A 72,089-nucleotide genomic window follows, 5' to 3' on the forward strand; every position below is an offset into this window, starting at 1 on the left:
AGGATGGGATACATTTCAAAAGAAAAAGAAGATGGCTGACTGTGGGTCTGGAAAAGAATTCTATGTAAAGTTTTCTTTTTCCTTTTTATACTATATATGTTAACCCAAAAAAAATATTTCTTATTTTTTATAGTTTTTATTCAATTGAAAGGTGGAACTAGTGAGAGTAAATTGGTATGTAGTCAATTTTTGTTCATTGACTAAAGTAAATGATTGTTTTTCATGTTTGTGTAGTCTTTTCTTGCATTTTGTCAGTTTTCATACTTTTAAAAAAATCTATCAAAGAACATAAAATTCACTAAAAGTTTTGATATTTTTTCCAAATTGGTAGAAAAATTGGGCATGCATATGTTTTTGTTGCATTCAAAGAAACCTAAAAGACCCACACAAAAACTCAATTTGCATTCAAAGAAACCTAAAAAATTGGGTGTCTTTATGTTTGCATTGAAAGAAACCTAAAAACCCCACACAAAAACTCATTTTTAGCTAAAAAAATCTCAAGAAACCATAAGTATGTAATTGTTCCAATGCCGGCCCTATAGATGTATATGCGTACAAGTTTAGTTGTACACAGATAACTATAGTCCATAGGTAAATCATATGGACTAACCACTAATGGCACATGGCACCCTTACCCATACATTATCCATACCTTATTTTTACATCTCAATTGTACATATACATTTAAAAAATACATCATATGTGTTCATGTCTGCTATCGGATTACTTAGGTGGTACATGCATGTTTCATTTATTTGCTCAAAGTTTCATTTTATACATCAAATAAGTTAGTTGAGCATCTTGGATCTTTCAATCGATATGATGGTGGACAACTTAAACTAATACATTATACATTAAGAAACTGAATTAAAATGATCATGTATATTTTAGTGTGTATGTTGGACTTTGTTTCAACGGTACCAATATAATTGATTCATACATTGGGGACAATGATGCACGTACGTCATATAATTGATTCATACATTGGGGACAATGACGCACGTACGTCAATAACACAGTTATACACGTATAATTGTAGGAAAAAAGTAAAAACTTATACAGAGGGAAACTTTAAATTTTTTTAAGATCTAGAGTGTTCTCCTAATGCTCTTGAAGTTTTAAGTTTTCTATAAGGGAGTGGTTTAATCTTGAAACAATCCATTTAATACCATTTTGATCAAGTATTCGGACGATAGTACTTCATCTAACAATTCAAGATCCTCATATAACCAAGCTTAGATTCACTTACATCGAGGATACATAAGGAAGTGTTGCTAGGTCTTAGAAGCCACAAATCCTAAATTAGAGGACTGAGAGTGTTATTTTCATTTATGGGTATGCAATAATGGAGATAAAGCTAATCTAATAATACCTTCCTCGCCAACTAGAACTTCAAACAACATGTTAGGGAGAGGCCGAAGTTACTTGGGATGAACCCTATATTACGGAAGACCTTGTCTGAACATCTTGTTTGGGAAGGACAACAACAAGAGGATAAAGAGTTAAGGGAAGATGAAATTTCAACCAAATTGGCTTATAGACAAGTTCAAGGATCTTTCTTGTGAAGAAAAATAGTCTTTAGTTTAGAGATTGCATAAAATGAAAATGAGTTGTAAACTAATGAGGTAGTAGCTGATGAGCTAGAAGAAGAAGAAGAAGCTATATTAATGCTAAAAGGTTTCATGGAACAAGGGATTCTGGAGCACCAAACAATTAATGATATATATACAATGGAAGCAACAAGAGTTGGAAAATAAAGAGAAAGACTGTGTGTAGTCAAACTGCTATGGTAACGGAATGCATGAAAGTGCCTATTTTAGAACAAATGACTAGAGACAAAGTCAATGGGTTCTTACCAGCTCATATAGACACATTATGGCTATAGGAATCATAAAAGAAATTCCCACAAATGGGATATTTGTTAAAATTACAGCAATGTGATGAGCTATGGTGGATCAAATGCTAGAATCAACATCATTAACAAAGAGATTAGATGATAATTAAGAGGTGATTAATGAGCAATTAACTAATATCTTAATGTAGGCATGTGTTGCGTGACGAGTGGTGATCAATGCAAGGATGCAACACAAAGATGGAAGCAGGAAAACAAGAGAATTGACATTCTTATTTAGGGCTCTTGTAGAGAGTTCCAAGTTGTGGGTGAGTGTGGGAGTGGGCCTGAGAATAATCCCACATGGGAAGTTTTAGGAGTTTTAGGAGTTTTAGTATAAATAGTGGCTCATTTGAGAGCTTATGCACACATTGGGCTAAACTCATGCTTGAGCTCTCTTGAGACTAGCTTTCCCTCTTTTTCATAGAGGTGCAAGCTCTTCTCTCTCCCCATCTACACTATTGTATGAGCAATGCTCTTCTAATTCAATGCAATGAGATGATGTTTTTCTCTCTTCTCATCTCTATTCTCTAGTGTGCATGCTTCTTTGTTGATGCTAGTGGATTCTCTATTAGGCTTTGTGTGGTAGAGGATTCAAGCTTAAGCTTCTCCATAGCTTGTAGCTTATCCATGGGCAAGGCATTGCTTGAGTAGTGAATGAGAATGCATGTTTATTTCAAGTTCCATTAAGCTTCAAGGTTTGTGTGCATGCTAGGGAAGTAAGTGCTTGAGAATGAAGTATGCTTTGAGCTTGTGTATGCATTAGCTTAGCTTTCTTCTTGTATTGGATGTATGAATGAGTGGGATGATGAGTGAATGAGCTATGGCAAGATTGAGCTTGTGTTGTGTGTAAAGTCTATGTCAAGGTAGTGGTGTTCATAGCATTCTCTCCCGAAAGGGATAAGCTTCCGTGCACCGGTACGGGTTGAATCCCTAGCTCCAAAAGGGATGCAAATCCCATTGGATTGAACTACACACGGATCATGCTACTCTTGTTACAAGTGTAAAGAGTCTTCTGTCTCTCCATTGGCGCCGCTGCCGGGGAGAAGACTCAAAACTGGTTGAGAAGCTTGCATTACTACCACTTATTCTTTTTGTTTACTGCAATGCTTTCATTCATGTTTATGCTTTCCATGGTTGCTTTCATTGTTGTGTTCATGTTTTGTTCATAGACTAGAGTTAGAAAAATTAGTTTTAAAGTGCTTTTTAATTACTGTTTTGTATTAAGAGAAGCATAGGATTAGTGTAAAGTTAGTGGAGCATAGATTAGTGAAAGAATAGACATTAGTTAGTACTTAGAAGAGGAGGAGGAAGAAAAGGCCGCAAGAAGGCGGAGGTGGCCGGAGGCGAAGGAGAGGAGCCAAGTAAGCAAGGTCGGTGGTTGCAGACAGCGAAGGTGTGGTGAAAGCAAACAAGGAGGAAGAGAAGGCTACAACCGCCAAGGTGCCCAGGACCAGCCTCCACGCCAGGGCTCACCCCATCGCCACCAAGGCAGCAGCCGAGGGCCCATGTCCTGAGGCAACAATCACATTAGCGAACTGTTTCAAGATCTTAGCCTCGAAGGTGAAGGTGAAGGAGAGGGGCCGGCAGCTGTGGAGGCGCGTGTGGCATCAGAAGGAGAGGTGCTGGCCGAGCTTCAGCTCTGCAGGCGAAGCGAAGGGCCAGGAGGAGAAGCGAAGGCGGCTACTACTGGCTGCAGAAGAGAAGAAGAGGCGGAGGTGCGACGTAGGCGGAGGCCGAGCTTCAAAGGCGAAGGGCCAGGAGGTGAGGTGGCCGACAGCTGTGGAGGCACCTGGCCGCTGAAGGAAGCAGAGGAGGCGAAGAGAGGCTTCAGCAGAGAAAGAGGAAGCGGAGGTGAGGCCGGTGGCGTCAGCTCACCCGCGGAAGAGAAGGCGAAGGAGTAGGCGCAGCAAAGAGAGAAGAAGAAGGTGAGGAGGCGAACGCAGCAGAGAGAGCTCACCTGCAAGCAGAGGAGGAAGAGAAGGCGACCGGATAAGGAGACGTGGCCGCAGAGAGGAGAGCGGACGTGAACGGCGCAAAAAACGGAAACGATAAGGGCCAACGCAGAAAGGTTAGTATTTTATTTTTTATTTTTATTTATTTTTTGTTAATCTTTAATTGTTCATGTTTTTATATTTTTTGCATTATTTTTTTTAAAAAATAATAAAATAATAAAAAATAAATAAAAAATATAAATAAATAAAAAAAATTAAAAAAAATCTGTAAATTATGTGTTTTATTTTGAGTCCACATTTTTTGCATATTTTGCATTTTTTAAAATTTTTTTGTAAATTTTTTTACATAATTAGTATTTTTGTGTAATTAGTAAAAAAATAAAAAATAAAAAAATAAAATAAAATAAAATATGTATTTACACACATATTCATTTTAGTTGCATTTAGTGGTTAGGTAGGGTTATATATACATACATATATATATATATATATATATATATATATATAATAAAAAAATAAAAAAAAATAAAAAACTGGACACTGCAACGTGCTAAAAATAGCGTATGCATCTACGCTCGGGAACAATACTAGGGGGACGTAACACTAGTGCACCATCTAGGGTAACAACTCAAGGGAGCGGCACTCAATCGGTTGTTGGCAACTTGGAGAGCATTCTCGAGACATCTTCGGAGTCTCAAACAGAGAGCCTCTCAAGAACCGAGAGTGATATTTCAATGGACGTAAACGAGTCATTTAGCATGAATAGACCATCCACATCCATTGGTATGGCAGATTCTGCTAATCCATTTGAAATCCCAGATGGGGAGTTGATTGACAACATGAGACTCCATTTCTTGTATACAAACGCGCATGGTGGTGAGATCTACAAAGATCCAATGAGCAAGTTTGTTGTTAAAATTGCAGACATTCATTCTACGTTTGAACCAACACCATGGGTAAACTACCAAGACGATATGTACATGGGTAGAAATGGAGTACGCTACGAGGTCACCAAAAATCTTGAACAAGTGGATGCTTTGGGTGTACTTCAACCTAGCGCACAAGTAAAGCAGAAAAAGGAGCTTCCATCGGACCCAAATGTGCCAGGAACATCGCGCAGACTTGGTATGCCCATTTCTTTACTTGAAGAATTGTTTTCTGATAGGAATTGGGAGGATAGAGAAAGAACGGGAAAAGAAAAAGAGACCAAGAAAAACCCATGGGACATAGTAAAAGAAATTCCAGTAGTTAAAATCTATCAAGACGACCCAATTAAAGAGGTGTATAAGGATGTGGTAGAAACCTACTATGCAACCACTAAGCATCCGAGCTTAGAGCTTCCAGTCACGCATACAATAACTGTAGAGCATCTAGAAGGTTTCACTAAGCGTGTTCATGATAGATGGGGGAACGACTTTAGAACCCTTGAATGGCCAGAGGTTAGGGAAATGACATGGAAAGGAAGGCCCCTTTTTACTGAGGTGTCTACCTTAGACACGGCACGTCCAGACGAATCTGCCTTTCGAAGAGAAACACTAGCACCACCATGGGCTAGAACCCCAAGTGTGGCTCGACCAGCACCTTCCATGCGAACAACTGTTAAAGGACCAGTCTTTCCAATGATTGATCCTACGAGGAGACCCGGGGCTATTAGAGAATTTAGGGGAGAAGAAAGACCACGAGCAAGTGGATATGTACCTCCAAGAGAACCCCATAGACCAAGTGAACTGACATTTGAAGAGCCTAGAGTTAGAGGTCGAGACTCATATAGGAGACATGACGATGAATATTCTAGAAAAGTGAGGCCATCTGCACTGCAAAAGCTTGTCAAGAAGTATGACGGATCCGGTGACCCATATGATCATATAGCAGCTTTTAAGCAAGCTATACATGCGGAGCAAGTCACGGATATGCATACGCAAATCAAAGGATTTGGCTTGATGCTAGAGAGTAAGTCTTTATCATGGTTTCAGACTTTAGAGCCTGAGGCAAAGAGATCTTTCGATGGGTTGGAAAAGAGCTTTATAGCTGCGTTTTCAAAAATGGGAATTAAGCACAATGCGGTAGCTCAAATTTACGCTTTTAAGCAAAAAGATCAAGAATCTGTGCGAGATTGTGTAAATAGCCTAAAGCAATACATCAATCGATGCCCTGACGCAATGAGAAGCCAAGCCAAGGGAGATTAATTTCTATCTTCCTGGAAGGCTTACGAAACAAGACACTTCACACTCATTTATATGCAAAGAAGCATGTCATCTTCAATGAGTGTTGCATGGATGCCATGGATTACGATGACAACTTTGACATGACTGGCATGGGAAAGCAAGATAGCCATCCGGACGATAAACATAGCTCTGGGAAGGGCTCTGACTCTAGTGTGCCATTAGTTAATCCAGATCAGATTGCCGAGATAGTATTGAAAAAGATGGGACAATACTACAGACCTTCCTACCGACCCCAACCATCATACATGCATATTGTACCTACAGGCCCCTACGTCTATGGGAGGATGTGGAGGTAGCCATAAAACTGAGCAGTGCCTAACCTTCTCACCATTGGTTGGCAATCAACCAACAAAGAAGTGGTGCCAGCTTTGTAAATGGAACTACACACATGTGACTTCGGACTGCAATCACATTGCAAGGATACAAAAGGGAACAAGCAGCCAACTCTGCACCTAGACAGCAAGTTGTGAACCATGAGAGAACCTTAGTTGCTCAAGAGCAAGCACGGCTGGTGCTAGGAGCTCAACCTCCTCCACTTGGCACAGCTTCCTTTAGATATGTGGAATATGAGAATCCTGAATTAGGAATGGAGATGGTTAGCTCTCAACCATACTACATCGAAATGGAGCATCCTCTTGTCGAACCCTACTTTGAGAACCCAACCGAACCAAGCCTAGTTCATGACTTTAATGGAGACCCAAGCTCTTTGATGCTTATAGGATCTCAGCCAACCAGGACTCAAGGTTATCCAGGACCATATCCTACAAAGAGACTATACCCCACGCAACAAATAGGACCATGCTACGAATGTGGTGGACCACATTGGGCAGGAGAATGTCCAAACAAGAAACGACCCCTCTTAGCTAACATAGGCACAACATCTACGTTTCCACCTATAGAGAGGTTTTGCCAAGGGTGTAGCATTGACCATCTACCAAAGGATTGCTTGTTGAAGCCTGCAGATCCAGCAGCGCAAAAAGCTAAAGCGTCCCTCAACTTTGTTGAAGTGATTCCATCACCCACGACATGTGAGGAGGAGAACGAACTAGTGTTGCTAAGAGTAGTGACTAGAGCCCAAGCGCAAAAGAATGTCAAAGAGGTTGTTGAGAAACCCTCTGAGATTAAGGTTCTATCCAAGATGGAAAAGAGAGAAAGAAATCAACTCGACGTAAACCACGCAGCAAGGGGAGTAAGAAGTCGAAGGAGCAGAAGAGCTCTGATGGAGGAAATTCTATCCCAAAAGAGCTAGAAGGAATGTTGAAAACAAAACAAATAGGAGAAAACACTCAAAATGAGCAAAAGGAAAAAGCATCCGAGTCTGAGGAAAGCGCAGGAGGATCAGTCCTTGTGGACAAGGTGTACGAGCCTTTAGATGCAGCGCTTCAAGCGTATAATAGTAGGATCACAGCTCTGACTGAGTTGCCTAAGAAGCTGCAAGAATATCCCAACCCTCGTGAAGAGACAATCAACTTGGCTATCCATAAGCAGTTGATTAGGGATACTCAGACTCTAATAGATGGCCCACCACCTATGTACGCAAGAGGACCTGCTTCTCTGAAGCCTAACTTAGAGACGATACCAAAAGCCACGCCAAGCATGGAAAAGGGAAGTGAAGTTGTATCTCTACATTTTCCAAAAAGGCCTGAAGGAGACGATTTACCTCATACCAATGCAGACGAGTCAAAACCATTGACTACTGCGGATTTTGGAGATGAAATTCTTGAAATAGAGGAAGCAGTCGCAAGGGAGATGTGGGAAGCGGTGCAAAAACAAGTTGAGGATCTAGTATCTTCTGACAAGTCACCACCGTTTTCTATAGTAGAATTCTCGAATCAAAGGGTTCAAGAATTTGATGCTTTATCTCTACCAGATGATACTCAGACTGTTGTCTCAGCTCAGAGCAACAAGCTCACATGCAAGACACTGCCCCCATATTTAGGACTGTACGAAGCACATAGCCAAATCATGTGAGTACCATCAATGACACGACAACCTCATCAGGAATGAGACATAGGGAGTTTGTAAGCTTTAATGTCGGCACCAGTTACGTGTACCATTCCACTCGCAGAGTTCTTAAAGCTTAGGCCAAGATTGTGGGGAGAAGTGGCTAGACAATTAACTGAGCAAGGATTGTGGAACCAGAACATCCAGGTTAAGGAGTTGTTGAAGGCAAAGGCTTCTGAGCTAATGCTTAAGCAAACAATTCCGGTTCCCTGTGAACAAAGTTGGCAAGCATTGTGAAGACGATGAGAGAAATACTACGCTTCCTGTGGAGATCAACAAGATTGAATCTGTAGCTATTCTAGATAGCAGAGCAGGGGTGAGTATAGCAACAAAAACTATATGGGAAATGTGGGAAAAACCTGCAATTAGAAGTACAAGGATGAGTTTGCAATTGGCAGACGGAAATCTAGAGAGTCCCATAGGATTGCTTGAGAACGTTATAGTCAAGTCATGTGGCATTGAGTACGATAGACCTGGCGGAACCAAGCAAAGAGCCACGTAACGTGTGGATTGCCACAGACTTAACCCAAGGAGAGGAAGAATTGCTAATCTCTACTCTGAGAGAGTATCGAGATATATTTGCTTGGAGTTACAAAGACCTTAAGGGGGTAGATCCAAAGATCTGCCACTAGCATACAATTCCCATGCGAGAAGATGCCAAGCCATCCAAGCAGCGTCCTTACACATATAACGATAATTTTGCCAAAAAGATCAAAGAAGAGATTGACAAGCTGTTAGCGGCTGAATTTATTTATGAGATTGAACATACAGAATGGGTTTCACCGATTGTGGTAGTACCTAAGAAGAATGGAAAACTAAAAGTATGTGCCAATCTAAAGAAAGTAAATGCTGCTACTGTCCGAGACCACTATCCACTTCCACTCACTGATCATGTATTGGAGAGGGTAGCTGGTAAGAAGGCATATAGTTTTCTTGATGGATTTTCGGGCTACAACCAGGTATCTATTGATCCCAAGGATAAACACAAAACCGCATTTGCTACAGAATGGGGAGTGTTTGCATATAGAGTCATGCCTTTTGGTTTGACTAACGCTCCAGCCACCTTTCAAAGGTTGATGAGCCATGTGTTCAAAGAATACCTGCGATTATTTCTTGAAATATTCATGGATGACTTGTGTGTGCATTCCATAAACAGAGAAGAACACATAGAGCATCTCAAAAAAATCTTTGAGAAATGCAGAGTGTATCGCATATGCCTTAACCCTAATAAATGCAAGTTTATGGTTAGGCAAGGGAAGATTCTAGGCCACATTGTGTCTAGGAATGGTATATCCACGGATGCGGAAAAGATAGCTGTTATTGTTGAGCTACCTAGACCTTACAATGCAAAAGGGATACAAGTTTTCATGGGTCATTGCGGCTACTATCGTAGATTTATCTACATGTACGCTGAAATAGCACGGCCATTGTATGCACTCCTTGTTGTATTTGAATGGACAGAGGATTGTGAAGAAGCCTTTGAAAAGCTGAAGAAAGCATTAGTGACGGCACCTATTCTCAGGTCGCCAGATTGGGATAATTTATTCCACGTACATATAGATGCTTCGGCTTTTGCAATTGGCTGTATTTTAGCTCAACCAGGCGAGAACAAAATGGACTTTCCAGTCTCATATGCTAGCCGCTAGTTGAATAGTGCTGAAAAGAATTACACCACCACGGAAAGAGAAGGCTTAGCGATCTATGCTATGAAGAAGTTTCGGCATTACCTTTTGGCCAACAAATTTACATTCTTCGTAGATCATCAAGCTTTGCTTTACCTTGTGAACAAGCCATGTGCAACCGGAAGGATTGTATGCTGGTTTGTTATTCTACTTCAATTTGAATTTGAAGTAGCGGTAAAGAAGGGAAAAATGCATCAGCAGGCTGATCATCTTTCCAGGAAAACTTCAGGAGAAGCACCCATTGGTATAGATGATGATATTCCTGACGCTACTCTATTCTTGGTTGAGACAGCACCAAGATGGGCAGTACCCATTATTCAAGTTTTAACGACAGGATTTGTTAACTCCATTAGTCCCACCAATGAAAAGATAATGACCTTAGAGCATTCTGCTCCTTATAAGCTTCTTTTTGGACGATTGTATAAATTAGGAAAAGATGGAATACTTCGTCTATGCCCTGGGGGCCCTGATCAATATGATGAGATTATCTCATATGTCCACGTGAGCTTAGGAGGCAGACATGTCTCTGGAAAGGATACGGTTAAAAGAGTTTTGTGGGAAGGATATTGGTGGCCAACACTTCATGCTGATACAGAAGAGTACGTACAAAATTGTAAAATTTGTCAACAAAGGCAACCCATTCCTCATGTGACTCTATTTTATATTTCAACAACACCCAATTGGAGTTCGTACATTGTGAAGTATTTGACGCAGGGTCATACGGACGATAAGATGCCTAGGCATAGAAAGAGAGCCATAGAGGTAGAAGCAGCGAGTTTACAGATAATTGAAGGCCAGCTGTACAAAAGGGGCAAAGATGGAAACCTACGGACTTGTGTTTGTGAGAGTGACTACCTTAGCGTATTGACTCATGCACATTTAGGAGTTGGGGGTGGACATTTCTGTGGAGAAACAACTGCCAAACTTATACTATGGTCAGGACTATGGTGGCCTACGCTTTTTCATGATGCAACAGAGTATGTCAAACGATGTGATCAATGTCAAAGAGCCAAACCTCCTACCAAGTATGAGGACATGCCATTGAGACCAATTATGGGGGTTAGAGCTTTTGCCAAATGGGGAATTGATTTTGTGGGACGACCGATTAAACCACCAGCATGCCATAAACATGCTGAGTATATCATTGTAGCCATAGATTATCTTACGAAGTGGGTAGAAGCAAAAGCCACAGTAAAAAACGATGCTAGGACCACTGCAAAGTTTTTATACGAACATGTGTTTACACGCTACGGTTTACCTATTGAGATAGTGAGTGACCAAGGTGTGCATTTTATCAATGAAGTCATTACCTTTCTTTTGGAAGACTTTATGGTCATCCATAAGAGGTCAGCACCTTATCACCCGCAAGCAAATGGTCAAGCTGAGAGCACAAACAAAACTCTTTGCACTACGCTTACAAAGATTGTTGAGGGACATAGAACAGATTGGGAACAGAAACTTCACTCAGTTCTATGGGCTTACCAAATTGCTTAATTACAAAACGTCCATAGGCATGACACCTTTCAATCTAGTTTTGGATTGGACGCTATTCTTTTGATAGAATTTATTGTACCTACACTTCGAGTTGCGAAACAACTTGAGTGGACGGATCATGAATTCTCTTCACGGATCGATGAATTGGAGAGGCTAGATGAAGACAGGCTATTGGCAGTCATTCGCATGTATGCTGAAAAACGACACCAAAAGCGTTGGCATGATACGCATGTGAAGAAAGGTCGCTTTAGGAGAGGTGATCTAGTGTTGCTTTACACATTGAAGAAACAAAAACGCAAGCTGAAAATGCGAGGACCTGGTCCATTTGTGATCAACGAGCTTAGTGCGAGTGGTACAGTAAGGTTGGAAACCTTAGATGGAGAGCCAATGACTAACTTCATCAATGGTAGCCGCTTGAAGCGCTATGAAGAACCTCTAAAACAGATGATATGCTGATAAGCATACATGCTAGTCAGACACGTAAAAAAGCTCAAGCTTTGTTACAAAGTCAAGCAAAAGAAGAAGCTAAGGCTAGAGTAGCACTAGCACGAGAGCGCCGCAAGGCAGCTATCATGGCCATCCACTTGAATGATGATGAAGACTTTGTAGATCCCTTTCATATTGATGTAAGGATCCCTTCTCAAAGAGCAATCTTTGCAGCATCTGCACTTATAGATTCGGGAGCCAACTGCAATGTTTTGTCTTATGAAGCGTGGACATCATTAGGCCAACCTTTGCTCACCAATGCATCATTAAACTTCCAGAGTTTCTCTGGTGATGAAACCCCAGCCCTAGGCAAGTGCTGTATTAATATGTCCATTCAGGATCAATCTATGCACGTGACTTTTTATGTTGCTAACAAGAGCCAAGCAGTGGTGGATGTTGTTCTAGGCAGATCATGGATTAGAACCACCAGATGCGGTATGGACTGGAACTCACGACAATACACCTTGTTGGTAAATTCTACTCACCTTACAGGATCAAGTGCTTCGGCACTCCCATCTTTTCAAAAGGTGGAGACCATCACCACTGTGATAGAGACAACCTCAAAAGAACTAATGATTTGGGTGAATAATGACAATGACAATACACAAGGATGGCATGTGCCAACATCTCTCTTATATGCACAAGGCTACGGAAGGGGGGAAGCACTTAGAATTCAAATCTGGTTACCTAAAGCAGCTCGCAAGCCAAGACCCAATGCTGCCAAGGAACATCCAAGGAATACAAAGCTAAAGAGGAGGTTCACCAAAACCAACAGTTCCACCTCCAACAAGACCACTCAACAACGGTGGATCCCAAAGAAGGTTCTGCAAGCACAAGGCTACTACGAGGGTGCTACTACCTTGTGGCTACCAAAAAAGAATGTAGGGACTACTGCATCAAAACATAATTATGTTCCTGAATCTACTCAAAAGCAGTCAATACCACCTCACTTACAGAAACCAGATCAATACTGGAAACCACGCCTTACCAAGCCTGAAAGAGTCCAGGTGGAAACACAAGCTGATGCGTCAATCGGACATCATTAGAAGGTCTCGAATAGGAAGGGATACTCCAAACTGACATGGGAAGAAAAAGGCAAGTGGGTACCTTTACTCACTTCTATCTTAGAGGCAAAACATCAGAAGGAGGATATTGCAACCAAATCAAGTTCAGAGTCTATGCCTCTCAAAACACAAGCAATGTCAAAGTTTGTCTTACAAAGCCGACAACTTCCAATCAGGCTCCTACATAAGTAGACTCCCTGACTATCAAGGAAAGAGCGTTCTTCCTACAACTCCAACTATTTGGAATGTTGTCGGTATTCTACTCTTTTCCTAATCAAATTACATTACCAGCCATAAGTCTACAGGCATAGGTGTTAGAGTTGGGCACTCTGAAGACCCAAGAAAATTTTGAAAAACCAATGGGATGGCAAGAACACAGCTGCCATATGGTTGCCAAGCTCAGAAGTGTTCAAACATATCCATTCACACCTCCTCCTAATTGTCCCAATGCATTTCCTGTGCCTATCGCTAAAATCTCACCTCCGACTAAACTACAATCTCTTGCACGTACTCTGAAATGGGTACCAAAAAGAGTCCAACAAAAAGGAACCTGTGCCATACGTCAACACCCCAAAAACAATTTGCATAATGTTACATCCAAAAGCAAACTCATTTTTGAAAGAGCTATCATGCTAGAAAAGCTACTTTTTGGCAATTCATCTATCAAATCTATTAGCTCTATTTCCGTCATGTCTGTACATACTAGCATTCTTCGTTCAACTTGCATTAAATAAAAAAAAATCTGAACACTTCCTTATGTGTTGTGTAGAATAACCAAATGGAGACTTGGCTGGACACATGCAATCCATCTTTGGACCTAGATAGCACTCACCCTGACCATCAAGGGGGCTACAGCATTGCACCTTTTCAGACGCACTCCCGATATTTTTATGCCCCAGTGGGTGAGGATTGTTGTGGAAGACAATTTGTGGAGTTATACTACCAGCAACATCATCCGTTTCCACACTGCCGCGACTGTGCTCGTATGGTATTGGGGAATGCTTCCCATATATGTTGGCAGTGTCACACATATTTCCGTCGCTATGGCACTGGTATGATGCAACAGATCATGGGGGTCACACCTCAACGACATAATCTCTGGACAATTATGATGCCACAACGTGGACCCAACCAACAAAGACTCCCGGAAGAGGAAAGAGCTCAAACATGGCGCGAGGACACCCTTTGTTTGCTAACCCCTCCCATTTTGCAGGTTCTTCTTCCCCATGAATCTACATGTCAATTTTGGCTCAATGTGAGTGAGTCTTTAGAACGGTTTCAAAACCATAGGTGCCTCTATAGCCTTCCTACTGTGCCCATACCATATGTTAGTGAAGATGCACTTCTTCCCTTGCCATCTTCTCCATGGGTAGGATTACGTTCTAGGTTATCTTTACATCCTGAAGCTATTGATGTCCACCCACCTGAGAATGCAGACATACATCCACCCCCAGTGCAAGACTAGCACTTGTACTCTCTTAATAAGAACTAGAAGCCAGGGCACTTTTTCCCATTGGGTTTTTCCCCTCGGCCAAATCCGGTGTTTAGCACCAATGTTTCTTATTTTTTGTCTTTTTAATTTTCTTTCTCTTTAGTTTGTTTTGTCGGAATAAAACAGATACAAAAACCAAACTACATCTTCCGCTTCGGTACCGCAACTGACAGTCATACAATCAAGTGCAAACAATTCTCCACCAACCAGCGCTTTAACCGAAACAGGTATACACTGGAGATTCTACTCTTCCTTGGCATCTACGTGCTCGAGGACGTGCGCAAAATAGGAAGGGGGGAATGTCGCATGACGAGTGGTCAATGCAAGGATGCAACACAAAGATGGAAGCAGGAAAACAAGAGACTTGACATTCTTATTTAGGGCTCTTGTAGAGAGTTCCAAGTTGTGGGTGAGTGTGGGAGTGGGCTTGAGAATAATCCCACATGGAAAGTTTTAGGAGTTTTAGTATAAATAGTGGCTCATTTGAGAGCTTATGCACACATTGGGCTAAACTCATGCTTGAGCTCTCTTGAGACTAGCTTTCCCTCTTTTTCATAGAGGTGCAAGCTCTTCTCTCTCCCTATCTACACTATTGTATGAGCAATGCTCTTCTAATTCAATGCAATGAGATGATGTTTTTCTCTCTTCTCATCTCTATTCTCTAGTGTGCATGCTTCTTTGTTGATGCTAGTGGATTCTCTATTAGGCTTTGTGTGGTAGAGGATTCAAGCTTAAGCTTCTCTATAGCTTGTAGCTTATCCATGGGCAAGGCATTGCTTGAGTAGTGAATGAGAATGCATGTTTATTTCAAGTTCCATTAAGCTTCAAGGTTTGTGTGCATGCTAGGGAAGTAAGTGCTTGAGAATGAAGTATGCTTTGAGCTTGTGTATGCATTAGCTTAGCTTTCTTCTTGTATTGGATGTATGAATGAGTGGGATGATGAGTGAATGAGCTATGGCAAGATTGAGCTTGTGTCGTGTGTAAAGTCTATGTCAAGGTAGTGGTGTTCATAGCATTCTCTCCCGAAAGGGATAAGCTTCCGTGCACCGGTACGGGTTGAATCCCTAGCTCCGAAAAGGATGCAAATCCCATTGGATTGAGCTACACACGGATCATGCTACTCTTGTTACAAGTGTAGAGAGTCTCCTGTCTCTCCATTTCTTAATGTAGACATGGATAATCAAAAACCAGCAAATTCTCATTAGGCCAATGCCTCAATTTATAGAGTTTACATCCAAGCATCTAATCCCACTGATCTCTCCTTGATTCACTCCAACTCTTTTGCTTGATTCTCTCCACCTCTTTTGCTTGATTCTCTCCACCTCTCCCAGAATATCTCCACACCTCCTAAATATCCTCATGCTACCCTTTATTCTCTCCCAGTAGATTCTTCTCACCTTTTCATAGGTTCTCTCACATTTACACATTCTCTTTTACAGCCTCTAGCCAAGGGCTTGTTCCTGCACACACCCTATTCACTTGTATATTTCAACACCTCCCCTCAAGTGAATACTCCTAGCACACCTAGACCCTATACTAATGGAAGACAAGTAAAGCCTTTTATTGAAAAAAAAACCAGCAATGACAATCTCACACGTGAGCATGCAAGTGAAAGGCCGATTAGAGTTTTAAAGAGTGCTAAAAGAAGTGAGTAAAGACTAGTCAAAGTGAGACTAAGTGGTAGATAGTGCTATGCAAATACAAGTGTGCTTGTACTATGCCATGCTTCCATGATTGGGGGAGTACTCCTGTATGCCAAGCCTCATTAATCAAGTTTCCCTCTTACTTGATAGTCCGTGACTAGTGTCTCAAGTCCCTAAACTCATAGTCCTTGACACACTCTCTCTCTATGTGTCAAAGGCTACTACAAGTGCCCGTGACCTTGACTAAAGTGCTCACACATATATCTACCCACATGGCCTACATCATCAGTGGCTCAGAGGTGGTTTTACTTTGTTGGGGTAGGTTACATTGGGTTGTGGGGTTTCTCTCTCTCTCTCTCTCTCTCTCTCCCTCTCTCTCTCTCTCTCTCTCTCTCTCTCTCTCAGAAAAGATGATCCGACTCCACTTCCTTAGGAGCCTCCATGAAGTTTGCCGATGTCGTTCCTTCTCCACTGGGTTTATTGTAGCAGTCTCTTGCCATGTGTCCTGGCTTTCCACAGTTGTGGCAAGTGAAGGTCCTTCCTCCTTCTCTGCCTCTTCCTTGTCCTTGTCCTTGAGAGAATCCTCCTCGGGTGAAGAATGCTTTTTCTTCTCCTGCTGTTGAGTCTAGCCATTTCTTCTCTTTGCCTCTGCTCTCTTGCTCTAGTGAAGGTCCTTCCTCTTTCTTTGCCTCTTCCTTGTCCTTGTCCTCGAGAGAATCCTCCTTGGGTGAAGAATGCTTTTTCTTCTCCTGCTGTTGAGTCTAGCCATTTCTTCTCTTTGCCTCTGCTCTCTTGCTCTAGTAGAGCTCCTTCTATCTCGTGTAGCTTCAATTCAGGTACATTCTTTAGTGTTGCTATAATATTTTCATATTCACCTTTGTCCACACTCTTCAGAAGCACTGCTAGTGCCTCATTAAAAGATCCCTGTCCCCTCTGCGCAACGGATTCGGGGGGTACTAGCAGCGGAAGTAGCACTCCTTGTGCGATGCAGGGTCCTCTCACTCGGGGCCTCGCCCACCACACGGATATCTAGACATAGGAGACTAATCCCTCGGTTTTTCCGAACCCGAAAAAACTTCCCTTGCCCGGAAAGCACAGGCGATTCCTCCAGGATATTTTACTCTAAAGTAGTCAAGGTCATTACTGACCAAACTGATCCGACCCAACCTAAAGTCACTTGGTCAGATCAAGGAAGAAACTTGCACTTGGATCATAGAGATCAACGCTTTTTTCCCCATCGAGAGGCACAGCCGTTGATTCCTTTTTCCATAGAATAATTACTATCTGGGATTTACTTCATCTAGCGTACTACAACAGAAATTGAGTCTCATTTTACGGATCCATCAGTCCAGCCTAACCCCATCCAGTCCCATGGGTTAGCCAACCATTGTAGTGATGGAATCCAATTAAGAATTTGGTTAGGTTTTGTCCTGGGTACCAAGGAAAAGAGGCCCCCTAGTTGGATGTTCATGCAAACTTAAAGCTAGTCACACCACTTACACACTTGATATGAAATTGCTTTCTTCACAGATTCAGCTATCTTTAAAACAATCATTTAATGAAGCCATAGTATCACTGATCACAATCCTCCAAAATATCCAGTTGAATCTTAATTTCCAATCATTCCTTCATTGGAGTATCTATGGCATCATTGGCAACTAGAATGCTCACCACCTGTCCACTCATCAGGGGCCTTTTCGATAGTTCCTAGCTCATAGTACCCGGCAATATAATCACTTATAAAAAAAAATTCAAGATGGAATCTCCGTTGAAGATCAGCAAGATCAACCAACAGATCCATATAAAAGAGCCATGGACTCATCCGTTGAGGACCAGTAAGGTCAATCAACCAGATCCATGCCCGGTTTCAGAAAACAACTTACTTCTTGTTCTAATATCTTCCACGACGCACGTGTGGGTATCTTCGGTGACCCAGAGCCCGAGCACCGTATGGTCAGCACCCTCTAGGATCCTTCGCAGGTCACCTAGCGCTTCACTCATAGGCCGCTTTCTTGGTCCCTCATCCACCGTATTGGAAGCTTACTATTTAAATCGAACCGAGGCTGGTCAAGACCTCGGCCGACCTTGCTACACGAGACGTCCTCTGTTGACTCTCCCGTCAACTGTTGCAACTTTATCACTTAGGTCTCCACGACCTTATTCACAAGACGGTCAAAATGCTTCCCCAGCATTCTTGACATAAAACAGTCATTTACAAACAGGTCACAAATACAGTTTCTATAATGAACTCTCGTCTTTCCACATTGTTCCACATCAATCCATATTACTTAATCCACATCCAATTCATATATGTACCCATTCTCATCTAATCACATCATTTTCCATCTCATCACATTAGATTCATTCACATCACATATCATCCATTCACATCCCATATCATTCATTCACATTTTGATTCACATGACATCACATCTCATTCATTCTCATCTCGATTCACATCACATTACATCTCATCCATTCACTCGCATCGACATCTTATCCTTTCATATACATATCTTCATTCATTCTTCGACATTCACATCCACATTTATACTTCCACATACACATCCATATCCACTCTTCCATGTACACATTCACATCCACATCCATTCTTCACATACACATCCGCATTCATACATCCACATACACATCCACATCTATACATCCATATCCATTCTTCCACATACACATCCACATTCATTCTTCCACATACTCATCCACATTCATACATCCACATCCATACCACATCCATACATCCACATCCACATCCACATCCACATCCATACATCTACATCCATATCCACATACACATACACATCCACATCCATACATCCACATCCATATCCACATCCATACATCTACATCCATACATCCACATCCATATCCACATCCATATATCCACATCCACATCCTCATCCATACATCCACATCCATATCCACATCCATACATCCACATCCATACATCCACATCCATTCTTCCACGTACACATCCACATCCACATCCATACATCCACATCCATATCCGCATACACATCCACATCCATACATCCACATCCATATCCACATCCATACATCCATAGCCATATCCACATACACATCCACATCCATATCCATACATATCCACATCCATATCCATATCCATATCCATACATATACATCCATATCCACATAAACATCCACATCCATACATCCACATCCATATCCATACATATACATCCATATCCACATACACATCCACATCCATACATCCACATCCATACATCTACATCCATATCCACATACACATCCACATCCATACATCCACATCCATATTCACATGCATACATCTACATCTACATCCATATCCACATACACATCCACATCCATATCCACATCCATACATCTATATCCATATCCACATCCATACATCTACATCCATATCCACATACACATCTTATCGCATCCCATTTACATATTATCACATCCCATACACATGCTATTCCCATTTAATAGCTTTTTCTAGATTGATACTGATAATAAGACTTTTTTTAAAATTTTGCCAATTGCTTGGCCTAATTAAAGATTCTTTTTCTGATAACTATTTCCATATTCCTTCTCAATTGCTCAATTGAATTATATTCAATATTCTTCTTTTGAATAAAAGAACTCATGGGATTTGTAGAAATCAATTCTACCCATATTTTCACTTTTGGTAAATAATCATAAATCGAATTATACTAAAAATTCATCTTCTTCCCATTTAATTTCTTGGATCCCAATTACCATGGAAATTCCTCTTTTTGAATTTAATTATTTACATTCCAATGTCATGGGAATTCCTCTTTTTCCATCAATTATTTCTCATAAAATAAATTTATCTAAATTAAAATATCCATTATTTCGATATGCTAGAAATTTCTCTTGGCCCTTCTAGTGGGGCTCATTGATGTGGTGCTTGGATGTGATTGGTTGCACAGTTTGGGTAGGTTTTCAATGGATTTGAAGCACATGAAAATGTGGTTTATGCATGAAGTCAAATAGCTATGTTTGGATGGAATTTGCAGCCATGCATTAACCTTGGTGTCTATGAAGCAAATGAAGAGAGAGTTGAAGAGTTTATGCCTTGTTTACATGCTACAACTCACTCGTCAAGAAGAGGACAATGGGCTGCAAATACATGATGAAGGGATGGATGCCTTATTGCAAGAGTACAAAAGATGTGTTTGAGGCACCAAAATGCTTGCCACCTACTAGAGAAGTTGACCATGCCATAGAGCTTGAGAAGGATGCAAAACCAGTCAATAAGCCTCCTTATATTTATCTTTTGCTATGCTTAATTTAGCTCTCTTCTCTAGTTGTGAGAGTATAATGGTTCTTATTTATAAGTAGAGAGAGCTTTCATAGTGAGCTTAGGTAATTGCAAGGTGTTAAGAGTTCTAGTATAAGTTCTAATCCCATCTCAAGAGGGATTTTGGATCCACTCCCTTAACTGGTGAACCTAACAAATAACTTAAACCTTCAAGGCCAATTCCTACATGGTAGCATTCTCTTGATTTTGTTTTTTCTATTCTTTTTGCTTACTTTATCAATTTTTATTGAGATTTATTATTTTGATAAAGAAATTCTATCTATTGAAGCCCTATTATGTTCATGCTAATTTTCCTTCAACTCTCTTTTCTCACATCAAAAGAAAAAACAATTCCCCCATTTCCCCCATCATCTTCTTTGTCCATTTCCATCCGACACGTAACCCAATAATGTCAAGAAAAAGCCTATTATTGCCAGTAATACAAAAAAACACATTATTCTATAGTAATGCCACAAAACATGTTGTCTGGTCATTAAGACACACATAAGTGATCACCAACATAAAAAAAACATGGGACTATGTAATAAAAGAGCCAACACACATAATTCTTTTTTTTCATCTTCATTTTCTTCATCCTTGACCTGCTTTCCCAAGGGTTTCTACTGCCTTCATGTCCATTTATGAGATTTAATATACAGAATGAGCATCCCCATTGTGATAGTGCTCAAGATGAATGGGAAAATCAAAGTTTATGTTAACTGTAAAAAGGTTAATGCAGCCACTATAAAGATCACACTATCCTTTGACGTCCATAAAATAAGTGCTTTAGGAGTAGGTTGCAAAGAAGCCTAATGCTCCCTAAAAAGATCACACTATCCTTTGATGTTCATAGAACACGTGCTTTAGCGAGCAATGGGCAAAGAAGCCTAAAGCTTCCTAGATGAATTTTTGGGCTATAACCAAGTGGAGAGAGACTCGAAGGATTGACCCTAGATGGAATACAAGGTTATGTCTTTTGGTCTATCTAATTCCCTTGGGACTTTTTAGAGACTCGTGTCTTCATGGACTATCTTCAAAAATTCATTGAAGTCTTCATGGACTCATTCATGTCTTCATGGATGACCTTTATGTTAATTCGAAATCAAAATCACAAGAAAAATTTTAGAGAGATCAAATCTCTCTAAACTCTCTAAAGTACTAATTTTGGGTTCGACATGGAGTGATTCTGGGACACAGAGTCTCAAAGCATGGTATATCCACTAATTATAGCAATGTTAGACTTATCCTTGAGTTGCCACCACCAACAAACTTCAAAGGTTTCCATAGCTTCATGGGACATGTTCGCTATTATAGATGATTCATCATCTTATAGTACGTCGACATAGCAAGACCCCTTTACCATCTACTCGTTGTTTTTAAGTGGACCAAGGAGTGCAAAAGAGCTTATGAGACTCTCAAGAAAACTTTGGCAAGTACGTCGACTCTACAAGCCCCCAATTGGGACATAACCTAAGTTCATATACACATTGATACCTCTGCCTTTGCAATTGGTTGTGTGCTAGCCTCACCAAGGAAAGCATAACATGGATTTTCATGTTAGCTTTGCTAGCCCTAATTGAATGATGTAGAGAAAAAATACACCATGTGAGAAGGGAAGAACTTTCCACATGGTTTATACACAGTAAAGAAGTATGACCATTTTTTTATTGACCATCAAGCCCTTATATATCTTTTCAACAAGCCTTGTCCTACGAGAAGGATCACTAAAGTTTGACTTCGATGGGGAAGGGCTTACGCATAATGGAAACTACTAGAAGGAGTAGATAATAATTTACTTGACACTATGATGTTCAAACTCTTTGTTTTTCCAAATGCACACATTAGAGGAAATATTTCATGATCTAACCAATGGGTTCTAACCAACAGGCTGTCCCAAGAAAGACCTTAATGGAGAACTAATAGAAGGAGTAGATGATGATGTACTTGACACTCTAATGTTCAAACTCTTTGTTTTTCCAAATGCACACATTAGAGGAAATATTTCATGATCTAACCAATGGGTTCTAACCAATAGGTTGCCCGAAGAAAGACATCTTAATAGAGAGACCAAGCAAGATGCTGTATCAAAAAAAGATACCCCTTAATTGATCATAGCCGAGTAATTGTACAAATTAAGCCAGGATGGGATCATGAGACAATGCCACATGAGTTTAAATATATCGAGATCCTAGAACAAGCCCACTCTTGTGTAGCTAGAGGATATTTTACTAGACACCACGACAAAGAAAGTTATGGCATGTAGTATTTGGTGATGTGGCCGAGTTTGTAACAAATGTCAATGGTTCCATCACACATGACAAGGATAGGATGCCTCTATACAACATTATTTCTCTATAACCTTTGGAGAAATGGGGCATCAATTTTGTTGGACCAATTAGTCCGGTGGCAAGAAGTACAAAAGCTCGCTATCATGGACTTAACAAATGAGTCGAGGCTCATATGACCAAGAAGATTAATGCAAGATCTACATCCAAATTCCTATACAAAAAACGTAATCCCTAGATTTGGGTGCGCACTCAAACTAGCTAGCAACAAAGGAATGGTCTTCATCAATGAATTTGTGAGTTTCCTCCTAAAAGAGTTTATGGTTATACAAATCACACTACTCTCCTCAAGAAAATGGCCAAGTGTTATGGCTCATCCTAACCCTCCTTGTTGAAACAAGAGATTACATGGTGAACCGCAACTGTCATGAGGATCTTTCCAATGGCTGAGCTCGTAACCCTTGAGGTCTCCATGCTCTATAACTCCTTAAGAAAGCAATTCCACCACGTCTCCCTGTGAGCGTTGTCACACCGCCGCGTGCACTATGGGTCCTCGTCCCTCCTCTCACCTCACTTCACTCACACAAACTCACTAGCATACATTAGGGAGAGAGATTAGCATATAAATGCCTATATTGTATGTAAGTGACACTACTCTTTTCAAGTAATCTCTACAACTTGCTATTTTAAGTTCATATAATCTAGATTGTGGAAAGGGTACCTTTGACATAGGTGACAAGGCTAAAGGGGAGCATGGCTTGAATCCATTCATCTGCGAGTGCCTTGGAAAAGGTAATAGATGGAGAATTAGGTACATGGAGGTGAAGACTTGGCCCCAATCCTTGCCATTGAATCATAAACTTTGGTAAGGAGGCAAGAAGGCTTGGCCACGAGATTGGCAAGTACCGCGTCATTGACATCCATCATTAGTATTGGCATAGTTTCAATTTGGCAATGAATTGGCATGGCAATGCAATGGTATTTAAATAGTTTTTCATGTTGAGATTTTGATGCAAAAACAAAAGAAACTATGGCAAAATTTCCTCAAAACTCCATGGCTACACTTGATGGGCAAGGTGTAATGAATTGTTGAGTAGTGGATTAATGCCTTCTTGATTAATGAAAGCTTATGCACAAGTGCCATGGACAATGGACGCCTTGAGTTCATTGAATTGGGGTTTTTAACAATTTTGACTAGGTTTTGCAAGACCATAAAACCCTAACTCAATCAAAATGGGTTTGGGCTATTTTATGAGTGTTTGCATAGCCTTTTAGTTCTCTCTAAGGGACTACGTCTAGAGCTATCAAGCTCCCTATTCTAGTACCGTTTGCTATCCCAACCGGTAAGGTCAACCGTAATAAAGCAGAAACCCTAATTCAGTCATAGGCTATTTGGTATCTTGTGCAAGTGTTTACATATTCCGAGAGTAATCCCTTAGAGCTTCGAGAAGAGCCATTGGGAATGCTACAAAGTTGCACACCCTATAAGTTGTCCTTTTATCAGTGACTCCTCGATGTCACCACTAAATATGATTCTCTTCTCAATAACCCATACCTCACCAAGGATGGGAGCCTCTTGATAACCCAACCCCTTCAAACAAATCCACCGTGGTGGAGACTACCTTCACCAATCCTACTTTTGGAAGCCTCGACAACCCATACCTTGCCAACAATAATGGAAGTCCCTCGCCAACAACGATGGGAGCCCCTCGACCACTCAACCCTTCAAATGAAGTCACAATGGACTATCACCAATACTCCTTTTGGAAGCCTCGCCTATTCTACCATAGGCCTCACATTGGCACTAACCAAGATCCACCACAAAGGATACTACGGGTGAGTACAATGGTTGCAAAAGGCTAGAGTCTCATCCCCTTCAGCAACATGCTTAAGACATCCTTTTGGAATTCCTTCACATGTTTCCACCAAACCACATACTTTTTAAAGTTACAGTACCACTTTTGTCCCACGTCTCTAACTACTCTCCTTATTGTACCTCAATGATCCAGAGGGACAGAATTAGGGAGGGGGGTATGTTAACCACATTTGGAAACATTACTATTGATTTGCAATCGTCATTCTGAGTCTCCTACAATATGTGTATTACGTCGGCTAAGATGGAATTTGTATATACATAGCCTAGGTATAAGCTTAACTAGCTTTTGGGCCCCCATGACTAGCGGTGCACTTGTAAATATGAAGCTTATATATAAGACATTTTCAATAATGAGAAAAGGGGCTATCTCCCACCATTGAGAAAAGGGGCTATCTCCCACCATTGATCATAATTGAGCTTGAGTGTTTTGGCTTGGAGCTCTTGTATTTGATAGCTTGCATGGTTTGTTGATGCATGCTTGTGGATGGTTTACATTAGGATTTTCTTGTGTATCTGCTCTCTCTGCTCCTCCCTCTTAGTTAGATCTCTCTCTCACCCTCTTGGGAACATCAATGGCATTGAGTAGAGGTTGAGTTTTTTCCATAGCTCTCTCCACCTTACTCACTACCCGTTCGCAAGGACTTCGTTGTGGTGGCGATGTTAAGGACCCTAGCCTCTCCACAAGAGAGGGTTGTCTTCTCCAAGGTGGTTAAGACCCTTGCACTTCCCCATCCCTCTTAGTGCCCTCTCCTTTGCTGCTCATGAGAGAGAGAGAGTTGTTTTACGTCGACTTAGAGGGTTATATGGCCTATCGACGGAGAGACTTGAACCCAGGTGGGTTCATGTCATCTCAAGTGCAATTCCACTAGCCATTCTACCACACTTGGATGATAGAGAGAAGCATGGACTTTGGCACTAGAAACGAGTTTCTTCTTAAAGAGGTGTAGGCCGAGGGGCAAGGGTCCTATAAAAAGGACTTTTTACCATGCACCGTTGATCAGTTACCCATTCTCTCCTGTCTGCCGAAATCCTGTTATCGTCTGCGTGTGTGGTACCTGTGACCGAAAACCCTATTTTTTCTTGAAGATGTCGGCCCCGGGAGGAGGAGCAGTTGGCCCGCGCGGCAGTGTGGGGCCACGAAGGCGGCGAGTGGGAGGAAGCGGAGGAGGGGGAGGGGCGGCCTTTGGCGGAGGGGGCAGCGGCAGCAACATGCTGCGGTTCTATACAGACGATGCCCCGGGCCTCAAGATCACCCCGACCGTCGTCCTGGTCATGAGCGTCTGCTTCATTGGCTTCGTCACTGCCCTCCATGTTATCGGCAAGCTCTACAGCTTCCGATCTGCGTAACCCCACATCGTGCAGGTTAGCCTAGTTCTTCATTTTTTGATTCTTGCTACGCACATCGTGCAGGTTAGCCTGGTTCTTCATTTTTTGTTTCTTTTTTTTGAAATTTTCATCGCAAGACCCTGATCGGCATGTACCACATCGCGCAGATCTTATTTTTTAGTGAAGCCCAGGTCACCGTGTATCAGATCGAAGAGATCGCACTAGTCTGTACAGCAGCTTTGCGAATTTTTCTCTTTATGGAAAGCCTTACATCAGAATTTTGCCTATTTAGAAATCTGTTTTGCCGTTTAGTAGTGGCTTGAAATTTCTACATCTTGTTGCGTTTATGCTCATCTCAGATTCCTTGCAAACGATTTATATTTATTATTGATTATATCATGCAAAATGAGATTTACACAGGATATCCATGTAATTCTAGAACTAGTTCGGGTGTTATCCTTGAGTTTTGAAAGCTCTCGCATGCATCAGAAGCTCAAAGTATGATGGGCATGCATCACATGCATGTCAAATCATCCGTCGGAGTCACATGCTTGTCATGTCATGGTCATACATTACGTGTCATGTATGATGGGTATGCATGCATTGTATTTTGTTCTAGCAAGTAGGGTCATACTTCTGAAAATTTTCAACTTGTCAAGGGCACAACAGTTTTCAGGGAATAGTCATGTTTTTGTTTTGCTTGAACAATCTTTGAATATCATGTCAATTTTTTGTAGATCTTGCAAATAAGATTGTGAAGTGCTGGTTCATGTGCTCTGAACATAGATTAGAATTATTAGCTTTTTGCAGACTACTAGGGTCAAATTTGTATGGCTGAGATGGCTGGCAAAGAGATTCTAAGTGAATGGTCACATGTATATCATATATTTTAGTGAATGGCTGAGATGGCTGGCAAAGAGATTCTAAGTGAATGATCACATGTATATCATATATTTTAGTCTTCCAGAGATTTCTTGGTAGTTGCTGCACACACGAAAGAAGCCAGGCCGTAAGTTAGACAATGTGGTATTCCTGAACTAGATGTTTATCTAGCTGAGCCCTACCGAACCATTCGCCTTCCCTTTCAGGCATTCAGGATTCTCATGAAGTCAAGCCCGCTAGCTATATCTGTTTTATTCAATTTTAGTTTTATCTTGAAGTGGAACTTGAGATGGAAGCTGGTGTCTTTGGGGATAGGGGTCTTCCTTCTTCCTCTTCTTTCCCCCTATTTCCATGCAACAAATGGTCTTCAGACCATGTATGCTTATCTTGCACAGAGTAGACACTCTCTGCTGCCCTGCTGCTACCAAACCTAACGCTACACTTGCTGTGTGCTACAACTAAACTAAGAGGAAGATGGGGTCCGGAACTACTTCTGCATGGTTGGAAACGGAATGGAATCAAAAGTGGAAGGGCGTAACAGCCACGCTGTAGTTAAGATGTGTTATATTGCTACATGGTGTTGGTGGGAAAGAGCCGCTGCTGACTGCTAGTGTGGCAGTTGTCAGCTTCCACACCATACTTTGTAATCAGCCTGGTGTGCAGCAATATGGTGTATCTTGGAGTTTGTGCATGTCCTGTGAGACTCTGGCAAGACTCTCTGGGCAGTGGTGGCTTGGATGTTGAGACAAGTTGAGTGTGGTGTTCATATTCAGTAGCAGCAGAGCACAGTAAGGCATGAATTTGCCAGGCAAGCAGTCTGTTGGCTGGTTAACATGCATCTCAACATGAGGAGGTTGCTCTGCAAAGATCAATGGTTGCAGCAGCAGTAATGAGGCATGTGGGCCTCTACTGTACACGATGTGTACTTACTACCCAAGCATCCATACTTGTGCGTGTGAAGCAAATAGTGTTGTAAGACAGTCAACAAGCATGCCCAGAACACTACAGTTTAAAGCCCTCCTCTCTCTCTTCTTTGCACCTCTCTCTCAACAAATACCACAGTATATGCATTAGGATTACCCTTCCCACAGTTGGTTGTTTTCTGGTTTTCAAATGAAGGTATTGTTGTTTGCAGCCATATACAAATAAAGCACACAGGAGAGTCCCAAAAAGCATAAATTCCCACACATCATAAAGTGCATGGCAAAACTCAACCAGCTCTCTATGTGATGTAACAGTTCAATTCAAAAGCCTCCTATGCATGAAAAGCCAAGGTGTTACCCTCAAACACACGCATACCAGATTTGTTTTAGAACAAGCACATACATAGACATGACAAAAAGATCTCGCTTTACCATAGATATGCAATGATTACAAGAATCGTCTAATCATACCTAACCATAGCTTCTTTTCTGTTCACTAAAATGTCCCATACCATTGTGCCTTAGCAACCCCACAAATAAGAACCCACAAGTTCCATGCAATGGATTTTCTCCTCCCCTTTTCGAGAGTTCCCAACTAAATTCCATCAAGTTTGGCTCTGATACCAATATAAAGCTTGTAGGCTGAGAGACCCTACGATTAAGTATAAACATGGAAGAAACACACCGACACTGACATCTAGCTCACCACCCAACCACAAAGCCATTTAAACTCACCCTTGAACACGAGGCTGCAGTAGCATCCGAGACATGGCTGAACGTATTCCTATGAGGATGTTTTTGCTTGGAACTATTTTGACGTGAAGGGGATTGATCCCAGTTTCTACCAACATAAAATTAACATGAAAGAAGATGCAACCCCAATCGAGTAGAGCAAATACAGGATGAACCCAAACATTGCCAAACAGGTGAAGGAAGAGATTGACAAATTATTGAAGGTATCATCTATCTTGTGGATCGGGTAAAATGTTTATCTTGATAGTCATTGTTTCAAAAAAAGAATGGGAAGCTTAAGGTGTGTACAAACTACCGCAAGCTAAATGTGTATTGACTATCGCAAGCTGAATGCTTCCACTATATCTGACCCGTTCCCATTGCCTTTCATTGATTCCTTGCTAGATGCAATAGCGGGGCATGAAACATATTCTTTTCTGGATGGATTTAGTGGGTACAATCAAGTGCAAATGGCTTAGGAAGATAAGGAAAAGACTGCTTTGTGACAGAATGGGGGGCATTTCCTCCAATGTGATGACATTTGGGTTAAAAAATGCTCCTGCTACATTTTAGAGGATGGTTCAGAAATATTCTATGAATATTTGACCACCTTCATGAGGGTGTTTGTGGATGACTTTAGTATGTTTGGGAAGAAAGAACACATTACACACCTCACAATGTGCCTGGAAAAGTGCAGGAGGGCCAGATTGAGCCTAAATCCAACCAAGTGTGCCTTTGCTGTAACTAGTGGATCTCTCTTGGGACATGTAGTGTCTGCAGAATGGCTTGCGGTGGATCCGGCCAAGGTCGCAGTCATTGTGAAGCTACAGCTCCCCAAGAATGCCAAGGAGCTTGCAAGATTTCTGGGGCTAATCAAGTGGCACAGTAGATTCATGAGGTTCTTAGCTAATGTGGTAGTGCCCTTGTACAGCATGATGGTGAAGGATGCAGAATATGTGTTGGTCCGAATCCTGTCAACAGAGATTCCGAAATCTCAAGAAGATATTGTCAGCAACTCCCATCCTCCATCAGCCCAACTATGACATGGTGTTCCATGTGTTCGTCGATGCCTCTGACGTAGCCATTGGCAATACTCTATTGCAAGAAGCACAAGAGGGGTGGTACAGACCAGTGTACTATGCAAGCACGACGCTGTCCAGACCAGAAAAGAACTACACCATAGAAAAGGACTCACTGGGAATGATCTACTCCATCAAGAAGTTCATGTACTACTTGCTGGGTAAGATGTTTGAGTTTTACGTAGATCACAAAGCTCTCTTGTACTTAATAAACGAATTAGACCTGGTAGGGAAGTTGGCCAAATGGGTGTTCTTGTTTGTAGGAATTTGAGTTCAACATAAGGCACACCCCCAAGAACAAGCATGCAGTATGGCAGACTTCCTGTCAAGGCTGGAACAAGAGAAGAACCAAAAGGAGTGGAAGACAATTTCCCAGATGCGCAACTTTTCCTCACAGAAGGAGAAAGACCCAGTTGGTACAACGAAATGTTGCAATTCCTGTCTGACTTGTCCTTTCCAAAGTATATGTCTAGAGATTAGAGAAGAAGTTGACTCTCCGGAGCACATCATTCATGATAGTGGCTGGGCAGCTCTACAAGATGGGCATCAACCAAATTCTCAGGAGATGTGTCCCTGAGCACGAGCAACATGATGTGTTAGCAGAAACACATCAAGGTGTAAGCGATGGGCATTTTTTCGGAGAAGTCACCGGTAGGAAAGTGTTCCAGGCAGGACTACGGTGGCCAATTGCATTAAAAGATTCACACAAGTTTGCAAGGGAGTGTGACATGTGTCAGAGGCTGGGGCAACCAAACAATGCAAACAGGATGCCTCATAATCCAATCCTGCCACTCGAGCCATTCTAGAAGTGGGGTCGGAACTTCATCGGCCCATTCAAAATCAGCTGCTCAAAGGACAAGAAACAAACACAAAATGGGTAGAGGCCAAGGCCCTTAGAGAATTCAAAGCGTCATCTGTAGCAAAGTTTTTCTATGAAACTATAATGACAAGATTCAGATGTCCTATAGAGATAGTCAATGATCAAGGGACTCACTTCATCAATGAAGTGATAAGGAAACTGACGGAGCAACACATGATAATACACAAGAAGTCGACAGTCTACTACCCACAAGCTAATGGGCAAGCATAGTCCACCAATAAGATCCTCAAGGGAATCCTGATCAAGATAGTAAATGAGAACAGGAACGACTGGGACACAAAGTTGCACTTGGCATTATGGAAATTCCAGACAGCTTATAAGAATTTAATAAGACTTACACCCTTCAGTATGGTTAATGGACTAGAGTGCCCATGGAGTTCCTGACACAGAGTCTCAGGATAGCAGGGGTTGAAAGGCTCTCTTTGGAAAAATCAAAGGTGCACAGGGTCAAACAACTCGTGAAGCTTGATGAAAGGAGACTGGACAACGCCTAGACGACAAAAATTGTGCAAAAGAGAAGAAAGCTGCAAGTGGACAGAAACACAAGGTTCAAGATCTTTGAGGAAGGAGATGTTGTCCTACTGTTCACATCAAGAATAGGACACCACTCGAGAAAATTGAAAATTAGATGGACAGACCCATACATGACTGTCAAAAAACTGGGGAGAGGAACTTTTGAGCTAGCAAGTCTGGATGGTGTAAAACTCAGGAAGTTGGTAAATGGATACAGGTTGAAGCCCTATTATGGAAAGATGTCAGATGAAGGGAGAAGGTGTCCAAAGAAGGGAATCAGATTCCTGGTCCAAAAATGCTTCAAGAATTAGAGTCTGAGTCCAGCTAGGAACATGAAGAAGGACAGGATTTTGGAGTAAGTAAAAATGATAAAGAAAATAGCCCAAAATTAGACTCCCAGGTGTGAATATGATAATGATATGTATAGATACCAAGGAGCTAGGTGGCAGCAGCATGACACAGGTAGGAAAGTCAAGGTTCTCGCCACAAAAAGGGGTGCATGGATGTGAAAAGGAACTCGCCATGTCACCAACACCTAATCTTGGCCCGCCGACCATTAATAACCTTGTGAATAGTGCGCATAGCATTAATGATTAGGTAGCGAGGAGGATCTGGGGCAATCATGAGAACATGAAGCAATTATGTCACCCTCGGGGAAGGCGAAGACAATGGCCGAGTGCTTCTCCATTGAAAACCTAGTTCCCAAATCACATTTCAAAAATTCTCTGTGCGTGCTAGCTTCCCTCTTTGCTAAATTATGTTTTCCTCGCCTTCTCACACTCAGCCCCTGCATTCCCGAAGCAAGAACCATGGTGCTAGAGTTTGAGCCTCTATCCTCTATCGTATATAAGGAGGTGGACATACATGCCGAATGGTTGGAGAGGATGGGGCTAAAGGAGTTCGCTGAGCTTCCCTTGGAGGAGCTATAACAAAATTACAAGGCCGCGGAGCAGCTGGAGTAGCTACAGAAGACCAACACCATCACGCTTCCATCAGGGGGGAAAAGGTCTTCAATGCCCTATACGAGGCAGAGGTCTTCAAACTATCAGCTGAAGGAGAAGGAGAGATCAAGCTAGCCACCAATGAAGAAGACCTAATTAAGGAGTTTGGCCCATTGGAAGGTAAGGCCAAAGAGTTCAAAATCATAGGAACTCCAGATGAGGATAGGCAGAAGCATATGTGCTTCGTGGTGGAGATGATTAACCTCACCCACAAGCCATACTACATGTCCAAAAAGGCCTTTGGTTTGGTAAAGGCAACAAAGGCAGGGGAAAAGGTGGCTTGGGCAAAGAAGGTGTTGTATAATAACCTAAAAGACTAGATTGGGAAGGTCACCTACCCAAACACCAAGACAAAGATTGGCCCCTACTTAACAGCTCTCTTCAAAGTACAACCAATAGCGACAAAGGAGGAGGAGAGCCAGAAGGAGGAAACAAGCATCAAGAAAGACATAGGACAAACGGAGGAGTCAAAGGCAAGGTCCCATCAAGCGGGGAGCTCTAGAGGAAAGGCAATATTCATAAAGAAGAGAACATTTGAGTTCAGGGAAAAGAAGAAGGGCAAGAAGGGGAAGACAATGGAGGAGAAAAGCAGCAAGAAGCTAAAGGAGGACTTCATCGATATCGGCAAGTCAATACTTACACATAGGCTAGAAGAGCAACAGGAAAAAACAACTGCAGAATGCCCTCATCCTGAACAGGCACAACATGAGGCTGTAGACATAAAACGACTGCAAACTGGGGAAGGCACAATGCCTGCAAGTGGAAGTACAAAGCTGAGCTCCCTGCACTCCATCTTGCAAAGTTTTCGGAGTTCTTCAACACAGACTGGGTGCAGGGATGCCTCAATTACTTATAGAAGTGCATGGCAGATGGACTTAAGGAGATCACCAAGCTGCAGGCTATGGTCAAGGAACATAACATAATCATCTAGACCATGAGGAACCAACAGGAGCCTCTACAAGAGGAGTTAAACAAATGAAGGAGAGAGGTAAGCAAGATGGAAGAAATGTAAAATAAGGGAGACGAATTGGTGTAAGGAATGAAGATGAGGGGATGCATGACTTCCCAATTCACCCAAATCACACAAAATTAAGATGCCTATGACATTGGAGAAAATGTGAAATAGGAAACGGGGGATTCATTTTACCACAACCTGCTAGGTTTAGATTTTTGGACCAATTCTGTCCCCAATATCACTATAATAAAGAGATAGAGAGGGAGAAGGGGAGATCCACAGGAGATGACAAGGGGTACTACAAGTCCAAGAAAATAAAAAAGGGGGTTCTACTACAATCGATGGTGGAGAGTTGGGAGTTTTTCTTATGCTATAGAATCTTGAGTTTTGTTTTTGGCAGACTTTCATCTAGTGGCTCAAGATGTGCTTTTGCAAAAGTTGTTGCATGTAAACATGCTTCAAGAAATACATGTTACTTGTGATAAGGCATGTTGGTCTATCTATGTGCAAATGTAGGAGTTTTTTTATCTTAGTTGGGTCAAGCTTACATGCCCAAAAAAGTGGTGGAAAAGAAATCTTAAACCTTTGAAAAAACATTAAGTATTGTATATTATTATTACTACCATATTCTTTTATGTTTAATTTATAGTAGGTATAGTTAGCAACAAGTTGCATGGCTGTAGCAGCAGCGAGCAAGATTTGAACCCACATACCCTACCTTTCACAATGGCAAGACAAAAAGAGAAACCTATTTTTACAACATCCAATATGTAAGAGAGTATTGAGTTTCACTACTAGAAACAGTGCATCTTTGGCAAAACTTGTGTATATCTCTTTTAGACTTTGCACTTAAAGTCAAAGAGGGAATTATTTATCATTGTTCCTACACAAATAATTGGGTTGCTTCCACACCTCTAAATAGCTACAACATAGGCATTGAGGTGACAAGGTCCTTAAGAAAATTGATCTAATTTATCACTCCAAACCATTGAAAAACTGAATTGTCCTTCTTGCTTCTCACCCCCTTTAAAAGCTCGAGTTAAGGAGTAGCAATCTTACCATAAGTCTCAATAAAGAACTTGAAAAAACTAGTGAAACTAAGAAATGATTTCACTTGCCTAATCAACCATGGAACTCACCATTCCAAGACTATACAAACCTTATCTGGATCAATCCTCACACCATCAACAACAGATTTAATATGACCCAGATACAAGAGTTCATGCTTTTAAAGAAGTCACATTTTGACAACTTCGTATACAGTTTCTCTCGTCTTAGAAGCTCCAAGGATACTTTGAGATGATCTATGTGCTCTTCCAATGACATACTATAAATCTATATATCATCTAAGAAAATACCAATTCCCAAATGTATGGATGAAATAGATCATTCATCATTTATTGTTGAAAAGTAGCAGGAGCATTGGTCACGGGACCAAAAACTTAGTACCCATAGTGTGTCCGAAACGTAATCTTAGGCATGTCCTCAAGTTTAATCCTTATATGATGATAGCCTCTTGAGAGTCTCATAAGCTCTTTTGCACTCCTTGGTCCACTAAAAAACAAGAAGCAGACAGTAAAGAGGTCTCGATATTTCGGCATACTAAAAGATGATGAATCATCTATAATAGCATGTGCCATGAAGCATTCAACAACTTTAAAGTTTGTTGGTGGTGGCAACTCAAGGATGAATCTCAAATTGCTGTAATTATACCATGCTCTGAGGAGACAATGTGTCCCACAATCACTTCATGTCGAACCCAAAATTGGCACTTTAGAGGGTTGAGAGAGATTCGGTCTCTCTAATATATATTTCTTGTGCTTTTGATTTCAAATTAACATAAACGTCATCCATGAAGACACGAGTCCATGAAGACTTCAAGGAATTTTCAAAGATACTCCATGAAGACATAAGTCTCTAAAAGGTCCCAAGGGCATTGGATAGACTAAAAGAAATAACCCTGTATTGCATCTGGTGTTGGTCCTTCCGATCTATCTCCACTTGGTTATAGCCCAAAATTCATCTAAGAAGCTATAGGCTTCTTTGTCTGCTACTTGCTAAAGCATGTGTTCTATGAACATCAAAAAATAGAGTGATCTTTTTAGCGCATCAAGCTTCTTTGCATGTTGCTCACTAAAGCACGTGTTCTATGACATCAAAGGATAGTGTGATCTTTATAGTGGCTACATTAACCTTTTTACGGCGGTTAACACAAACTTTTATTTTCCCCTTTTTGTTGGGCACTATCGCAATGGGGGATACCCATTTTGTATTTTCAATTTCATGAATAAACCTGAAGGCAGTAGAAACTTTAAATAAACCCTTGGGAAAGCAGGTCAAGGATGAAGAAAATCAAGGATAAAAAAATAATTATGTGTGTTGGCTTGTTATTTTGTAGCCCCATGGATGTTTTTATGTTGGTGTTCACTTACGTATGTTTTTAATGACTGTACAACATGTTTTGTGGCGTTACTCTAGAATAATGTGTTTTTTTACATTTGGTAATAACGAGCTTTGTCTCAACATTATTGGGTTGAGTGCTAGATGGAAATGGACAAAGAACATGATGGGGACTATGCTGAGAATTTGTTGGTGGTCTTGCATGTTGGTAGGGGGCTTGACGGGGAGTGAGGGGGATAAGTTAAGCACGATTAGAGAGGAGTAATAGATAGTGGTGGTGGTGAAGGTGATTGTTACTGGTGACTAAGCCCATAAACAAGGTGCTAAAGAGCTAAATATCACACATAATAAGGAGAGGGCACAAAGAGGGATAGGGAAATGCAAGGGTCTTAACTCATTTACACTCTTAGCCATCTTGAAGAAGACAATTGTCGTAGGTGTAAAAATTCCATGTATATATATGGTTTTAAGAAGCATGTACATGGAGCATGTGATGAACCTCTAACTAAGAGGTTGCTTATGTTGGTACATATTATTAGATTAAGAAAAATAACATCTTTGACTATTAAAGTGGGATTTGAAAAGAATCTCATTTTATTTTTTTTAAGTGTCTTCTTGTAATAAAGAGGTGGGAAGTGGCTATTAACTTGGGTGTTGTCCCATTCACAGTCTATCCCACTTCTATCTGCCACTTGTATTGATTAGCTTCTTCCACTTCACCTTATCTCCCATGTGTGCATAGGATGCCATGGCATGTACCCACAGGCTCATGATGCCTCCGTTTACTATATAAGGAGGGCCATTCCTTTGTATTTCCTATCTCCTCTCTTAATGAAGCTTTTATGCTAGTAATGTTTATACTTTGCTATGCTTAATTTAGCTCTCTTCTCTAGTTGTGAAAGTATAATGGTTCTTATTTATAAGTAGAGAGAGCTTTCATAGTGATCTTGGGTAATTGAAAGGTGTTAAGATTTCTAGTATAAGTTCCAATCCCATCTCAAGAAAGATTTTGGATCCACTCCCTCAATTGGTAAACCTGATGTGAAGCAAACAAAGTCTTTAGGGCCAATTCCTAACATGGTAGCATTCTCTTGATTTTATTTTTTCTATTATTTTTACTTATTTGATCAATTTTTATTCATATTACTTATTTTGATCAAGAGATTCTATCTACTGAAGACCTATTATGTTCATGCTAATTTTCCTTCAACTCTCTTTTCTCACATCAAAAGGACAAAAAATCCTCTTTGATGATGTGTATGCCTTCACTATACATGGGTTTACAAATTTATTTTTAGTGTGTATTATCCATTCTTTGATGAGGTAAATAGGATTCAAATGGTTCCAAATGATCAACATATGAGAGAGAATTAATCTTGGGTTGTAGGGAGAAAAACCTAAAAAAAAGTTTTGAGTAGTTTTATCCCCTATTAGTAAAATGGCCATAACTTTTTACTTCAATAACATTTTTGAGCACGGTTTAGTGGGTTGCAAAGCTGACTTCAAGGCACATCTTTTGGTATCTTAGTTTTTTATTTGGGTTAATAAGCATAAAATTGCAGCACTCTGTGTTTTCTTGTTTTTTGGACATTTTTTTCTCTTGAGTTGAGAGTTATCTTAATCATATTTCTTCAATTTTCTTCACATTTAATCTTTTTTTTTCATCCCATAATCACTTGATCTTATTATCTTTATTAAAAAAAACCACGAGTGACTCTTCAAAAAGTGACGCAATTGACAATTTCTCTCTTTCATTGTACAAAAGTCAATTTCCTTAGTACCACAATGGTTTCTTTTTCTGTATGGAAAGTGATATGCAAAGAGTCTTGGAATATCATGATAAGGATTAGATTGTTACTCTCATAAAGTGGGACCAAGTGTTTTGTTTGCACATGGGAGCATGGTTTGACTAATGGAGGCTGGCTTGAAATTTATTAGCAAATTGGAATGTGCTTGCTTCTTGGGTAAGGTTGCATATTTTAAGTTTTTCTTGGGAAATCATCAAAGGCATAAGCAAATCTTCTTACCAAGGGAGCTTGCCAACAGACTTCAATATCACAAGATACCAAAAAAAACTCCCCTTGAAGTAATTACTCAGAGGTTAGAGGAGATTGAAGAAACAAAAGGAAAAACTCTAGCTCTACATCTGGTTGCACTTGTTCTAGCCTTCATGTTTTTTCTCATCAACAATCTTACAAGGAGATGACAACCATCACCACAATAAGGCATCTTCATTTCAATTTGGTTCTTGGATTCTTGCAAAAAGGGTTTCATTGAAGGAAGGAAAAAAATCTTTATGCATTCACTGGGAGGGACACACAAGCTCCCCAAGAATACATTAGAGCCTTAAGAAGTTATTATAGAACCCAAGGCAATAGAATAAAGGTTCAATTGGTTAAATCTATTTCCTAATTTTCTTGAGGGATCAGCTTTAACATGGTTTAAAAATCTTGATGATGAGGAAATAGGAACTTGCAAAGCTTTAAGTGGCGGCTTTATTAAACACTTTTAGATGATATAGAATTATGAAGAAGTCGTGTCTACGGTGGTGAACTTAAAGTAGCTTGCAAGTGAACAAGTGGTATCATATGTGGATAAGACCACTTCTTTGTTGCTGAAGAGGTTGGTAAAAGCCTCAGTGGTGAAAGCCAGTGTAGTAGAGCCACTTGTGATGAAGAGCTTCATTAATGATCTTGAAAAACCATTAAGGAGGAGATTAAAGTTTGAAGATCCAAAAGATTTGGAAGCAGCTATGGATCAAGCCCTTTGATGAAAAAGAGTATTGGAAGATGATCTAGATCCCACACCTACATAATCTTCTCCACCTTTGGCTCTACAAAAGCCAGTTTCCCATTCCTATAACTTTTCCTATCCTAGAAAAACCAACACCACCTAGATCTATAAAACAACAAGTAGCTATGTTAGCTTCAAAGTTTGATCGACTCTCTATTTGCAACAAAGAAGTGGGGGGGAAAGAAGAGGTCCACCAAAAGAAAGGGCTAGTATAACTTGCTATCAGTGTGGTGAGAAGGGTTATTATAGAACTGAGTGTAATTAAAATGACCCATGTGCAAACATCTTGGGTTTAGATGATTCCTTGTTAGACTTAGAATTATTTGGGACTAAAAGGACAAGGGGTAGTGAAAGCTCACCACCTAGAAGGAGAGAGTGAGGCCAAGGAAGATAGAAAGGAAGGAGCCAAGCAAAGAAAGTCTTTTAGAGCCAATGGTATTATCTCTTGAAATTGAAATGAAAGATACGAGAAAAGAAGTTGAGAAGGGAGAAAGTAGTAAACGACCTAGAAAACCTAGGAAGCATATTCATCCTAATGATTTAAGGATAGGAGAGGGAGAAATAAATAACTCCATTGTGCAAAATCTAAAGAAATGTATGGTATCCATAATCCTACCTAGCTATTAGCCTTGAGCCCACACAAATAAGGAAGGAATTTTCTTCGTGTGAGTCGAACACACAAGAAAAAGAAAGTTGTGCGTGGCTTGGTTAAAGATGTTGAGATTCTTTCATTAGATCTTATCATCATATGTTGATCGTTTTTCTCCTATAGTAGATATTAGAGTTGAAGGGATAAGGATTAAGGGTGCTTGTGTGTATCGTGGGATCCTCATGCAATGTGTTTCCTAACTATGTGTATGAGAAATTGGATTTGAAATGCACTAAAAAAGATTCCTCCAAGGGGAGTGGTAGAAGAAGTTCTAGTTACAGTGTTTGGTGTAACCACACTTGTGGATTTTCATGTTGTGGATCTATGGGAGGATATAGGGGACTATTCATTGATCTTGAGAAGACCATGGCTATAGAAGATCAATGCGGTAAGTTACTTGGGATCAAGGCACATGGCCCTAGGTGAAACTTCAAGTGAAACCGGGAGCCAGAAAAACAATGAAGGAAGCCATGACTTCAAATGAGGAGGAAGATTTTGAGGAACTGTCAGAGGAGAGTGACTTTAGTGACGTTGATGCAAAGGTGTCCACGAGCGATTGGTATGGAAGATCAAAGTCATCAAGAAGAGGTAAATTATTCTTCACCTTCACAAAAGCAATTTCACACTTGATAAATCTTTAACCAAGGAAGAAGCTTGTGAGTATGAAGATAAGCTAGGAGGTTTTCCACAACTATTTGCCACTTCTTATGAGGAGGTGAGGCAAATTCATAGTTTGTAGCACAAGATAAAGCTAGAAGAGGATTGAAAGTAAAAACCAAGACGCTTGGGGCCTCTTTGAACTCAAGTGTTACAAGAGGAGGTTACAAAACTTCTGAGAAGAGCAAGATTCATCATTCCCATAGAAAGTCATTAGGAAAAATTTGGACAAACTGACCCTTCTAAGGGATTTCTCTCTCTTCCATTAATCAAGGAAAAGTGTAAAAAATAATATTATAATATTGCTCCTCTCTCTTCTCTTTTTGAATCTTGTACATCTAAAAATATTAGTTTTATAATAGATTCACTTATTATTTTATTGATTGTCCAAGAACTGTAACAAACTTGCTCAAAACTCGAATATCTCAAAAGATATAACATTCTTAAATGCCCAGATTCATTTATTATTGAAGAAACAATCATTTCATGATTCTAGAAGGATTTTATCTTAAAAATGGAATATCTTGATTTGTACTTTGTATTTCATAATTTCTTTTTACAAGTATGTAGATCCGTGCTTTATCTACATTCTGGTACGTTTTTATGTTTTTTTATAGAGATTTGAAGAGAATAGACATTTTTTAAGATTTTAAGAATGTGTTTAAATTTATTATTTTAGAAAATAGTGCATTACGAATTGTGCATTACGAATTTTCCTTTTTTTTGTCTTTCCATAGCTCATTTCTTCTACTTTCAAATTTGCATCTCCAAACAGTTTGTATTTCCCTCCTGTTCTATTGCACTTGTTCACTACAAAGCTAGAGAATGAAGAGTGATTTGATGTTTTGGTGCCATTTTCTTGGAGCCAACAAACCATTTCCCTCTTCAATTAATCTTGCTATCAAGGAATAAAGCAGCAAAGAGACAACACAGAGAAGCAAAAGAAAACAAAAATGGAGGTTAGCAATGTTTTGATGTTGGTTATGTTCAATTGAGTTCTATAAGTTATGTTTTCTTGTTGGTTATGTGCATTACTATTCGTCTCGTAAATAATAAAGCTAATAGTAAGATATGTTTTATTGTTGGTTAGTAATAATAATATGTGCATTACTGTTGGTTAATAATAATAATATGTGTTAAAGTTGGTGTTATAAGTTACACATATGTGTTAATAATCATGAAATTTTGTGTAAGTTTTCTTGTAGAGGCATTGATTGTACTCAATGGAGATAGTGATGTATCTAAGTGTTTCTAGTTTTTTGATGTCTTAGGAAGCAAGAAGCTCTAAGAAGAGAAGTATACACTTCCAGCTAGATAAAGAGTATGCCCCATTGTACAAGAGAATTGAGGTTTCAATGATGAATCCATCGGTGATGCAATTATAGAGAATAGTAGGGAAAAAACATATAGGTCTTTGGGTTGATGGGTCTATATATCCACCTAATCCTATTACACAACAATCTCCCCAATTCTCAGGACTAACACTTATCAAGTATGTTTGTGAGGGTAATGCAGGGTTATACTTGGAGACTTGCAACCCAAGCCCATGTTTTTGCATAGCAGATCATGAAACTTAATAGATCATTATTGGCAAAACAAGAAGAGAACAATGTTTTGCAAGATGCTATGCATGACATGGTAATTCAAAATGCCAGTTTGATTAACCAGGTTAATGATTTACAGGCTAGCAATAAGAAGATGAAGACAATGCTAGAGAAGATTGTCACTTATGGGTCCGCAACAACACGGGAGGTACGTGAATGCCAAAGGTCATATAAACCTATGCACATGTTGGCAAAGACAGGTGGACAATATAGGCGAAGGATCTATGCACAACATGATAACATGCAAAAGATGTTTAGCAATCTAGAAAATGAAGTGAATCAAGGAATTGAAAAGGTACTCACTAAAGATATGGTGAAGTCCCCGCTTCAATGCCCAAAGTTTAAGTCAGTTTGGTGATGAAGTTATCATACAATGCTTATAAGAGGTAAGTGATTCCTTCACATCAAATGATATGCAGGGAATATGTGATAAGGTAGGAATAAGTTCTCAGTCTTATGGCATGATATACAAACATTTAGATACAAGGTTTAAAAAAGTGTTGCAAAAGAAAAGGGTATTGCCTCTTCCTAAATCATTTCATGTGGTGCAAGAACGACAATCATTAAATAGTAAGGTGGAACAATTAATTGATGAGCCAATGTACTTATGTCACAGACATGTATGCAAGTATGGGTCAAAGGAAGTGCCATTTGTCTTGCACACAAATAACAATTTTGTATTAGATGTATGTAAGTTACAATCTCTAATGGTAAAATTTTACAGTATATCTATTGCAGAATGTGGAGGCAAGCTAAAATTTGTTTTGAAGCTTGATGAAAGTGAGGTAATCAAAACAAAGGTTAGAAGTTAGAACATGTTAGCCTAACTCTCATGAATAGAGCACTAGATCCTAACATCTTGCCTGGTCATCATGATTACTTTAGTGTACAGTCTGAGAATGAAATTTGGTGGCTTGCTGCATTTGAAGTACCAAAGGAAGAGATTTTGAAGATTTTCTTTAACTTAACAGAGATACCTAATATAGTGCAATGTCAAAATCATGGTGAAAGTTTGCACGTGGAAGGTTATGGAGAGTATCAAGTGGAATGGCACCTTGCTGGAGATCTCAAAACTTTGAAGTGCATGTTTCGTGTGTCAAATGCAGAAAATGCAAAGTTTCCTTGCATATATTGTATGCGGTCTAGAAAGAAAGGTAAGAATGGGAAGAAACAGGCAGAGAAGAGTGTCCTACGCGTGATCAATTTGTTTGCCATGGGGACCAAATGGTACAAGTAGATCCTAAGTGGGATCCTATTATTGACATCCCCTCCTTGACAAGAGTACACTTTTGCACTTTGCAAGCACTAGTGGAGGATCATACACAAATTGGTTTATGAATATGTGTGTTCTGATGCCCAAGAAACGTGTAAAAGAGTGGAAGAAGTATTATCTGGGATGGGTTTACATCGAGGCCAGGTAGAAATAAAGAAGGATGAAAAAAAGTCCAGAGAGCAAGCGGCAATGTATCATGCAAGCCTTGCTTTGGAAGCTCAAAAGTAAGGAAATTCCTCTTTGCACCACGAAATGAAAATGAAGAACTACTAGTACAACAACTAGAGAAATATAAAGCATGAAAAAAGTTACATATGGCCATTCCTGATCGAAGCAATGGAGGAAAGACTAGCAAAAGCAAATGTGTGGATTGCTCTTGACAAATTGGCAATGCTTTTACAGAAGATGACATTTGGACCAGATGATTCCAAGGAGTTTAAGGAGGTGATTGGTATATTCTATGCAACAGTTGTTGAAGCCTAGACTTCAAGTAGTATAACACATTACATGATGGTAAGTGTGACATTACATATGGCCATTCCTAATCGAAGCAATGGAGGAAAGACCAGAGTAGCAAAAGCAAATGTGTGGATTGCTCTTGACAAATTGGCAGTGCTTTTACAGAAGATGACATTTGGACCAGATGATTCCAAGGAGTTTAAGGAGGTGATTGGTATATTCCAAGGAGTTTAAGGAGGTGATTGGTATATTCTATGCATCAATTGTTGAAGCCTAGACTTCAAGTAGTATAACACATTACATGATGGTAAGTATGACATTACAATAAGTGTGACATTACAATTAATTTTTATGGTTTTAGAGACTAACTATGATTACGTTGTTTATTGATGTAGCATATATTGCATGCTCATGGTCCTTACTTTGCAAATGAAGGAAGTTTAGCGATATGGTCTACATAGGGCACGGAGCAATCTCATTGGCAAGCATGATGTGCTTTCCAAAAGATAATTGCTCATGGAGGTGGAATCTATGATGTCAATCCAATGAAACAAGTACTTCTATGGTGGTATAGAAAGATAGTAATAAGGTTAGAGGAGAAGAAACCTGTGTCCAATGGATCATAGGAAATACATAGAGTCATATGTGAGGTTAGAAAGGCATGATTTGAGAATTCATCAGGTAGAGAGAAACATGCTGAATGGTTGAGAACTCAAGAAAGAGAGGGAAGCAAGTGGAAAACCTGACAGTCAAGTGTTTCAAAAATGAGTAAATGCAAGTTGAAACTCTGTAATTTTTTGTTGATGCAAGTATTACTCTACTAAACCAAAATGGCTTTCACATTAGAGCTGGTAAACCAATGTGATATATCACCCATAATCTCACTAACTATAACCATAATATTAAATGATTTTATGTGTGAGAGTATATGCATACTTGTGTGTGAACAGTTGTGTTATTTTTAAAGTTGACTAAAATATTACTTATAAGTGGTGAGACATTTACATTTTATAGTCTTCTAGATTTCAAGGCATGGCACGCACCAAGCAAAGTGCTAAGAGGAACCCTACTAAGACTTGCCCAACACAGCCCCAGGTCAATATACCAATGGAGACTGATAGTGAGCGCACTCAATTTGACAATCCAGGAGGCACTACTACAGGTACAACGCATCCACATCCGCCACATCACAAGAAGCGTAGATGGAGACCAGGCCCTGTTGCTCTTCGAGAAATAAGGAAGTATCAGAAAAGTACAAACTTAATCATACTGAGGGCGCCATTTGCAAGACTGGTGAGAGAGATATTGTAAGATCTCCAGCGAATGTCTCGTTATAGGTTCTATGAAAGACTTAGTTCTATAGTCAACAATGTGTAGCGATGGTCAGCCCAAGCGTTGCTAGCTCAAGAAGCAGCTGAGGCATATTCAATGGACCGCATGCATGATGGTCAGTTGGCAACTATTCATGCAAAAGAGGGGCTCTTATAAATAAGGAAATTACTAAATATAATAAAAATAACTAAAAAAAATTAAGAGCTATTTATTTTCATTCTATAAAAATATAAATATAAGTTATATTTTTAGTTTTTGAAGTTATCAATATAAGTTTAGAGTCTTTCATTTTTATTCTATTCTTATTTTATCTTCTTCAAGAACATGGCTCGCACACCAAGCAGGCTACCAAGAGGGTTGATCCGTGAAGGTCAGGCCCCCACCACCGCCCACACATCGCAAATGTCGATGGAGACCTAGCACCGTCGCCCACACATCGCAAATGTCGGTGGAGACCTGGCAACGTTGCTCTTCGAGAAATAAGAAAGTATTAGAAGATGACAGACCTTCTGATCCTGAAGAGACCTTTTCATCGCCTCATTAGGGAGATCATGGATGATTTGAACGAGAGCCGGATATCTCGATGGCATCGTCGAGTCGGCAATAGTGAGGCTCCCACACGATGGACATACAGTAGCTTTGGAAGCTCTTCAAGAGGCTACTGAAGCTTTTTTGGTGGACATGTATGGTGACACAGTGTATGCAGCAGTCATGCCAAGAGAGCCACCATCACTGACAACAAAGATATGCGGCTAGTTCTATGCGTGCGAAAGTGGAGGGAAGATTATGGTGATGAGCCGCAGTTTTAGGGAGATTTTGTAATCTCATGTATATGCCACAACGTAATCTCATGGCCAACAACAAGTGAATGAATCTTCCCTCCATGTTGAGCTTCGAACAAATATCGGATCTTGGAGCTCTTCACAAGCACCACCTTCTCTAAGCTTGATTTCACAGGCATGGACGTGAATGCAGCACCCTTGTTAAAGCCTTGATCTTCATAAGAGAGACTTGTCCATCAGGTGAGCATACTTTGTGAAAGACAATGATGTCTTGGAAGATCTTGCCAATATACTCCTTCAAAGCTGCATCTTGGACTCTTCCTCTGCCACCCCTTGTTCCACCATCTCTTGATGCAAACTCATCGACATAGAAAATTTCTTGAAGAAAATATTTGCATGCAAAAATAAAATATCAAAAATTATTCCAAAATACAATTGCATGAAAAAAAAGATTTTCTAATGAGTTGAAATTGTCTGTGTGGGGCCTCAGGGTCCTGGGGACCCCACACATGTAATCTGGCATGCATCGGGGCCCTCCACGCATGCCAGCCGCGAAGACTGGTGAGGATGGCCTTGATCCTCGCCAGGCATGCCTAGAGGGCCCCGATGCATGCCAGATTACATGTGTGGGGTTCCCAGGCCCCTGAGGCCCCACACCAAAATTTTTAGGAAGATTTAAATTTTTTTTTACGTACCTTCTCTTAGTCTCATCATTCTGTTTTCCGACCGGTGCATCTAGGTTTACCCCAGCGATCGCTCTATCCCCATGTAGAGGGTCCGAGAAGTCAATGTGGTCAAGGTCCAAAGAGCTCCTCCTGCTGCAACCTCTCAAATTCTACATCTCAGATATCATAGTCAGGAGCAGCTTTTGCAGAACTTCTTTGGATGTGGATGATTACAGAGACATCATCCATGCTCGTGCCATCGTATCAGCCAATCTCAGTTACTTGTGGAGGGACATCCACTGTGTCAAAGTCAATGAGGTTTTCATCAACATCCCGGACAAGGTGGCAGTATAGCTCTTCCTCTCGCAAATCCAAGACCTCAAGGATTTCCTGCATGAGCAAGTACTCAACACCATCTATAGTGATGGCACTCAATGATGCAAGTTTTGCATTCTCAGTAGGATGGGTTGCCTCCTAGTGGATAGTCGACAAGCCCAAAGACAAGCTACGTGCCTCCTCCTCTTTCTTGTCCAAGATTGTCTCCTCTGGCTCCTTCTCTTCATAGGTGAGAAGAGGCACCACTGGCTCCTCATCATTCTCCTCTTGAAAATCATTGCATAATATACAAATAGTAAAGGCAATATCCCGCTCGATGAGATCGAGCGAGTCTACCTCCTCAAAAGTGAGGGGCACATAGGTAGATCAGGGGGGGGACATGTGTAAGTTCTCTTTGCTGCACAACCTTTCTATGGTTGTCACTCACTACTCTTCATGGAGAAGAGGAACTCTAGGGGTATCCACCGAGCAGTGGAGTCAGGGATAAAAAATGTGATATCATCCCATCCCATGTAAAAATATGCAAACACTGAGCTATCAGGCTCTAGAGTCCTAAATATATTCTCTAGCTCAACACTATAGCAAAACCTAGGGTGAATCTGGTCCCACATCTGACCATAATAACGGGTTTCACTCATCCACTGTGTACGAATGAATCATGATGAGAAGCCATGGTGAAGGCGTAAAAAGGGAGCAACAAGCAAGGTGGATAGAAAGTGAGAGAATACAATAGAAGTGAATGAAAATAACCCCTACTTATGCTTATAAATATAAATTTATATATTATTTCATTAAAACTTTAATAAAGTAATATTTATTTTATTAAAATTTTAATGGAGTAATTATTATTTCATTAAAACTCCAAGAGCTCCAACACATCTTGCATGAGGAGGTACTCCACCCCTTCAATGGTGATGGCACTCAATGAAGCTAGTGGTGGGTCATGACTTTGGGGTTCGTGAGGTTGGATGGATACAATTTATACTTATGTTTATTATTGTACTTAAAATATCTATAAACTTATATTTATTTTAATACCTTATGTTTACACTTTAGTAAATAAAGGACACTTCAATAAAATATAATAAATCATAAATCATACTTCTATTTTTTGTTACATATTATTATTATTATATTATTTACAAAATTACTTATATTATTATTTACACTTAAATATATACTTAAAGTTATATTTATTTTTATACTTATAACCATAGACTTAAAATTAATGACACTTCATTAAAATATAAGAAATCATAAATCATATTTATATTTCTAGGATAATTAGTTAGATTATTGTTTACACTTAAATATATATTTATACTTATATTTACAATTATACTTACTTATACTTATCTTTATTTTCTTACATATTAATGGGTTTGAATCAAAGTAGACTTTAAAAAACCACTACAATTTATGAAAATTAAATAAAATTAAATTTACAACACTGTTAGAGAAATAATTTTTAATATTCACTTGGAAGAATAAGAATTACATGGACTCTACAATTTCAAGGATGTGTGGAGCAACACACTACTTGCATGTCTTGCAACGTTCACTTTGACTCCTAACCTTCCTACCATCCAACTTGAAATAAAAATTACAAGGGGAATCATTGGACATGAGTTGGATTTCCTACCTCAAAAAACTAAGGGGCCAATGACTTTCTACATTAACGCTAAAATGGTCATGACCCTCTGAAAGAATATTCACATCAATGAGTGTTGAATGCGTGCCATCTCGCATGTCTTGGTCCAAGCTGAGCCATTCCCCTCGTAGAAGTTGCCACCTCCTATACTTGACATGAATACACAAAGTTTGTCTTGCAATGAAGTACCTATCTCATAAAAAACAAACAACCAACATAAAAACATAAAAACAACAACAACAATCAACGATCAGTGTCTTGCAATGAAGTACTTATGAATAAAAACTATAAACAATCAACAACAGGATGTGATCTTAGATAGAATAGCAAGTAATGAGATGTACACATTTTGTGATGGATATTTAGGATATTACTAGGTGTATAGGTAGCCCCTAAAGATGTAAGCAAAACCACTCCTTGGGGTACTTTTACTTTTAAAGCTATGCCTTTTGGCCTTACTATACTTTTAAGAGACTGATGGACCATATCTTTGCACCATACTTTGATATTTTTATGCACGTTTATATGGATGAATTTGTAATTTATAGTTCTTAGCACTTGGAAAAAGTGAAGGTTGTCTTTACCAAGATGAATGATGCAAGGGGATGCCTAAATCCAAGTAAATGCAAGTTTGCCATAGAGGAAGGAAGAATGGTTGGTCATATTATCTCAAAAAATGGTTTAAAGACCGATCCAAAGAAGATTACAAAAATCAAAGGATGGAATCCACCACACAATGTGCAATTGGTAGGAGGATTTCTTGGATTATCATGTTATTATCACATATTTATATTTAACTTTGCAACAAAAATCTCTAGACCTCTTACTTTACTCCTTCATAAAAACTCTCAATTTTCTTGGGGAAAGGAGTGCCAGTGCAGCTTTGAAGCTTTAAAGGAAGCATTGACTAGTGCACCAATTTTGAGAAATCCAAAATGGTATGAAAGGTTCTATTCGAATATAGGTTTCAATCCCCATGAACTTGCAAGAATTATTCTATATAAAGTGGAGGACAATATAATGTTTCCCATTTCCTTTACTTCTAGATTAATGTTGATTTTAGAAACTAAAGAAAAGTTGGGCCTCTTCTTAGTGTTTGGGTTAAAGCATTTTGACATTACTTATTAGGAAGGTATTAGTAGAAAATAGTGCGTTGAAAAGGAGAATCATGGGGGGTTCCTTGTGAAAGGTTTGTCAAATGGAGCTAGTTTTTTGTTGAGTTTGACTTTGAGGTCAAAGTGATACAAGGTGGAGTTGCTACCTTAAAGTGTGCATTACTAGACCTTGAGGAACAATCATGCAGTATCATGCCCATGCTTGCCTTTGGTTTTGATGAAGATGCCTATGTAGAGGTCAAGAAATACCTCAACACTTGTTCTTATCCCTTAAATGATATAACTAGGAAGAAAAGGAAATCCGCATGGATGTTGGTAGTTATCTCTCTCTTAGATGATGTGTTATATAGGATTAGTAAGGATGGGATCATCCAAAGAGCTATCACCAAGAAGCAGGGTTGGGACCCAACAGTGTCATGCACATGTGGAGGACATTTGTAGCAAATTATTATACCACCAAGAAGATTTTGAATGTAGGGTATTACGAGCCAAGTATGTATAAAGATGTGTTGTAGTATTGCCAGTCTTGTGAGGCTTGCCAGTTCTTTGGTAAGAAGGATCTCAAGGTAAATCTTTTGCATCCTACTTTTTCCTCTCATGGCTTTTTAAACATGGGAAATAGATTTTGTAGGTGGAGTACCGATAACTGCAAGGAGAAAGAGCTACACCTTAGTGGCTATGGATTACTTAACCAAATATGCTATGTAATACTATTACGGAGGTGCAGAGTGCAACATATATGCCCCATTTGGATGCTCCTAAAGATAGTGTCCGATTAGGGTACACATTTCACAGGAAAGGTGGGGATAAAACTCTTGAATAAACTCTTGGTTGTGAAACATAGGAATATCTTGTACTACTCGTAGACCAATGGGCAGACCAAGAAACTAAATGGTAGTCTGTACTACTGGAGATCGCAGGACAGTGGGTAGGCCAAGAAAACTAATGGTATCCTCTATGATATTTTTAGAAAAATGTCCACTAGAAATCAGAGAAATTGTGATAAGCTCTTAGTATTGACACTCTGGGCTTACAAAATGACTCATAAGGTAGCCACCAACATGACACTCTAGGCTTACAACATGACTCATAAGGTAGCCACCAAATACACACCTTTTGAGTTAGTGTATGGAACTAAAGTAATCATGCCTTTAGAATATGAAGTCCCTATGTGGAAGGTGTTGATGTAACAAAAGATTGAAGATACAGAGCAGATGGAGCTTAGAATTAAAAGTTGGAACTAGCTAGCCTTGATGATATTTCGCTTATGATGCCTGCAATTGTGAATGCATTGCTTGATTCCTATCAGAGTTGTGTAAGGCTCTTGATGAAGGGTAATCCAAATGCCCTTACTTTTGATGAGTTGGTCTCTAAGAAGAGATATCAAGGTAGAATATAGGAATGTCATGCACATTGGTGGGGATGAAGCTTATATCATGAATTAGCAAGGTAAGGTCCTCACATGGGGGGGTTCGAAGACCAAGGTTGATCCTCTAGCAAGGATGCTGAGAAGGGGGGTGAAAAGAAGAAGAAGGATAATTGTAACTACTATAGTAGGAAGCCTAGGAACTATATCAATAAGTATCGAAAGAGGCTGGAAAAGGAAAAGAAGGATGTCAGAATGTCAGCAGGCTGATGCTTCAACACTAAATGCTGAGAAGGATTTCGAAAGAGAAGGGTTTCGAAAGAGAAGGATGTCAGAATGTTAGTGGGATGATGCTTCAATAGAGATGTGATCCAATTGGATGTATACATGTCGGTAGCAAGCACATCACATCACAACTATGATCCATCAGTGGTGGATATATACATGTCGGTATCTAACTCTGATGTTTGGTGCTAGCAAGCACATCACATCATAGCTATGATCCATTAGTGGATGTATGCATGTCAGCATCTGACTTTGATGTTTGTTTCTTCAATAGTGGTGCTAGCAAGCATATCACATCACATCGTAAGTTGTTTCTTCAATAGTGGTGCTAGCAAGCATATTACATCACATCATAAGTTGTTCACTACACTTTGGACTGGTCCCCAAGGTGGTAGTGTGAAATGTGCAAATATCTCTTCATATCTAGTAAAAGGTGTTGGTCCAAGTTGTACTTACCACTCACACTCAAGGATAAACTTTATGTACCAAGAATCAAGAAGAAGTTATTAATTTTGGCCATTACTAGGGCAAGTCTAGTGGTTAGATTTATGGATGACAAATGTATTGTGCATGATAGGAGTGATGGTGATGTTATTTTTGTTACTTTTGGCACATTATGACATGGTTTGTATAGGATTGATTCTTATGAGAGAGTTATGCTTAATGCATATTCAATGGTTGCTACTAAAACCATGAGTGATACAAAACTTTGACATAATTGCTTTGGTCACTTAAATTTTAGCAGTTTGTTACACCTTCAAAGATGTTAGAGCTGCCATAACTTGAGGCCCTAGTCAAGCATGTATGTGAGGGATATAAGATACAATAGTCATCATATTGGAAACTACGGTGGGTCAAAATCAAAATACTTCACGGTGTTAATGAAAACATGATTATTGAGATGAGATTAATAGAATAAATAACGCAGCAAAATGACAATTATCAAAAACATACATACTGCTTTGTATTAGATGTGCCTTTATATAGGTAGAAGGTTCAAGAAGCGATGTAAATCATCGATGATTAGATCTTCATGTTGCATATTCTCCTCCATAATCTTAGCTCCTTGATTCTCTCAATCAAAGTAGATGCTCACGAGCTTTCCCTTTTATGCTTGGTGAAAGAGGTTTACTAAATGACTCCTATAATTGCTAAAACAACCTTAGAAAATGTAGCACATGTTTGGGAACTATTTCTATCACCCTCCCATGAACCAAACATGGGTGAAGTAAAAAAAATCTAAGATGATCTAAACTAGAATGCCCTCCCACAATCAAATATAGGCACAAAGCTAGAGATACAATGATTATGATGACCAAGGTGAGTTTGCCATACACAAAAGTGTCTTAGATGCCCATATAAAAGATGGTACATCAGATAAAAACTTTTGGTTTACAATGCCATAAAAAGAGTATCCAAGCTTAAATAAAAAGGCGTGGGAGTAGAATGGGCCAAATCCATGACCATCAAAAAGCATAATCATCCAAGCAAAGGTTGGCCTCATGGGTGGCCTTCGATGGAGAGTCCTCTTCTTTCTTCTCTTCGATAAGATAGGCTTTTTGGGCCTTTTTCTTTGCAAAACAAAACTCCTCAAGATGTCCTTGTTTTCCACAAAAGTGCACTTGTAGGTCTTCTTGGTTTGGGGAGTGGCTTTCGTGAGAGGATGAGGTTTTCCCTTTGACAAAATAAGCACCATTAACATGGTACTCACTCTTATTTAGAATCCTCTTCTCTTCTTCCAAGAGGGAAGCTTAAATGTCAATGAGGGATAGATTCAGAAGATTTAAAAAAGTTGTGATAAGGGTTGAATATTCATCAAGATGTGACACACTCTTAGTCAACACAGTAATTTTATCATCATCTTCTATTTCCTTCTTGTTTCCTATGAGTTGTGTTAAGAGGCTTTTAAAATTATTAATTTGGGGAGGCATAGTAGTTGTGGGGTCCTTTTGAAGCCCAAAGAACTTCACGAGGAGACTAATCTAGGAGTGTTTACACAAGTAGCACCAAATAATTTATCTAGGGTTTCCCATGCATCTTGAGATGTATCACAAGTGTAAATGTGATGTACAAAAGTGTCATCCAAGTGTTCCCCTATAATTCCTAGTGCCTTATCATTCTTTAAATCTCATTGTGCACTACTCTCTCCCTAGGGGATTCACTCTTAGAAAACTTATGACCTTTTGAAGCTTGGAATGGCAAAAAGCCCTATGTGGCTCACTTACGCATTTTTGGTTGTCTTGCTTATGCACTTGTTCCTGAGCAACTTTCCAGTAAAGCTTGATGATAAGGCTGTTAAATGTATTTTTATGGGATACAGCTCGAAAAGTAAAGGTTACCGTCTCTATCATCCTGCTACCAAGCAGATTCTTATGATGAGTAGAGATGTTGTATTTGTGGAAGATGCAAACTAGGCTTGACATCCAATATGTGGTCTCAATATTGAGCATATTTATGCATAGACCAAGCACAAAGAATTGGTAGTCTATCAAATGGGTGCTCCGTTACCTAAAGGGCACTAAGCAATTTAGGTTATTTTATCCCAAGGGAGGTAAATCATAGCTACATGCATTTACAGACTCTGACTGGGCTAGATGTTATGACACATGAGTGAGGTTTGTGTAGAAGAGAGAGAATTAGATTAGTTGTAAAATTTTGTGTTTGTTGAAGTGTGTGTGAGTACTTGGTAATACTTGGAGGAAATCTATGCTTGGATTTCTTTTGATTTTATTGTTTTCGTCACCAAATTTTCTATTGTGAGTTAGTAGTGGTGACACTCTTTTTTTATTTTTCTAAAAAATCATAAAAATCCCAAAAAATGAGGAGCCATTGGTTGTTTTGGTGAACATCTGAGGAAGTGGACATTAACATGAAGTTGGTTGAAGTAGAGTGTCAATTGCGGCTTTTGAGCTTAAAAAGGCAAGATCTCGATACACAAAGAATGATGAGATGGACTAGAGGGAAATTGATAATTTGAATCTTAGGACCATGTGGCAAGGAACCAAAAACATTTAGAGATCCCACAGAACACATTGGAATGACAAAAAGAGGGATATCAGCCTTATAACCCATAAATGAGGAGGAAGACCTCAAAATGCAAGGAGAAGTAGCCGATCAACCTAGGGCATCTACCGAAGGAGAGGATTGGCTCTACACAGGGAGGAGATACATGAAATGATTAGTAATCCCACATTTTTGGAGAGCATGGAACTCTTAATTCAATAAATGCGGGGTGAGACCCGCTAATGATGAGCCAAGTGATGAGGAATTTCCCAGACCCAACTGTAGACCCGAAATTTCCCAGACCCAACCGTAGACCCGGATTGGATAGAAGGACCTATGCAGGTAGATGATGAGGTCTAGGTAGGGGGGATAGCTCCGTGGAGGCCAATAGTGGAGCCCCATGTAGATTTAAATGTGGTCACAAGGGCAGACTTGTTGAATATGGCCACAGAAATGGGCAGAGACATGGTTAGGGAACTGGGCATGGTCCTTAAATCCAGACCATCTCAGATGAAACCGCACATCATTTCAAAACTTGTACAAAAGTTCTCAGGAGATGGGGACCTAATCCAACACATAGAGATCTTTGTTAAGTCAACATGTGAAACCTGTGGGTCGGTAAATTATGTGACCATGATACATGCCTTTTCTTTAGCTTTAGAAGGAAAAGACCACCAATGGTATCGAACCTTAAAGCCTGAAGATAAAGTCAATTTCAGGTAGCTTAAGAATGTGTTCATACCGAGATTTGCTTGAAGAGTTGATAGATGGAGGTGGCTCAACTCCATAACATCAAGCAAAAAGAAACTGAATCCATGCGGGATTATGTTTCTTGACTCGAGCACCTAAACTCGATGCAAATTGAGGGAAAGGCTAGCTGATGATCAGTTACTACCCTGTTTCCGGGAGGAAGAGGAGTACAAGATCATAAGATGCATGATTATTTGGTGTTAGCCTAACCAACTACTTTGGATACGTGCTGTAAGTTGGCTATTGAGTATGAAGATAACATGCTTGAGTTGCCGCAACAACTAGAAGATGTCAAGGCAGCTTCAGTAGTAGTGACATCATAGGTCTCTAGTCATCAAGGCACGAGACCTAAAAACAAGCAAGTTGGCAACATAACAATTGAAGAACTCAGTATTGCCATTTTGGAAAAGTTAAAAAGTTAGGGATGGGAGAGATGCATCAGGGAATGCCCATCTCTACCCTTGGAGAGAGTTGATTTGGTGCTTAATCTGTAGAAAAAATCATACGAGCACTGAATGCCCTCACCTAAGACCGAGGGCAGTTACTCTATTGTGCTCATTGTCAAAGACTAAGAAACCATGATACTACCATATGAAGATACCCGAGGATCTAACCTTTAGCACAATTACTAGCACCACCAATGCAACCCAATGTGTATGCAGAGGACAGCCAAATACGTCCTACTTACCAAGAGGAATGTTCAAGATGTAGGACACCATTATCGCCACCTGCTCTACCACCACAGCCACCATAGGCCAAGATCAACTAGGTGTTGATTGAAGAACCCTTGGAAGAGAGGAAAGCTACGCACAAAGTAGAAGTGAATAACGACTACTATGAGAAACCAACTGCAATTACACCGGAGTATTATGTTTTACAAAATAGCTTGCCAGTACCCATATTTCAAACCGCGGTACAGTGGAAGGGAAAAGACATAAACTCGACTATTAAAAGGGGACCCTTACAATGTTTTCATTGTAATGGACCCCATCAAGTAGCGGAGTGTCGTCTAAAAATTTGGCTGATGCTAGTCAAACTCAACCAATAGCAACGCGACCAATGCCATGCCAACTCTTTCATGTGTTAAGTGTGGTGTTGATAATCTGATCAAGGACTTCCCATATCATGCCAATGGCTATGCTTCTACATCTAACCATGCCACCATCAGGACTATAAGTGTGCAACCTGGAAATATCACACCACTAAATGTCCTGACACACACACAAGCGAAACAGGTGGACAAAAGGAAAAACCCAAGAGGTATTACAACCTCTAAGACTGGGAGAAGGAGAATAGTGAAAAAGGTGGGCAAGGGTGACACCTTGGTCATAATTCAGGATGGATCCAAGGAAGATACCATTGACACCGGTTCCACCCAATCAAGGGAAGGAGATGATTAAGTGTTAAGGCCTGATGTGAGCAGACAAAAGAGAGACCAATAAACCCCCAAGGATGTTGGAGAATATCCAAATGTGAAGGAGGAAATAAGGAAGCTTGAAGAAGCTAAGGCCCTTATAGAGGAGTTTCAATGCAATCATGAAGCCAAATTGAGGGCTAACAAGGCTAGGGATACAGTGTATCCCCAGAATGAGTTGCTAAAAGAAAGAAAGTTAGATGTGCCTACTCCAATTCCAGAAGAGTCCGAGGAAGGGAGTCATAGTGATCATGGCAAGAATGTTTGCAGAACCATACCAAGAATTATCGATCCATTCATTCCCTAGGATTGAATATGAGACAAACACGTGGAAGGAGCCCTCACTTTGCCAGAGAACCTAGAGACATAGGCAGTCTCTCAGCAATACTATCTACAACTGTCAAAATGTTGCTTGGACCATTGCTACTATACAACATGTCGACATTGCAGATGTCAAGGATTGGATAGAAGAGAACAACTTTAATTTTCAATGGGTACAAGGTAATGGTTAAGCATTTCACATCGTGAAATGTCTAACCCATTTCATGCCATGAAACAAGTTCATACATTTCATGTGCTCAAGGCCTTGGAATACTTGAGCATATAGGACTACTTAGGGTATCCCCATTTGCATGCACAAGGGAAAGTGAGCATTTCACGGCATGAAAAGCTTTGGAACTTTCAAGTGAGCATTTCACGGCATGAAAAGCTTTGGAACTTTCATGTCGTGAAAATCTAGGGATTTTCACGCCATGAAATGGTCAAAAGGATCCGGTGAATCACATCTTGCCATGTGGCCTACCCAATTGCTTGCCTAACGGCTGCATCATAAAAGCAAGCCCATTCCCTTTCTTACACTTTGCATACTCATCTTCTTCAAAAATATTATTCACCGCTCTTCCGATTGTCCATCACTTGCACTCCTTCTTCCCAACACTTCGCTGCCTCCACTTCTTAGGTAGGAGCTCTTATGCTCTAACATGCGATTGCTTCAATTGTCTATCATCATGCTTCCTCATGTTGAGAATAAACTCAATAGATCTAGATCACAACACTATCACTTATTTTTCAAGGCTATAACGCTTGCATTTGATTCTTTTATTTTTCTTTTTATCTTTTAATCTCCCCTTGCATCATCTAAATCATGCAATTGAATGCTTCAAATCACTCTCAATAATGTCATAAAAGATCTCCAGTCATAAAATCGCAGTCTGCTATTTCACGGGCAAAAATATTTTTAAGTCTCATGTCTCCGTCCAAAGATTAATAATCGCTAATTGTAATCAATCCCAAAAGCTAACAAAACATACTAACTGACCTACTAAACTTTCATGCCATGTACTGCACCTTGCTACTTCATGGAATAACACTTTCACCCCGTGAACTGCACTCTGCTACTTCACGGAGTAACACTTTCATGTCATGAATTGCACCCTACTACTTCACGGACTAACACTTTCACACCGTGAACTGTACCTCTGTACTTTCACGTTGTGAAATCCACACTATGTTGTTTCACAATAACTACACTTTTATTGTTACTCACCATATTCACACTCTTACCATCATACATCCCCTCTTAGAGCATTACTTACATGTGTTCACATAAAAAAATATTAAAAAACAACGTGCCGTTTCACACCAGCATACCACACATGTACCGAGAAGCGCTCCTTCACCTCATTCCATTCAGGAAAGGGGTAACGAAAGGAGCACACGGGTCGGAGACCCCAAACGAAGCCTTGAGGAGGAAACCTGAAGATTGGAAGAAGATGTGGCCAAAGACATTGCCGACTACAATGCTGCCTTGTAAGGCCAGGAAGTTTCCTTGCCAATGTCAATAACCATGGAAACACATTAGGAGTCGATACCAGTGCCTGGCAACTTTGGTGTTCAAAAACCTATCACCTTTACATGATACAGTAATCTTGGATCTGCCCCCCTTAGCTGAAATGGGTGTGGCACAAGAACTGGAGGAGCAAACATTACCACAAGAAGATGTACGTAATGCGAACGAGGAAGCCACATCAGCACATTCAGAAACTACTCGAGAGGAATAAGGAAAGGAAGCAGACAAGCACAAAGACACGAAGAAAGTCCCAACCCCAACAACAAGCAAAGAAGATTAGACTTAAAAAGCATCCAAGGAGCATGGTCTTTCTTAGAATATTTGGATATACCACAATAGAAACAGATAATACCAACCCCCACTTGGAAGATTTTAGAATACAACTTGACTAGCGCAAGGAGTACCTCACACAGCCAGAATATAGTTTTCAATACCAATGTTCCACACACCAACACAGATAGTGGACCCACTATACATGACGATCAAGAAAAGATGATGAAATTCATGGATCAAGCTCCCTAATGATAATCAACTATCTAATTAGATCCTAATCCCAATCTAATTCTACACTAATGACATCACTAATCTAAGGTGGATAAAAATGAACAATACTCATGGTGATGAGTGTGTGCTAATTAAGTTTAGACTCAAGTTCAGTTAGGTTACAAGATGGAAACTTGTACTCATAAAAAGACTTGAGATGTTGTGCTTGTATTCTAATGCTTCAAATGTCCTCCTTTCATATGAGGAAAGAACAACAAAGCTATGATATCTCATGTGGGATAACTAGGCTAGGTGACTTGGCAGTCTAGCATCACTCATTTCAACACCTCCCCTTGATACTAGATTGGGTGCAATTTTTAGGCTTTCACTCTTCCTCTCTCTCTCCTCTTGTGCTAGGCTACTTTGGCCTTTATGCTATTTTGGCATTATAGCTACTTTGGCTATGAATTTCAGCTTGAGTGCATCATATGGCCTCAGAGGCTGATTACATCACACTTTTTGTAGAGACAAGAGGGGGGAAAAGTACAATGGTTCTTTCTTTAGAAGATCATGTCTTTAGCTGGGATAGCTTTGGCCTCGATGTAGTTTGCCTACTTCTTTTTTTGATAGCAATCTTCTTGTAGGTGACCAATTTTTCCACAATAGTCACAAACAAGCTTTGGTTTATCTTTATTGCAACATTCATTCTTGGTATGACCAAGTTTTTCACAGTGATAGCATCTTGGAAGTTGAGATGTTGATTGATTTGTCCTTTGAAATCTCCCACCTTTGTATACATACTCACTTGAATGTGATTTTAATGCTTCTTTATCTTTGAATTTGGATCCTTGTTCAAGTAGAGATGATTCTACATCGTGAAGTTTAGTGTTGGGCACATTTTCAAGTGTAGCAACAATTGATTCATAAGGTTCTTTATCAACACTTTTTAGCAATACAGCAATAGATTCATCTTCCTCAATGACTTTCTTTAAGGCACTAAGTTGTTTTTTGATACCTTTGAATTTACTAATGTGTTGTGCCATGGTCTCGGTCTCCTTCTTGTCGAGCTTGTAAAACTGCATGAGAAGGTTGATATTTGAGCTCTTTGAGTCCATGCCAAAAATCTTGTTGAGTTCTTGCCATGCCTTGCCAGCAATGTGACTAATCACATCATCATCAAGATTTTGAGTGATGAGGCCCAATGCTTTATTGTTTACCTTCATTTCTTCATCCTCAATAAGGTGCCAAATCCCCTTACACATAAGCAAGTACATGGTCTTGCTTTGCCATGTACAAAAATCATCACCATTAAATCTTGAAACAACTTCAACATGCTCTATAGTGAGAAGGTCTTACTAACAAGCTTTTATTTTGCTTTGTTAGCAATGTCTAATCTCATACAAATTTGTAGTGTGAAGGTCAGGAAGGTCTTTGTACGTGGTAATGATTCACGGCCAGTGTCTAGTCCCACCAGTACAAGGATGATAATGGAGAAAATTCTCTTCAATTGAGTAATGCAAGTGGATGCAGTGAATTTTGATGTAAAGGAGAATTTTCCACAGTGAATTTACACTCCAAGTTTCCAATTTTGGACTTAAATTAGCCCAATTTTTGCTAATACAACACTAATAATAGTGATTAGTGCTTAATTATTATGATTAAGTGAGCTGACTCTTGGAGCTTCCAATCGAGCTTGTGAAAGTGGTGGTTGAAGAGGATTTATATACTGACTTGATGCCCTTGATGAGGACAAGAGTCTTATGTTGAAATCTCAGCTCAAACCCTTCATGGAATGGCAAAATTTGTAGATTTTAGGCGACTGGTTTTTCGGTTCACACGGTCAATATATAGAACCAAAAGATGAGCCCTTTGGTCAAGTTAAAGCTTGTACCATGTGCTATATTAGGCTAGAAGGGCTTGGCCCAATTGTTATAGCACAAATGGCAAATTTACAACCAGTGCAGCTTCTAGCGCAAAAACCGAGCGATTTAGGGCAAAATTAAAGAAGATCTCTTGGCTGTAGTTTAGCATAGTGTTGAGAAAGATTCTTGCAAAGTTTCTTAGCTAATGGAAGAAGGCATGAGAAATGGTGAGAATTTGAATTTTGGGCCACACATAGAAGAGCTAGATAAGATTGGGGTTAGTAGATAATTAGGTGAGTAATGAAGAGATTAAACTAATATGAGTTAAAGCTAAGCTAATGGGGAGCTTAAACCAAGCTCTGATACCATGATGAAATTCATGGATCAAGATCCCTAATGATAATCAACTATCTAATTAGATCCTAATCCTAATCTAATTGTCTACCAAGGTACATGCATGATAGACATCGGGTTCTAGACGTCATATCCGCATTTAGAAGAACCCTGAAAAAGCTTCAGTCACACCGTAACTTCTACATACATGAGTACGGCGACCAGGTCTTTCGACCTAGGTAAGAGGTTTTGAGGATAGAACCTACATCAGGTAGAGGGGATGTTAATCCCACTTTAGATTAACAAAGATGCTCCTCCATTTGAGGACATTAATAAGTGTTATGTAATGACACTATAAAGGTTGTACATTGTGAGCTATTGGCCAGCTAAGGCTTTAGTTTGGTAAGTTTTGGGCACCCAAGTATGAATAAGGGCCAGTTGTATATAAGGCAATTTCTCATAATGGAAAGACACAATCCCCCTTTATGCTATGAGATCTCTTGTCTTGTCTTGTGTATGTGTGTGTGTGTGTGTGTGTGTGTGTGTGTGTGTGTGTGTGTGAGAGAGAGAGAGAGAGAGAGAGAGAATGTGTGTGTGTACTCTAGTGCATGTGCCTGTTCTATGCTTGTGTGTGGGAGAGGGAGAGGACGATTGCCTTGCATTGTTGTGTGAGCAACTCTGCGGTGACAGAGTGGAGGTGGAGATTGGAGGATTCGAGCTTCTACAAGCAAGCTTTGAGAGCCTCAAGGGATATAAGCTCGAAGCATTGGTAAGTACCCTCCTACGATGGTTGTTGTTGTCTATTGCTTATTCCATTGGTGAATGTGTGGGGTTTTCTTGGGAGGTGCAATAGGTTGTGTGTGTGTGAACATTCCTGCAACCCTATTTCCAATAGACCACCATTTAATAATAAACAACGGTCCATCATGTTGAAGTATTTTTTGCGCGGTGGGCCAGAGTGCATAGTATTCTGTATAGTGTGGCATATTTGTTAGACCCTAAGTTTTGGGCAATGGATATTAATATTAATAAAGAGGTTTTTAAGGATTTTTATGATCTTGTTAACTCAATTTTTTGGGATATGGATATTAACATTAATGAAGAGGTTTTACATGATCTGTATTTACATCGACCCTGATATTGCTACAATTGTGTCACTGAATTTCTCAAGTTCAAGCTGAAGGAAGGCATGTTCAACAATCCTTTTGTTCAAAATTTGGCAAAGGGACAACCAGCATGGAAGTGCTAGATGTTGAATTGAATATCGTGTGAGTATTTAAGACCACTTACAATGAAAGTGCTTACACAGTGTGCAACAAATTCTACCTCTCAAAGAAACTGGAGTAGTTACAAGTATGTGCACAGTACTCTTCAAAATTGGCTTCTTGGGGAGACAGGGCCAAAACGTTGGTGTAAATGTATTGCAATGAGAAAATCTCTAAGTAGCTTAAAAGTGATGACTATAATGAGAAAATGCCGAGATGAATGTATGAATGTGAGGACGAAGGGGATGCATTTGTTGTAGAAGATGATATTCAAGATATTGATGCATGTGTCACATTGTGTATGCAAAGAAAAATAGACACAAATATGGAGCTAGATGCATATGAAGCGGAGGCCTAGAGACAAAAAGTAAACATATCTTTGCAGCCAACTAAGACAATGATTTAAATAAAGAAAATGTGCATTAATAATTAAAAAAATGAGTTATAAGTATAAATCAAGTTCTTGGGATTCAAAATTACAAACTAGCGGGGGTAGTTCTATTACAAATGTACAAGAAATATTCAATTACAAGTCTATAGTGGATGCACCATCACCACTCTCGAAATTAAAATTTATAACTGCACTAGGGGTAAGTTGTTGAGCTACTTCCATGAGATGCTTGTACTCAACTTGCATATCATACATTATATAAAAACCTTCAAGAAATGTATACTAACACAATTTGCAGCATTTAGTATCATAGATTGCACAAGCAAGATAAATGATAGTAATGACCACACGGAACCGTATAGTAGCCACTCCAATTATCAAATGACTTAGTGCATATTGGACAAAGATTATTTGCATCATAGTCACATGCCTCCATTGACGCTGGATGGGAGACGAGCTGACTTATATATCCCTCCCATTGGCTCTCAAGCTTCTCATACATATTATCCAACTTTCCTTGTAGGGTGCACAGCTCTCTTCTTAGTGATATCTCCTCTCGTGATGAGAACAATAGGTGGGTTTGTGGCTAGAACTTGCCACCTTTTCAAATGGGTCTGTTGCCTTCTTATTTGTGAACACGGTTCTTCTTTTGTTTCATACATCTCAAGCCTTACTCCTTATAGTGCAAGATTGAGGTTCTCATGAGTGAATGTGATAGTTTCTTTGGAGCTAAAGTCCACAACGGTGCTTAAGAAAAAATGCATATAGATCTTTGTAAAACATAATGGATAAACTCCATGATGGAGGGCATGGCCATACACTTCTAAATATATCTTTTCATCATTGCTCTTAATGGCCTCATTCATATATTTATCCACCTTCCATCATCCCTTTTTCGAGTGCGTCAATAAAGCGAGCCGAGAGCAGCGAGCCGAGAGCAAAAATCACACAGAATACAAAAATAAGAGCAAAAATCACACAGAATACAAAAATAGATTACCCCCTTCAAGCGAGCAGATTTGTGCTTGTGCTGCTCTCTAAAACATTGACATAACACTGAACTTAATTATTAAATGACTGAAAACATTGACATAACACTGAACTTAATTATTAAATGACTGAAAACATTGACATAACACTGAACTTAATTAAATCAATCAATATAAGTGTGTTATTTATATAGCGCACAGAGTACAAAAAGTTTAATTGATATTCTCAAAATATTCTCAAAACATTATAAGTATATCCTATAATTGTTGTGGGTGGCTCCTCTGAGATCTTGTGAGCATCTCTTTCAAAATATAATTAGGAATCTTTGGCTGATGGATATGCATATTATTGTTCACATCCTGTCCAAGAATCATCAGGAAAACAAAGTAGATATGTTTGCAGGCAAGATATGGTTTTCTTTTGACCAACCTATCATTGAATTCTGCACACGAACATATTGGGTGGTTCTGAATGGTTACTTCAATGGGTAGGGCTTCTTTGTTCTGGATTTCCCTCACTTTAAATATTTCCTTCTGCCCTTCCATTTGAACATGTCCTCCCATAATTTCTACATTCATATCTAACGCAGCACTGATCTGTGCATATGCAGCTTTTGATATACCTTTTCGATAGGGGTATTTTTGCTTATCTTCCTCAAGAATTTTTTGCTTGTTTTGTTCACTCTCTTGAAGCAAACTATTTGGAATCTGTACACCAATCTCAAATCCAGCTTTTACTAAATCATGAGCTTCCCTGACTTTCAAGTGTGTACCTGTTGCTATTGGCCAAACATTAGGAACACTTGCAGGTGGATGTAAGATTGTCTTTGTAGGCTTCCAAGTGTGTCGAACATCATTATTACAGAAATAGCAGTACTTTTCTTTCCTCCAAGAAGATAATTGACAATCACTCCAAAAGCATGGTGCCACTTCTCCGCCTCGTAGCTTTCTGCTACATTTTTTTCCTCCTACCCAATGGTCACATTCTACTCTATTGAAGATCGGAATCCTGCGCAATGCCCACTTTGTCTGATGAATATCTTGCTCTAATGATTGAAGTGCTACGTCACCTTCTTCTGGATTTATTGATGCTTGCCCTTTTTCATGCTTATCCACTGTCACATAAACAAACTCTGGTCGGTGGCTAGAGCTCCCTACATTCCCCTCATGGACCTCATGAAGTGGACGTTTAGCTCGAATAGTCTTTTTCTCACCCTTGAAATTTATCCTGTTTGTAAACATTGGAGTGCCCATCACTGCATCATCAATTGCCCTTGAAGTAGCAGCTGGAGAAGGGCTTGAAGTTTGTCTGGAAAGAGCTCTCTCAATTAATATCTCTAGGTCAGGCCCTCCACCTATATATTTTCCTTCCATAAAAGCCATTTGACGAGCACACTGGAAGTAAGCATTGATGAGATCTGAAACACATGCATCGTACAAACTAATTTTATGTTTGTATCCTTCTCCTGCTAGCCAACTAGCATGCTTGGCTTCAGAGAGGTTCGTCCGTGGTACCAGAGCATTTACAATAGGCTCACCATCCTGTTCATTGAAAACCCATTGCACAAAGATAAACCCAAACCAGTAGGTTTTTTAATTACTGCTATTGAATTAAGTTCATAGAAAAAAAAAACATACATAACATACCTTAATAATAAAATGACCCCAACGACTTGCTCTATAGTGCCACCAACTAAGCCAACTATCTAGCTTGGGAATGTTTCTGTCTGCTGCCTTTCCTGTTGCCCACCATGCACGTATCTTACGGAATTGCACTAAAGCATCCTCTTTGGTTGGTGCAGTCCTCCACCTCTCACACATTTCATTGTGTTTTTCCATATGTTGAGCATATATATACTTTTGTGTATGCACTCGAAGATTGTCCTTCCAATGAAAAAGGCAAGATCTCTCCTTTCCTACCATCTCATCTCCATTGTTATATACTGACCTAATAGCATTCCAATTTGCACCTGCTTCGTCGGCCATGAAGCCAAAAAAGTTTGCTGATTTCCCAGTATGGTCGATCATAACTGCATTCAAATTTTCCCAAAACATTATCTGTGCTGTCTCATCCTCCTCTCTAAACTCACAAGTTGCAATTGTGAGTAGCTCTCCAATCCTGCAAGAAGAGTATTTGGAAGATTATTGTATTGTAACAACTCAGTCGAACAGTCATTTCATTTTGAAAAGAGAATAAAAATTAAAACATACGTGTGATCATACACATGTGCACCCATTGTGTGCCAATCATTCTCCACTCGGTGTACATGATCAAAACAAACCCATGAATGTCGAAGGTCTCGATCCCCCGCAGCATCCATTCTATTGACAATATCAACGCCAGAGCCAGGGCCAGTTGTGGACATCTTGAAAAGATAGCACCTCTCATCACTTTTGGTTGCTTGCAAGGGAAACCTTGATCCGTGGAAGAACTGAAAGTGGCATTTTCTTTTTAACTCTAGGATAGCCTCAAATCCATCACCTAGTGCTCGACTTGTCTTTCGACTTTGCATTACCATCTGCTTCACCCTACATTTACCAAGTTGGTTAAGAAATTACATATATATATATATATATATATATATATATATATATATATATATTCAATAGAGAAGAACTTACTTTTTGAGATTTATTAAAGATATTAGCTCTTGAGACATCTCCTGGAGTTCCCTCTCTGACATAAACTCTCCAATCACTTTATCATCGTCAGTGAAAGCCTTCAAAACCAACTCCCTGGCAACAATCATTTGTACCTTTCGTGGACCCGCATTATGGTCCATCTGAACAACACGAGCTACTAAGGCTTTAATGTTTCGCATAGATGCTCGACACATGCCTCTAGCAATTGTGTGTGTATGTTTCCCATAGTGAAGGAACAATCTACTATGGGAGTGATCTTTAGGCATAAAATAGTAGGCAGACACTGAACATGTTTTTATGCACATTGGAACATGCTTACAAAAGAAACACTCTAAGTTTCCATAACTTCCCAAAGCCAAACATCCTTCATTTGGGGATTTCAATAATTGGCCATTCCAATGGAGCCTATTCGGTGATTTGTTTCGAAATCGATAAGTGCATCTTTCATTCATACACTGGAAGGTACCCCCACAAAAACTCTTTCTCAAAATAAAAGATTTATTAGTTCTTGTTTGTGTCTGGGGTTTTGTCCATGCATTTCCTTCATATTTGTGCTCCATACCCTCCATGCCCTTCCCATCTAAAAGCTCATAAATGCAATTTTCTTAATACTTCTTAGGGAGCTCCTTGACTTTTCCTTTGAATGTGCATTCATTTATAATATTATGGAATATGTCATTGGGCGGCAAAGTACGAACAATTTGGAAGGCAGATACTGCAGTGTCAAATGCAGGATCACCTTCCTCAATGTCAATTAAATTATCTGCATGCACCACCTTTTCCATGTCCTCTTCATCCAAGTCACTAGGAAAAAAATCAACAATCCAAAGTCAACAATTGAAACAAGAAAGATAACCTCACTATATTTTACCATGTTTCAAAAGTTGAAATGTCACTCACATAGGTGAGGTCTTGCTGCCAGATCCAGAAGGAATATCCCCAGGGGTAGGGAGTGGTGTTGATGTAATGGCTACTTTTACAACATAAAATGATGACAGGGTATTATCTAAGATATAATACCCATGTTCACCAAAGTTTAGTCAACGGGAGATTGTCTACCAAATTTTGGGTGTCTATTAATAGAACCCCTCTCTCCAAAGCACTGCCCATTTGCATTTTTTTTGGGGGGGGGGGTGTGGTTTGCATTTGTGCCATCTACTGGCAATCTCAATCCGTTGTCTGAATAAATAGCCATCTGCTCCTGGCAGCATCACATGCTTATCTGTAAAACAGGGATCACTGACAAGTATCATGACTTGTGGTACCCCATCAACACTAGCCGTGACCACTGCTGCATTAAAATTAACAAAAATTGAAGCACTGAATATGAATAATGACACATGCAGCATGCCCACACTCAGATGCACGAGCCATACAAGGCTTACTTATTAGGATTATGGTTAAACAAAGGAAGGCAACAGTGCCCAGTTTAGTCAACGGGAGGTTGTCTACCAAATTTTGGGTGTCTATTAATAGAACCCCTCTCTCCAAAGCACTGCCCAAAATTTGCTACTTTAAACCTTAGAAATCAAAATGGAGTCAAAGCTGACTCTCAGCTGTGGAGGATGCACAATTTGGTGCTGAAGACGTACAAGAGACCATTATAGAATTCTACTCTGGATGAAGACCAGCAAGAGATTACCAATAAGGTATAGAATTTCTACCTCTCTTATCACCTTAGCCCTTCCGTCTACATCCATGCCCTTAGCCTTGTCCTCGATTTTCATCTCCATATCGTCCTACAGAGTCCATTTAATTACAAAATTACTCTTGCATACATTAAACATATTTCGCATAATTAAGTAGATCTTGCACACCTTTAATATCTTGCATACCTTAAACACAAGCCATGCCAATATATTTATTGGAATAGAAAACCAGCTTTTTTTGCCACGAGTGGGGCACTTTTTCATTTCATTCTCCATCCAAGCCTTGTCCTCATCATCGAGCTCTGCAAGGAGGGTAGTCTTATCGGACTCACCAATTCTCCTTATTTGGAAGAGCCTATCCCCAAAAGTTGTTGGTACAAAGGCATAGTCATGCATCCTAGTACAACCAATGCAGAGAGTTGAAGCAACATCATGCAATCAATGCCAAGAGCAAAAAAGAGAAAAATAATAAAACATATACTTATTCAATCTGGAAAGAGAAAACATCAGCTCTCCAACGTCAGCCTTCTCGAATTGTAGAAAGTCACAGGCCACCAGACAATGCTTAGAGATGTCATTTGGAAATTCTGAGTAAAAGGAAAGAAGATGATAAAATTATATTAGATGCATACATAAAATTGTATAAATAGATAAAAACATTTCAAATCACCCTCACCTTGAGCAATCAAATCCATCCAAGATTTATAGCGGTTGTTTCCATCCAGTACATGTATCATTTTACCCTGGATGAACGGTCCCCATTCTGGCATATTTCTGAGAGACTCTTCAAAAGTTCCATTCACATCCCTCCATGTTGAACTCCATGACAATGTTGTTTCTTCAGTCAGAGGAGTCTCCTCTCCATCCAAATCAAACATGGACACCGTGTGAACGCCCCCTTGCTTTCAAGATACCCACCAAGGTTCTTGAATGCTCGACCAAGGTTCTTATCAGTACTGGGGCATAGTCTCCTTATGGCCTCTGTTGGAAGAAGCCTACACAAGGGGATCTTGGGGGGGGGGGGTGCTGAATCTAACTCTAATTCGATCGATGAATGCAGTTGGAGTAGAGGTTTTAAGGATCTTTCCGAAAATTTCTGCTTTGATGCTCTCTGTTTTTCTTGTCTCAGTTGTCAATGTGTCTCCACCTTCTTCTTCTTCATTATCATCCTCTCTATCATTCCCATCTTCTTGTCTATCATCACCCTCTCTCTCATCCTCCTGTCTATCATCCTCTCTATCATCATGCTCTCTCTCATCCTCCTCTCTATCATCCTCTCTATCATCCTCTCTGTCATCATCCTCTCTCTCATCCTCCTGTCTATCTTCCTCTCTATCATCATCCTCTCTCTCATCCTCTTGTCTCTCATCCTCTCTATCATTCTGTCTCTCATCCTCTTCTTGTCTGTCATCCCTGTCTCTCTCATTCTCATGTCTATCATTCTCCATCAACACTTGGCCTTGACTCTGAACTTCCTCATCAAACAATCCTCGAGACACCCTCTCGGTTGTTCTTGCCTGTAATTTTTTGGAGCGTTTAGAAGGAGGTAGTAAGGAATCCATACCAGCAAAACAACAATCTTTTTGAGAACAAGAAGATCTAGTCACATAACGTTGGGAGTTGGTGTCCATTTTCAAAGATATAACTCTTCCCACAAAAAGTAAACTACACGAATTATTCTAGGTAGTATAATCATGGGTTGGCATGGGTTGGCACAAAGTATACGGATTATTTAAGGTTGTATAATCATGGGTTGGCAGGGTTGGCGCAAAATATACGGATTATTCAAGGTTGAAAATAATCTCGGGTTGGCACAAAGTATACGGATTATTCAAGGCTGTAAATTCCTAATCATTAATAACAAAGTGCTCGAAAAAACCTTTTCCCAAAAAGGATTTCATTCCTCTGCAACGGCTGGAAGGAAAGGTACACTCGTGCAACTATCTTCTACAACCATTTTCTACGACTATCCTCTGCAGCTATCGTCTTCTACAACTATCTTCTACAACTATCTTCTACTCTATTCTCTGCAGCTGTCGTCTACAACTATCCTCTTCTACAATTATCACCTGCAAATATCCTCTGCGTGTTTGCAAGCATGTAAGTCCCCCTCTCTCTATCTCTCTGTGCCTGCAATAATGTACTGCTATTGATTACAATCTGGATTTTTTTATTTAATGGCCAATGTAAAAACTCCTTCTCTACAATGACTATGATGGCATAGTCATGGCTCTGCAGATGAAGTCTCGAGATAGCTCTGTAGTGGCCATGTTTAGCTCTACAGTGGCCATATTGAGGATTAAAACATGTCTATGTAGGGCCTCCAGGATCAAGTGCGCTGAGCGCACTTGATCCTGGAAGCTCTACAATGACAAGGATGGCATAGTCATGGCTCTGCACATGCAAGTCTCGAGATAGCTTTGCAGTGGCCATGTTTAGCTCTCTGCTTGTAATAATGTACTGCTATTGATTACAATCTGGATTTTAATGGCCAATGTAAAAACTCATTCTCTACAATGACTATGATGGCATAGTCATGGCTCTGCAGATGAAGTCTCGAGATAGCTCTGTAGTGGCCATGTTTAGCTCTACAGTGGCCATATTGAGGATCAAAACATGTCTATGTAGGGCCTCCAGGATCAAGTGCGCTGAGCGCACTTGATCCTGGAAGCTCTACAATGACTATGATGGCATAGTCATGGCTCTGCACATGCAAGTCTCGAGATAGCTTTGCAGTGGCCATGTTTAGCTCTACAGTGGCCATATTGAGGTGTAAATTTTCTGCTGGATCAAGACATGTTTATGTAGGTCCATGTTGACATGTTTATGTAGGTCCATGTTTATGTAGGTCTGTCTATGTAAGGCCTCTAGGATCAAGTGCGCTGAGCGCACTTGATCCTGGAAGCTCTACAATGGCTCTGCAGATGAAGCCTCCAGATAGCTTTGCAATGGCCATGTTTAGCTCTACAGTAAGTAGCCATGTTGAGGTGTCTATGTAAGGTGTAAATTTTTTTACTGGATCAAGACATGTCTATGTAGGGCCTCCAGGATCAAGTGCGCTGAGCGCACTTGATCCAGGAAGCTCTACAATAACCATGTTAGCTCTGCAGATAAAGCATAAGCCAATGTTTAGCTCTACAGTGGCCATGTTGAGGTCTAAATTTTTTGATGGGCATGTTGAGCACTTATTTTTAATAAAAACATAGACATCTTTTGCTAATGTGGATGCCTCCATGGATAGACAAGACATGCCTGTGTAGGGCCTCCAGGATCAAGTGCGCTGAGCGCACTTGATCCAGGAAGCTCTACAATAACCATGTTAGCTCTGCAGATAAAGCATAAGCCAATGTTTAGCTCTACAGTGGCCATGTTGAGGTCTAAATTTTTTGATGGGCATGTTGAGCCCTTATTTTTAATAAAAACATAGACATCTTTTGCTAATGTGGATGCCTCCATGGATAGACAAGACATGCCTGTGTAGGGGCCTCCTAGATCAAGTGCGCTCAGCGCACTTGATCCTTAAAGCTCTACAATGACCATCTTGTGCCAGTACGTGGCCATCTTTAGCTATACAATAAAGAGGAGGAGCCAGTAGACATTCATGGTCTTGGCCCCACACACAAAATACAAACGCAAGGAAAAAACGCACATTTAAAAAACGTAAAAGAACATACTCTCTTTCGGGCAGGTGATGCTCGGGCAGGTGATGCTCGGGCAGGTGATGCCCTTTGTCGTGAGGGTGAGAGTTGCAACATGAGCGCAGCAGACATCTTCATCTTCAACGTTGTTGAGAAAACTAGAGATAGTAATATATAAATAGAAAGACAGAGCAGCTCCATTGTATCTTAAGAGGAGGGTGGTCTGAGAGCAGCTTGAGGGTGAACTAATAAGAAGCAATGGCAACCTAATAAGAAGCAATGGCAAAACAGTGCATGAGAAATAACATATAAAGAGAAGAAGGAGTTTTACCACGAGTTGATTGATTGCAACATCTATATTTTTTTTTGTGATGGGTTGATAGTCTAGAAATAGTCTGTTTTAGTAGTCTTTCAAACTAGTGAGTAAATATACTAAAAAATAGCTTTTCCAGCTTGTCCTTTCATTAGACTTTCATTCCGGAAAGTTTGCCCGCATAGCAGACCCTGCCAATGGAGAATACTTTTGGCGTGCTGTTTTGTCACTTCCTTGGCATGCAGCAGGGACCCATATTGCGACAGAAGAGAAACTGAACATGATTGGGGCTGCACAAGTTAGGGATGAAGATAAGGCATTCTTAGTTCGAATGTTGGATAATTCACAAGCTAGCATTCGAGAGATAGAGTACTTGCCTAAAGACAAAGCAAAAGCTAGAGAGTGGCTACATTCATTTGTGTTCTAGCTACAAATAAGTTCTTATGGCTCCAAGCTTCTGGAGGAGATTGAAAATTGTGATAGAATCTCCTTACCTTCCATTAATTCCTTTATAAACTATGTCGTCTTTCATCGACGAAAGTATTTCAAAAAAGCTTTCAGAGTTCATCAGGGGGATATAAAATTTAGCAATGATATGGACACACAAAAAGGGCTACGCTCTGCAACACATCGAGTTGTTTATAGGTTAAAAAAAAACTTGGTCAATTTTATTTCTTCTCCTTATGCTTCTTATATAGCCTATTGACTTTAGTTTTCCTTTCCATTTGGAATTTAGATGGTTGCTGAAAGAGGTGGATAGTGGTGTAGTACAGGCCATACCACCTCTTGTGTTGTTATGGATTTGCGAGGATACTCCACGATATATATATGCGGATCTGCACCTTGGGAGAGTAAGTGTTTTCTGTAATCATGGTCATGATGATAAAATGTATGTATGATGATAAAACGTATGTTATCTATTTTTGAAATGCATGGTTAGCCTCTATCAAGTGTTGAAAAGACAAGATGCCCCTGGTGGCTAGACATGGAGAGGTTTGTTGTGCCAGATGAAGAAATTCAATTACATGATCAACACTTAGCTATATTGGCTAAGATGACCATAGTGGAGGGTTCTGATGAGGTAACCATAAGTTGTCTCTGATTTTTGCACGATGATAAAGTTTTTTGATGAGGTAATTTATAACCATAAGTTGTCTTTGTGCAGAGTATACCATTGACTACAGTACGTGGCTGCTCTACGAGCTCTCATGCCACATCTATAGCCTCTACATCTAGAATGCACCCTCTACCAGTTAACCTAGGGAGGGATATAGTGAGTCAAGCATTGGATGCAAATAGGAGACAAAGAGAAGTACATCAAACAACAAGTACTTCAGGCAATGTACATGTAGCCTCGTCTATGATCCAACCAACACCTTTGAAAGGTGATATCATGCCGTTAACAGTAGTGTATGTTTATTGGGG

General features: G+C 39.9%; 1 protein-coding gene across 1 annotated transcript; it reads left to right on the forward strand.

Moving 5' to 3' along the window:
- Nucleotides 1-25,414: 25,414 nt before the first annotated feature.
- On the forward strand, nucleotides 25,415-26,172 carry LOC147612549 (protein transport protein sec61 subunit beta-like). Its single transcript, XM_086783167.1, has 2 exons — nucleotides 25,415-25,786; nucleotides 25,918-26,172. The coding sequence occupies exon 1, from the start codon at nucleotides 25,511-25,513 to the stop codon at nucleotides 25,769-25,771; it is 261 nt and encodes an 86-aa protein (XP_086639293.1). The 5' UTR covers nucleotides 25,415-25,510; the 3' UTR covers nucleotides 25,772-25,786; nucleotides 25,918-26,172.
- Nucleotides 26,173-72,089: the final 45,917 nt, after the last annotated feature.

Source organism: Cibotium barometz, chromosome 45 (assembly GCF_041138505.1).
Source record: "Cibotium barometz isolate CiBa-2024 chromosome 45, ASM4113850v1, whole genome shotgun sequence".
NCBI lineage: Eukaryota > Viridiplantae > Streptophyta > Polypodiopsida > Cyatheales > Cibotiaceae > Cibotium > Cibotium barometz.

Coding starts and splice junctions, on each gene's coding strand:
- LOC147612549 (XM_086783167.1), top strand. CDS start 25,511: ATGTCGGCCCCGGGAGGAGGAGCAGTTGGCCCGCGCGGCAGTGTGGGG.